Source organism: Hirundo rustica, chromosome 6 (genome assembly GCF_015227805.2).
Source record: "Hirundo rustica isolate bHirRus1 chromosome 6, bHirRus1.pri.v3, whole genome shotgun sequence".
Classification (NCBI taxonomy): domain Eukaryota; kingdom Metazoa; phylum Chordata; class Aves; order Passeriformes; family Hirundinidae; genus Hirundo; species Hirundo rustica.
Window position 1 is genome coordinate 5,409,121 of NC_053455.1, and position 71,414 is coordinate 5,480,534.

Sequence of the window (71,414 nt, forward strand, 5' to 3'; positions counted from 1 at the left end):
GGGGCGGAGGGTGATGTAATACCCGTAACGGCCCCGCTCCGTGCGACATCCGGGTATCCTGCCGGGGTGCTGCTTTGCTGCTTTTTTTTTTTTTTTTTTTTTTTTTTTTTTTTTTTTTTTTTTTTTTCCCCCGGCCTTTTTTTTTTTTTTTAAAGTATTCCTTTTTTTTTTTTTTTTTTCTTTTCCCCTCTGACGAGCTCAGTTTGTCGCGCTTTTTTGGGTGTTTTAATTATGCGATTTATTAAAAAAAAAAACAAAAAACGGGGGAGGGAGACGGCGAGGAGGGAAAGGGCGCGGGGGCGCGCGCGCGCGCTCCCGCCTCCCCTCCCCTGCGGCGTGCGCGCCTGCGCAGAGGGGCGGCGGCGGCAGCGCAGTGCGAGCGTGTCCGTGTGTCCGTCCGTCCGTCCGTCCGTCCGTCCGCGGCCGGCGCTCCGCGCGGCGCTGCGCGGGTGGGCGCGGAGCAGCTCGGGCGGGGGACGGGGACGGGGGGGGCGCCGGCGGTGGCGGCGGCGGCGGCGGGGGCGAGATGAGCGCTGGGCTCCCCCTGGGCACAGAGCCGCCCTGTGAATGAGCTGAGGCGAGGCCGCCAGCCGGGTGCCCCCCTCCTTCTCCTCCTCCTCGTCCCCCCCTCCTTCCCCTTCTCCCCCGCGCACCGCCGGGAGCGCGGCCCTGCCCGCACAGCCGGCGCCGACGCCGCGGCCGGGGGGGTAAGTGGCGCTGCGCAGTGCGGGGCCGGGGCGGGGTGAGGGGGCGGCGGGGCCGGGGCGCTGCGGGGCCCCGGGGCCTGTAAACAACCGGGGGCGGCGGAGCGCGGAGAGCGCGGGAGCTCGGCGCCATCCCCGGCGGCGCAGCTGGGAGCGGGTCGGGCGGCCCGAGGGAGGGAGATGGATGGGGAAGGGGAAGGGGGGAGCGATCCTGCTGGGATGCGGCTGCCGGGAGCCCCCTGCGCAGCCCCTGCATTGCAGGCGCCTGCCGAGGGTGGGGGTGTCCCCGCAGCCCCCCGGGCACGGCGGGAGGAGGGTGAGCGGCGGGGTCTGGGCCTGGCTCAGGTAGGAGTAGCAGCTTTCCCTTTCTCCCTGCCCCCTCCTTTCCTCGCCCGGAGTTCATTTAATAAAGGCTATAAACAGCCTCCTCTCCCATCGCCACCCGAACGCTCGGGGCACGGCACCGGACTGGGGAAAAGAAAAAAAATAAAAACAAAAAACAACACGCATCTATTTATAAAGCACCCCACCCTGGCGAGGGTCGGAGCATCAAGCGCTCCCCAAATAGTGACATGGTGATGCAGCGGGCGGCTTTCCCTCGCCAACGCCTTTCGGGCGTTTAAAGTTTGTGAGAGATTTCGGTGCCTTTGAAAGCGATGTCTCGAGCAAAGGTTGCGCTGACGATCTGTGATCTGTCACGGCGTGCTTGGTAAAAGTCCGTGGAAGAAAATGCTGTCCTCGGTGAGAAAGTTGTGCGGTGATATGTTGGATAATTGGGAAATGCCAGAGGTTCTGAGCGTGTGTCTGACCTTTTTGTTAGGTTAGATTGTATTCGAGTAGCTGTGATACAAGCTTAAGACAGGCTGGAGGTTAATAGTTTCAGGAGAATTGATTTTGCAGACATCTGTTTGATATGTATTTGTATTTATTTGGTGCGATTAAAATATTTCTTAGTGCTGCCATGTGGATGGCAAAATTTTGTGGTTACAGAACTGATGTTAAAGTTTACAGTAGCACTTGGGAAGAACTAGATTTTTTTGAGCTGTACCTTCTGTCAAATGGGAAAGTGCTGTGCATTGGGCTGGTCTCTGTGGTAACCTTAAGGTTTGAGGTCCTTAAGGTATTTCATCCGAAGGAGATTTTAATTTTTTTTAAAGCAGAAAAGACAATTTTAGATCACGAGAGCAGTAGCTGGAAATATCACATTTTAGATTGTGATATTTAGCATCAGAGTGAGCAGAATCAATTTATAAAGTAGAACTTCTAACTCTTGTGATTCTAAGAAATGAATTTCCAAACATGAGTCCTTGTGGCACTCTCCTGAGCTGTTTCAGTAATTAGGTGGCTGAAGCAGATTTTGTGAAGTACTGGTGCAGTTAAGGCTGGATGACTACTGTTACTCAGGTCCCTGAGTGAGTTGCCAAATGGCCAAGAATTGTGCAATTTCTAGCCACATTTCTTCTCTGATAACTTCCCATCTGTTGCTATTCATAGTTTCTTCTATGAATTACATCAGAGAGAACGTGGGCCAGGGAAGTTTCTCACTCTACCTATCCATTCCCAGTAGTGTTCATAGGGAAGGTGTTAAAGGACAGCAGTCTGGACTGGTGCACCAGCATTGGCTGCTCCTAAAGTTTTCACTCCCAGTGCTTTCTGGGTCTCGCTTTTGTACATGAGACTGGGCTAAAAGACATGCTGATGTATCATGCCAGTTTTCCTCCCAGAGATCTCTGGTAAAATCCTCGGATAAACATGGAGAGAGTTTGTCTGTCCTCACACTCTCCTGGCACAGCCATGTTTTTCCCATAGTCAGGGCCTAGCTCTGGTTTACAGGTTTAGTCCTCTGCTTGGTGGTTGTAAGGTAAATCTCTCCCCTGGAGGTACAGTAGAAAACTATTCCTGTTTTCCAAGTATTTCCCTAACTGTCTGTAAGTATGCTCGGGATATTTTTGTTGAAAGCGAGGAGAGATGGAAATGCCAAATGACTGGCGAAGCTTGCAGGTCCAAACAAGCAGAACTCACTCGGAGCAGTTTGAATTAAAGCAGAATACTAAAAAGTTGTTTTGTTGGGGTTTTTTTTTCTATAAAATCGAGCTGGTTGCTTCTTATCTGGAGTGCAGCTTATACAGTGGAGTTGAGTCATTCTTGCTGAGATAGCATTTTGAGAACTGTTGTTAAAATGCTTAGATATTTAACTCTGGCACAGTATAATTTGCAAACTTATGTAACTGGTATGTTTTTGAATGCAGCTGTCAATAAGAGACCTTATTGCACTTTTCATTTTTAGTGACTAGGGAATGTAAAGCAGCTGCTTTTACAAGATGACCTAAATATAAATAATTTAAGAATAGCTTATTTCTTACTAAAATGTTGGCATTGCTATTGGCTCAATTTTCACGTGTTCGGGTCTATTCTGATGTACAAAACACTTACGTAATTGGCCAAGCAGAACGGCATTGCAATTAAGTGATGGAATGATGCAGGTTGTGCTAATAAATAAACAAATAAGTTTTAGAATGGGAAGTTCTGTAAAAGATCTGTTTTCATTTTGCCTCTGCAAACCAGAGACATTTTAAAGACTTGAATAATAGTAATGTTTGAAGTCAAGACAATAATGGTTTATCATTGTTAAGCCTGAGACAAACTGCATTTATTCTTACTATAGCATGTGGACCTTCGTAATTTTTGCTCCTCTTTTCTCATAAATCATACTTGACTTTTAGTTTTTTATTTTAAAAAAATGATGTATCATCCGTTTCTTTCTAAATGATGCAACTTGTCTCAATTGTTCTTCTGGAAATAAATCTCTTTTTGGATAATACTTGGTTGCTGAACTCTTACTGATCCTCTCTAGTTTTAATCACATGATCCAAATTTCAGTTTAGAATACTAGGATAAGAAATAAACTTCTATAACATTTACACATGCTTAACTACAATCCTCTTCATTGAATGAATGGCAAATGCAAAGTATCAAGCCTGTGTATACAGTATGTAATCCCTGAAAAAATGACAGTGTTCTTAGCATATTTAGAAGATCCTGGGTATGTGCATAAATGTACAAAATGTACAGCATAAATGTTTTTGGCATTTTATGTACATTCATTCATCAAAGCTAAAAGATATTTTTAAAGGAGGATTCATATATTTGAGCCATGATGTGGTGCAGATCACAGTGGAGAAAACATTTTCTACTTGTAGCTTCTTTATGTTGCTCTCTGTCTGTGAAGGAACAATTTAGCATTTATTAAGATTTAATATCTCTAGAGTAAATCACTTGCCTCTTAAGACTGGGAAGAATGTTTAGACCAAGGGAATTGTAATCAGGGCAGGAGGAGAAGGCAAGTGCAATACCATGGGAGTGGGCTGATTTTTGTTCCGGGGTAGAGGCAGAAACCACTGGGTATTTCTGGTGTTAAACCACTGCTGCAAGGTCTGCTTTTCTGTATTTGTCTGCTAAACTCCGCTCCCTGTTAAACCACATACTGAGTTACAGATTTGTCAGGTTGCTATCTTTTTTTATTATTATTTATTTTGTTTGTGTTTAAACACAAATACCAGTACAATTCACTAATGGATATTTCAGCTGCCTGTTGGAGTCTACAGAACAGAGTGTGTTTATAAATACATGAAACAGTTGCTCAGATTTTTTTTAACAGCTCTTCTCAAAAGGTGTTTATATCTGACTAAAACAACAGGATAAAAACTTCTTTCACTGACAGTTCCAATGAAGTACACTTCTACTGTTAAACATGTAGCCTTCATAGCAGAATATATCTATACATATCAAAAGAGTGTCTAAGAGTGCTACAAAGAAGAAAGCAAAACTGGCTAACCATGTTTCAATATTGAAATGTAGAGAAATGCAGTTTACAAAGAGGAAAAATACATTTGCCTCTTAATTGCTAACAGATTAATTCTCAAAAGTAAGACTACTGTAGTAGATAAAAAAACCCTCTTAAGTCTTCTAAGATAACAATTTACAAACCCAACAAACTCAAGTGTAACATGACTTGTATTTTGATAGCTGCAGTTTAAATAAAGCAAAGCACTTCAGTGTGCTTATGGTGATACACCACGTGCAGCTGAATTATGTGGGACTACTCACATTTGTGATGTTGCTCTCATCTTAAATGCCTTGCTGGATTGTGACCTAGAGAATGAAATGTGCTCTCATGTTTGGGCCTCAGCTGTAACTTGAAGGATTTTCTATATCCGTTTGCAATTCATTTTTACTGCCAACTGTCCTTGTCATCTGAAATTGGAATGGTAGCCTGTATTATTCTTGACCATATATCATAGCTATTTGTCCATTAGGTTCTGTGGTATTTTTTCCTTAGAAATGCCCTAAAATGCAGTAGCCAGGAGAACTGTGTAAACCGTGCCTGAGCTCTTTGTGTTTAGAGATGAGTTTAAGGAATTCTCCAGCTGTTCAGTGAAACCCAGTCTTTGGAAAGGAGTGCAGAATGTGGAAAAATGTGGGCGGTTAAGCAGCTAGCATTAAATTGTAGGAAAATTTAATGAAGAAAGACTCAGTTGCTGTCAGTAAATAATTTTCTAGTTCCCTCAGTCAATTACAGCAAGTATTTGGACAGACTCTTGTTAAAAATCAACTGCTGCTGCTCCCTGTAAAAAACCATTCTGAGGCTGCAGAGCAAGGCCTGTAAGCTTAGGAAATGCTTGCATTAGCACTGCTGTGATTTTTGAAGACAATGTCCTCATTAAATGACCAGCATGTTTAGAGCTGTCGTGAACTCTGGTTTGGAGTGAGAGGATCACCTTTACTGCCTTGTTTATCGTGTAAAAATCACCTCTTTGCTGGTAGTGATAGAAGTGAACTTGGCAATCGGTGTGCCCCTCAGAGGAAAGCTTTCTGTCCTGAAAGCTTCTGTCTGCGTAAAAGGCTAAGAACAATAGGGTTGTTTTCCTCATTGGTTTCTTTTTTATATTTTTATGTAGTCTTGGGTGAAAAATCTATTTTATTGCAGCAGTCATCCTCTGTCCTTGTTCTTTTAATGAGATAGGAATGCTGGGGACATGAAGGCAAAATAGCTTTGTAAATGAAAGCTCTGTGTGTGTACAAATGAGCAAACTCCAGCTTTTCCTAAGCTTTGAGGATTTGACTTCCAGGTCTTAATGTGCTTCTGGCATAGTTTTGATGTCATTTCCTTGCAAGCAAAGCCAGGTTACAGCTGTAACTTCAGAACATTTCCTATTTTATGGCCATTTTATTCCCGTGTGTAGTCATCAGGTTTCAAGTCTCTCCTGTGTGCTGCTTTTCCTATATTTCCACCAGAATACTGTTAACATTGCTGAGATTAGAACCCCACAAATGTTTTCATGTAAAGTGAAAGTCTGGGAAATTGCTTGTGTGTTATTTCATAATATTGAGCGATTGACTAAACAGGAAGTTTTGAGGCCTTCGTGCAAACATCATCTTCTAATTATTGGACACACGCATACTGGTTGTGTTTTCTCAAAATAGTTTATTTTTATTTTACTCCCAGGCTCTATCTGTATAAACTTTATTTTCACTTGGGTTTTCATTCTGCCATATTGTTAAAATAAATTTCTCAGAAGACAAACCATAAACAGTTGGCCAGTGTTTCTTGTTGAAGTTAGGAATATCTGAAGTTGGAAAGCTTTAAATAATTTGTTTTTAGAAGGAGGAGTGACATTGGTGAGCAGCTAAAAACATAGAAGAAATTAAAGAGCAGATAGAGGGATGATTCTGTGTGTTCAGTTTTATTGAAATATATAGGAATGTATTACCTGAATTTTTAAGATGTTTATGGTGAGGTTGTCAGTGAAACAATACAACAGAGGGATGGTGGGGTTCTGTAAGGATTTGTACACATTACCACAGGCAACAAACAATACCAACTGTAAAAAAAATGGCAGTTTCCTGAATTGAATGACTGTGTGAATGTAAATTTTCCCCCATATTTCAGGAATAGCTCAGTTAATACAGTTACTGTTTTATTGATTTTTAAATTATTGTTATTTGAGCCTCCCTTTGTTTTTGGAGTTTCAGCGAATAATCCCATCGGGACCTTTTTCCACGGAGCATCTTTTTCCTGGTTTATTTTAACACTTAGCTAAAACACTGACAAGGACAAACTGGCAGTAGCTGGATTTCACTCCAATTGCATTTGAACAACCAGAACAGTCGTGGACAAAAGTAATTCTGGTCTGGGACTCTTTACCCAATATCTTCACTCTTTTGGCTAAGGGCAGCAGCATGGCCTTGGAATCCCCAGTTATCTTGATTTTTCTGAATAGGTTTAGCTGAACTTGATAAAAAAAGTAAATGCTTTTTGTTTGGTTAGGTTTGTTTTTTTTCCTTTGACACCAAAATGGCAGTGGAATTATGTGAGCCTTCCTCTAAAGAGAACATTCCTCTGTGAATCTTTAACTTTTTTTTTTTTTTTTTTTTTTTTTTTAACTTCAAGCTGTAAATAGGACATTAAAAGAAAAAAAGAAATTTAGAGAAAAAGGGGGTTTAAGCTGTTATTTGAATTATTTGATATGTTCAGATTTGTTAAATTCTTGCACTCTTAATTCCTACTCAAGTAGGTGTTTTCAGTTAGGCCCACAATGTTTAGGAGTGGGGAAATGATCTGCTATGATGAGAAATGACAGTGGCAGAACACCCATGGTATTACAAATACTGGAAAAATTGTAATTCAACTTTTATGACTTACTATAGCCCCATTCTTCTGGGTTGTCTCTTTCTGTTTCCTTTTCACCCATGTTTTCTTTGTGGTGAAACTATTGCTGTGTGGAGGTTCTGTTGGAATGTCTGTGTAGCACTCTGTACTCCTTCTGTCATGAGCAGCTTGGTTGGAATCCTTAAATTCACGTGTTTGCCTTGCTCTTTCAAAAAATTTGAATCTCATTGCATCTCATTGATATATAAACTGAAGCAAGGCCTTTCTTTCTCCCAAATTCTGTCTACACAGACAGCAGCTTCCTTGGATCTTCCAGTTCTTTTTTTCTGTTGCTTCAGTGGGGCTCTGAATTTTGGCTGGAGCCTGCAGGAATTTCTGCACTGTTAACAAAGCAGTTGTCTAAGCTTTTTGTCTAAAATGGATGTCTCTTGTTTATCTACCAACACTTCTAAGTAAGAAATCTTTGAAAAAGAGGTATAACCAGAAAGGTGCTGAACTCAGCACCAGCATGGGCATGTTTTCTGCTTATTAATGCTTTCAAGCAAGGACCTTGGCGTTTTCATTCTCATGCTGTTCAGAGAGCAGCACGTGATTTTATGCAGAGCTACCTCATTGATTTTCATCGTTCCTGTTAGTGCCATTTTGGTTGTCTACGTAGTTTTTCATCGTGATTGGGTTGCTCATAGTTGGATGCTGCTGTGTTTTCTTCTCTCGTGCCTTCCCACTTCTAATTTGTAGTACAGATATTTAGAAAGAAGCAAGAATTCTGTCTGGGCCAAGAAATACTCATTTAATCGTGTTCTGAAGGTGCCAGTCATGTTAGGATCCTGGTGAGTGACTGGCACTCAGGGATGCAAGTTGTATTTCCTCTCAGAATCAATGTGGTGATTTTTCATTCCCAGCAGGGGTCTTGGTAATTCTGGAAAGAACTTAGTTTATTCCACAACCGACCAAATTGCAAAATTAACTCCATAAAGAATTCTTGAAACTACATCACCATCTTTGAAACTTCCGAAGGAACAATTTGTTTGAGGTGAATTATCTACTTCACTGTCCAGGGCTTCCTTTTGCAAAAACCAGATTACACATGCCTCTGCTGGAGAGAGTTTGAACCTCAGCCAACATACACTCATATTGAGAACCTTCTCATTTAACCTTGGAACAGGTTTAGTTGTCTGCAGGAAGGGTAGGTAGGAGCAGAAAATAACGTTTTAAGAAGAAGCTGAAACATGTTGTTGGAGGGAGGGTGTTAACTTAGAAATGGTTACCTTCTGTGTTCCAGAAGGGTTTAATAATCCTCTCCTAAATCCTACCTGCCCTGCCATACACACCACGTGGGATAAAATATTTTGCTGCTTAGTACAGGGAGGAATTTGGAAAGGCTGTCAGCTCCTAGCAAGGAGAAGGGATTTTATGCAGAAGTTATGCTTAAAAAAAAACAACTCTCTGAACAACTTAGCTCAGTGAAATGGTAGTGCCTGTGGACTAGCTATTAAGAGGTCAGAACTCATAGGTGTTTGTATCAGAGGTGCGGTTATTTAGTATTTTCTGCTGTGCTGTGAAGTTGTAATAGCCATCATTGTTGCATATTAATTACTGGGAGACAGGGAGGGTGAGTTGGGGAAGTTTGGAACAGTTCATACTTTCCTTCATGCACACAGAGTTATTAACTTGCTTCTTCTGGTTTTTTGGAGTTGTTTTTGTTGGTATTGGTTTTTGGGGTTTTTTTTGTCTGCCACAAGCCATACCGCCTACATCTGTCCTAAACTAAAAGTTCTTAACGTTATTAGAAATTTTCTTACCCATATGGGTTGTTTATGTTCTTCCTTTTGCAGTTGTCTTGCTGAAATATAACACAGACTACAGCTGCATCCCCAAGAAACAAATGTTCTGGTGGGGAAATGGTGGGTTAGTCCGTGTTTGTTGAAAGATCCCCACTTCTGTATTTTATTTCTTTTACTTATTTTTCATAAGCAGTTCACGTTTCGTAGCTGGCCATGTATTCATGTGTCTGCAAGTACACATTCGGAAACATCAACTGTAATTTTTTTGGTGTTTTATTGATGTTTCGAACCGTGAGCGCCAGAACTCAGTCATATAGCCTCCAATAGTTTTTAAATAGTTTCATTGGCAAGAAGCTTTTTCATGACTTCATTCAGCCCATGACTGTGGTGTAATTATGTCTCCTCATCTGCGTGTTCTGTTTTATTTTAGTCATTCTTCCGATCCCCGGGATGTTCTCTGACATGTTGTTTGTTAAAATTAATTGATTTGGGGCATCCAGTATGTGCTGTCAGTTTTTCATTCAAGAGGCTGTAACTTCTGAAAATGTTTCCACGTTTGCACAATTACATGCTGTCTGCTACTGCATCCAGCCTGCTTAAGGCAGAGGGAAAAGTACTGCGGATCAGGCTGGAGTTGAAGTGAACAAATGCCCTTTTTCTAGTCAGTAGCAGTCTGTATAATTTGATGACTTGCTCTGTGTCCTGTAGTTCAAGTAAAGGTTGTAATCTTTCTCTCTGGTCCCCATTACAACACATGGGGTGTAATGTCACTGAGTGAATTGTTCCAGGAAATTGGAGTGTGGGGTATTTCTCAGCTTAGTTAGAACAAGTGCCTGTGACTTCAGTGTGGTTCATGTAAGCAGCTTATCCTAGTGGAATGAATACAAGTTGAGCATTGTTTAAAAAGGATTATTAATTTACATATTGTTCAAGTGAAAGTTTCAGATGGGGGTGGTTAGTTTTCTTGGACAAAACGATCAAATCTTTGTCCAAAATCCTTGGAAAAATAAATTTGTATTTCTGTAGGGGTATGTGGAGTTGCATTAACTGTCCTTTGTGAACAATTTAGGGCTTATCTTCATTTGAACCTTCAGGCAAATGAACAAGCAAATAGCAAAACAGTAAAATTTATTTTCCTGTGTAGCAGAAAGCATTACAGTTGTGCTGCCTGGATAGCACAATTTGAAGAACAAATGAAGGGGCAAAGAGATTTCATGCATTCCAGTGATGTATCTGTGGTTGTCCAGGGTTGTCCATGGCCTGGTATACTAATTACCCTCTTTTTTCTTTGCCACTCTGTTCTCCAGTTGCATCTACTTTCAAGGACTTTAGCTACTGACTCTTTGGCATGCTCCATTCATTATTTCAGTTTTGTTTCTAATGCTGCAGTCCTTTGAATTTTGGCACTCTTGTGTTTTATCCAAGATCTTATTATTTGTGTTGATCTTTCTAGGCCGTGTACAGTATTCTTACTTTTCTGTCTGCAAACTGCAACTTAAGTTTTCTGTGCACTTGCTGGAGAGGCTGTCCTTCAGTTTGACCTCCACAAAATCAGTGCTTCAGAAATCGTGCTTAAAATGCACTTGTAGATGCAGAGATGCACCCCTGCACATTCATTTCTGCTCACAGGGGTCCATTTTCACATCTAGTTTTGTTCAGATGCCTCTCTGTTCTTCAGAGCCAAAATCCAGAAACTTTGACTGCTCTTCTCTTTTAGGACCTAAAACTAGTGGAAGTCACTGGTATGGAAATGGTGATCCAGGAAACATCTTAGATTAAAATTGAAGCTTGCTTGCCTGATGGCTGTGCAGTTGTAGCACCAGATGATGTGTGAGACTCACAATTATGAAGAAAATGTTGCACCTCTGACCTTTTTACGAGGCACCACCCTTATAGTACTGTTCAGAATGGTCCTTTTTTAAGGAAAAAAAGGTGGTGTACGTTTTCCACTAAACTTTGTGATTAAAGTGCCTTTTCTCTTACTTTGCCTTTAATGAGAAGAGGAAGAACGTCTGTCCCATTCAGTACATAAGTGCATCATTCAAGCACCCCGAAAGCTGAGGATTCCAGAGTAAAGGACTGGTTCTGTCTCCTGCCGTGAGACTGCAGTTTTCTGACATGATTATGTAGAAATGTGTGACTGGATTAAGATAGTAAAATTATATGGAGAATAAAGATCATAAAATGAGGGCTCCTCTTAAAAAAGATGACTAAAGACATAAAGAGAAGCCGAGTTAAGCCATGTTCAGGATCTGGTTTATGTATTGCACGCATTGCATGCAGTCTGTTCTGGGTCTGTTTTTTACATAACAAAGTCATGCTGTAACTTGGGCACTTGCACTGCTATAGGTTAATCAGATTTGCATACAGAGTTATGAGCTTAACCAAAGGTGTCATTCCAACTCAGTCACTGTAGTGCACAAAGCACCTCATCAAAGAATGACAAATGTGCTCATAATTTAGGTAGACACCGGTGTTTGAAAGATGTTTCCATAGATATGGACTCAAAAACAAGTCTAAAAGGTATTTTTAGTAGGAGGGAGGCATGGTTTTCTTATGTCAGCATTTCTCTGTGTGGGTCCATCCCTTCCTGTAGAACTAAGATTCTTTTTGTTCACAGCTGAGACTCTTGAAATTCTTCAAGTAGGTTTTAACTACCCATTAAGAGTATGAGGGGAGAAGTAGCAGGTAGTCTCCAATTCATTAGAATTCACAGATTGGTCAATTTTAGCTGCAATTTTTCTCAATGAGAATTGAAATTTTGGGAAAAAACTGAAGGTCTGGCACGTTCATCCTATCCACAAGTAAACAACGCTTATTCTGCAGATATAGTGTGAGGATTTTGAAAACCTGGCCTATCCTTCTGCAGGTTTAGACTGCTGTTCTGGTGAAAGTCTGGTTAGCTGGAGTGTAGCAGGGAAGGCAACTGCAGTCTGTTATTGCAGTTTTCGGAAGGGGATCACTTCATCTTGTGGGCTGTGGGCAATTTCTGAACTAGTTGTTCCATGGCCACATTGTGGTTTTCCTTTTGCCTGGCTGTATTCTCACCCGTGGTGGGCAACTCTCACCCTTGAAGAATCCTGGATCAACATCTCACTACAAAGCTTAGCCTGAAAGACCACCAGCTTTCAGGTTGCCTTCTGGGAAGGGATAAGGCAATTTGGTATTTAAATGGAGAGTGATTTGTTAACTTAGAAGGTGTGCTAGCAGTTCTGTAGTTGCTACAACTTCACACAGGCTGCCTGTACACATTTCTAATTTACATGATAAACTACTGAGCAGGACAGTTTACAAAGCACAGCTCTGAATGTTGCGTGTATACTAAGGTGAGAGATGAGAAGAAAAATGACCCTTATTAGTCCAGATTTCAACAGTGTTTGAGGTCAGTGTAACTGTACCCCGTTCTTAATGTTTTTCTGTTTTATTTTAAATACAGCAGTAATGTCAAATACCTCACAAAAGTATATTTGCCAGGGCAGTTTCTGCTTTTTGAGCTCTAAATTAAGGTGAAAAAGTTGAATATCTGCATTCTATTTAATGATCTCCCCAACAAAGAGAACATTCAGTGTTACTCTGTTCCTATGATAGAATAAATAAAAAGTTTTATTCAGCAAAATAATTTCCCATGTGATTTACAACAGCATTCTGTAATTATTTTGATCACTCTGACTTCACTAGAGTTGCATGTGAAGATAAAAAAGTCTTAAGTCATATTTTTTTCCTAGCAACTGCAGTAATGTGAACCTCCTGCATGTGCTTGGGACACAAGACACACAGCATGCACGCTCTGTTTTGTTGGTTAGTTACAGCTTGCTTGGGCATCAATATTTTGTGTTCACTTGAGAAGAGACAGAGCTCCCGAGCAAGGTTTGGGGTGAGGGGAAGCAGAGGTGAATCGCTGCTGCCATCCCCATACAGCTGAAGTATGTGTTTTGTTTTTATTAACAAAGCATGTGAGCCAAAGAGCGCATAACCAGTCCCCATGCCTCGCATTTGAATCACTGTTGTGGTGAGAGCAAATATAAACATTTCTTGACTGTTTATTCTAACACAGATGTTTCAGAAAGGTTGACGGTGTCTGGAAGAGACAGTGTGAAGAGCTTTGTTGGATATATGGTGTCACTAATAGCTGGTGCTGTATTGTGATAAAAGCATGTTATAAAAACGTGATGTTGTCACTTAGAAAACAGGTCAAATGTATTCCATGGTCAAGTTAAACATTTCTAAAACCCCTGTTGTACTGATTTTTCTGAGTGCAGCGCAGCTGTTAGTTAGGGGCCTCAGGTAAAATCTGTTTCTGAGGTTCTTTTCACAGCTAATTTTTTGTCCACAGTCTTCAAATAGAAAAGCTCATAGTTTTGTTCCCTTACTTTGTATTCTATAACAGTGATTTGCAATCTCTTTGATGCTTCCCTAGGCATAATTTGCAAGTATGTAAAATGTGTGACCTATTTTGTATGATTTTTTAATAATGAATGCACAAATAAAGCAATGTGGATTAGAAGGGTGGGTTGGATGGTTAGGGTGTGAAAACCATGAAGATAAACCAGTCAGTTTACACTGCCTGCAAATACAACTCTTATTCTCTTAAGCATGAATATTTGCTGCATCACATCCCAAGGGGGAGGTGAGGGAGGAGAGGGTGTGCAGTGTATGGGTCTAGCTTGAATCTTGATTCACACAAGAATATACAATACGTGTGATTTTATTTCCAGAGGGATTTCCTCAGACTTGTCAGGGGCAGTTGTCTTTCAGTGAAGCATGAATACTTGAGGGTTTTAAGTAAATCTGCAGCACAGACATCTGAGAAGCTGCTGCGTAATTTAACCAAAAATCTAAGGATGAGCTTTCACAAGATGGCTGAGCCAAACTAATGGCTTGCTGCTGCCTAAAGGGACGGCTGCTCTGTTCCTTCCCAGTCCTGCTCCTGGTTTATCCAGTGTTGCTTTTTCCTTTATGCAGGCTCTGGCATCCCCTTGGTCATTCTTATAATTTCTCTTAAAAAAAAAAGACAAGTAACAACCAAAGCCATAAAACCCTGAAACCCCCTTCTGGGAAAAAAAAAAAAAAACCCTTATCAATTTGCTTTCATTTTCCCATCACTACCAGAAAAGCAGTGTTAGCAGGAATTTGTGGCCAGCAGGTAGGGATCTAGGGAATGCCAGTGTCCTGGAAACATTGAACTCTTTCATGGCTCAGTAGTTGCAGAGAACAGCCATTCAGATGTGTGCCAGTTAACAAGTCCTCTTTGAAACTCATTTCATACGTAGTTCTATTAGAGGCTTTTGTCAGAACCATGAATGACAGTGAATATAAATTTTTCAAGCAAAACAGCTGAAAATACAAAAATATGAAAAGTGCAGTTCAGCTCATAGTAGTGTCCTTGTTTAAATCAGATGAAAGCAACGCAAATTTGACTGGAGACACAGAAAAATCAGCTTTATAGCTGTGTATTTTGGTCATCTTAACATTACGTGTACCATTATGTAATATCTTCCAACGGGATTTTTAAACGAGGCGTTTAAGAAATATCTTAATAATCCTTCTTTGTTTGTTTGTTTGTTTGTAGAACTGAAGGAAGGTCACCATGGGAGCATTTTTAGACAAGCCAAAGATGGAGAAGCATAATGCCCAGGGGCAGGGGAACGGGCTGCGTTACGGTCTGAGCAGCATGCAAGGCTGGCGCGTGGAAATGGAGGATGCGCACACGGCTGTGATTGGTTTGCCAAATGGACTGGACGGATGGTCCTTCTTTGCTGTCTATGATGGGCACGCTGGATCACAGGTTGCCAAGTACTGCTGTGAGCATTTATTAGATCACATCACGAGCAACCAGGATTTTAAAGGGCCAGATGGGCCACCATCTGTGGAAAGTGTAAAGAACGGCATCAGAACAGGTTTTCTGCAAATTGATGAACACATGAGAGTCATCTCTGAGAAGAAGCATGGCGCAGACAGAAGTGGGTCAACAGCTGTGGGTGTCATGATTTCTCCCCAACACACGTACTTCATCAACTGTGGAGACTCGAGAGGTTTGCTCTGTCGAAACAGGAAGGTTCATTTCTTCACGCAGGATCACAAACCAAGCAACCCGCTGGAGAAGGAGCGTATACAGAATGCAGGTGGCTCCGTAATGATTCAGCGTGTGAACGGCTCCCTTGCTGTTTCAAGGGCACTTGGGGACTTCGATTACAAATGTGTCCATGGGAAAGGTCCTACAGAACAGCTGGTCTCACCAGAGCCTGAAGTTTATGAAATTGAGAGATCAGAAGAAGATGATCAGTTCATCATCCTGGCTTGCGATGGTATCTGGGATGTTATGGGAAATGAAGAGCTGTGTGACTTTGTAAGATCCAGACTTGAAGTCACTGATGACCTTGAGAAAGTTTGCAATGAGATAGTTGACACCTGCTTGTACAAGGTAGCCAGACTTGAGAGAAGGAGTTTACTGTGTTTTCACTGTTAGAAGTTTATGAGCAAGTTATTAATAACTTCGCTTCCAGTCTATAAATATTCAATGATTTATGGTAACATGACTTTCACAGTGATGACCATGTTTCCTACAAAAATGGTGATAGAGGGGGAAGGAACACACAACAGAAACAATGTTTTTCTGGGTGGTTTTGGTTAATTAAGAGGTTATAATCATGTACAGATACACTGTGATCAGTGAAAAATTAGAAGCTGATGGGAATTTATGGGCAAGCCAAAGACAGTATCTGCCCTTTTCCATTTCGTAACGTACTTTACAAAACGTTTAACTCTTAAGACTTAATCAGGCTGGAGAGTATTTTTCCCCTTCCTCTTCTTCTCCTGCTTTCTTGGGCACATAGTGGTAATATTACTTTCATAATTACATCAAGATAAATGCAGAATCAATGAACCTTGACTTCATATTTTGAAAACCTAACTTCCTAAGTTAATTTTTATTTTGGTTTAATTACTGTATTTCTTACTCACTGTTGTGTGATACAGCTCTGAAACCAGCTCAAGTAGAAGATAAGACTATTTTGTTTAACAAAACTATGTAACTTTGTCTGCATTAACTTCTACTTTGTATTAATAAGTTGCAGTGGGATGCAGTTACTGCGTTTCATAGCTTGATACTTATTTTGCAATGGCAAGCTGGAAGTCATGGAGTAAAAAATCCTGCTTTTTTCTAAAGAAACAAGACAGCATCCCTGCTCTTCCCACATGGCTAACAGGAACATTGTTTCCCATCTGGAAAATTGTAATTGCTTTCCAACACTTTGGCAGATTGATAATGGTTATATTTTTGTTTGATAATGTTAAAAACAAATAACAAGAAAGGAACAGTGGCTTGTGGGTGCTGTAAGCTTTGCAGGAGCCAGCTGTCAGCACCTCCCCATACCCATATACCATTGTTCTGCACACTCGCTTGTTCTTGATCTTGCTGACATCAGTGGAGTTAATTAATGTTAAAAGTTAAGCCTATGGATGCATGTTTGCGGGCCAAAGCACAGGGGTATTGAAAGTAAACCAAACAGTTACTTTGCATAAGCAGAATGTGTTTGTTTTTTTAAATATACAAATATTGGGGTTCCTTTATTTGGAGTTTTAAATGTAAACACTTTTTGCAAAGACCTGGGTACCCTGCAGCTTGTTTTCTAACAAATTCTCTCACTTGCAACTTTTCTTGCTTTAAATGAAAAGGAAAAGAAAAAACCTAATAGCTGTGATTTTTGGTGGAAGCACTGTCTGAATTCAGCACCTTCCTGGTTAGTGCTTTTTGAGCAATAATGGTTTTGTTCACCCATTAAGCTGTTTTCACAAAATGATTGGATGGTACTTAAAACAAGATAGAACACGACTTTGTAATTATACATCACTTATTACTAATGTCAGTTTTTAGACGACAATGGGGTATCTGTAACTGGCTCCATGTAGTCTTCAGACCATAAAAGAGGAAAAAACAATGACATAAGTGTTGTACCAGATGAATGGGCCTGGAACTCTGTAAGGGATACAGGGAGATGAATGATAATATTAATCCATAATAGTGAAAGTTGGATTCTGATACCGTATGATTTGTGAATTTCTGTGTTTAAAATGCTTTGATATGTGTTTAGCCTGGTGTGTATACATTTCTCAAATCATTTTTTCTTTTCCACCAGGGAAGTCGAGACAACATGAGTGTGATATTGATCTGTTTTCCGAATGCACCAAAGGTATCACCAGAGGCGGTGAAAAGAGAGGCAGAGTTGGACAAGTTCCTGGAAAGCAGAGTAGAAGGTGGATCATTTAAAAAAAAATAAGTAACTTTGTTTCTAAACAGACCCCTGGCCCCCTTACCCTTCCAACAACTAAAACCTTAACACATTCAGGCTTTTTAATAGACCTTCAAGTGCCATTGGCCATCCTGTGTACCTCTGAAAAAGGCACTCATATATGTCTTGAAAAAGTTGTGCTAACAAAGTGCAGCAGCCTGTAGCCCTGAAAATTACTCAGGATGGCAGAGAATTCATTCATGCTCAGTGTTCTTCCTGAGTGTGCTGACAGCACTAACTTCAGACCAGTGACTTCTGGTTCCTGTTACATGGAGTTAAATGAAATAATCAGAATATCTTACAAAGTGTCTGCGGAGATGGTAATTTGAGTGCCATTTTTCCATATAGTTAAGTATGAATCAATTAGCTGTAATATTTTATTATCCAGTAATATTAGGGTTACAACTTGATTACTGTAATCTTTAATACCTGCTTACATATTTACTTATTTGAAAGTATGTCAGAAATTTGTCAAAGCTAAACTTTAAGCATTCATGACAAAATCTGGGAGCACATCTTATTCTGATAGTAAACTTAAAGTTTTTTCTTTAAATTTATATTTCAGAAGTTCTTAAACTTTAAACAGATATTATAAGTCTGGGGCTTTTTGGATCACATAAAAATATTTGAAATCAATTTGATTCAAATAATTTCTGATTAAGACTGCATTTATAGTGCCTTTTGATATTTAAAACCAACTACAGCCTGGAGTTTGTTTCTGAAACCTAAGACATGCTGTATGCATTATTTGCATAGGTTAAGTCTATTTTTGAAGTGGACTCCTCTATATGTTACAGGTTTAGTTATGTGTGTGTATACTCCCAAGAATCCTTAATAGCACACAGGGCACGATAGGCAGAGCTCTCCACAGCTATGGTAGCAGTCATTAGTAAGTTAGAGGAGTACATGATGCACTTTTTTGCTCCTTAACTTGCGTGAAGGTAACACAGTGCAGCTCCAGAAATTTCACAGGGAACTTGCCTGCGTGGGATTTGTGGGCTCAGACAAATCCATGTGCAATTTTTAAAGCGCTTACAACCTGTGTAGGTGCTCCTGCAGAAAGTGCTACGTTTCTCAAAGGCCTCGCTCGCCAGGTCTCAGCAAACTGCATCTGTTCTGCGCCTGAACAAATGGCCAGGCAGACATTTCCGTGTTTTAATCTCCATACTTGCCTGAGAGGAGAGGTTGGTGCACAGTCGGTGCCGGTGTGAATCTCCCTGACAGCATGGCAGGAATATCCCAGTGCAGTCACACTGTGGGAGGGAAGTGTCAGATGGCTCCCCCTGTGCAGGGCAGGGAGCGGCTTTGCACCAGCGTGAGGAGCTCGCTGTGTGTGTCCACCCACGGACTGGGTGAGGAACAAGTGTGCTGTACGTTCACACATTGATTCACAGTGTGGTAACTCTCCTTATCTGCGCAAGTACTGCCTCCTTATCTTAGATATCGTGTGAGTTCAGCCAAACCCGTGACCTAGAGTACGAAAATACGATGAAGCCGAGGCTGCATCTTCAGCTGGCCTCATCGTACCCCAGGAATGTTATGGTGAGGAAAGCTGGCATTTTTGTACAGCTGCTTCATTTTAGAAAGGAAGAGCCTAAACACTGACCTGCATGTGATTATGGTACATACGAGGAATTTGGCTGCTGGTACTTTGCATTTATACATATAGGAAATTTGCAGGAATGAGCAAAGCGTGATAATTGCATAGAGGCAGAAGGATTCTGTATGTAGTTACAAAGCACTTTAATATTAATTTAATGGGACGATGTCTGAACAACTTGAGGAAATATATTGTACTTCTCCTCAAGGGTCTTTGCTTAATTTTTAGAGTTATCCTTAATCTTTTGTCAATTGTTGCACAAAAATATTATTTAAATTAATGAATAGTTAGTCAACACTACTCAACCCAGCAGTGATTTGTAATCAGCTGTTTGCAGAATTTGGCCTTTTAGGACTTATGCATGAGGAAAGATGAAAGGCCTGAACTAAAGCAGAATTTCAAGAACAGGAATTGGTAACTTTGTTATATTTAACTTAATTCCTGTGCCATTGCATTGTTTCTGAAGTAAATGGATAATGCCTTATTGACTGGTAAGGTAGGACTGCTGCAGCATCTGAAATGTTACACACTACAGTGAATAATCTTGCTCTTATCTTAGGATGCTGTAAGAGTGGCAGTGCTTAACTTTAAAAGTCTGATTTTTGGTTGAAGGAACTAAAAATATAAAGCATACTTTTAGAATGATCTTACTAATCTGTAATATCAATTTAAATTTAAAATTCATTAAAATGGAAACTTGGTCAAAATGCATATTCTGTATTTTTATGCACTTCAGTACTCAGTGAAGTCCAACAAGTAATGAGAGTCAGTCTTTTCTAATGTGCATTTTTTTTCCCAGTTGTATTTTTATCCCCTCGGCCCAGAATATACCTTTATATATGCTAAAAATTAGTGCAAATTTTAAGACTGAATAGGATTTAATAATGATGGTCACCTTGAATAAGGAGAGATGATTCAGATTTTTAAAAATGTAGAAACTTTTCTACTTACCATGTCACTAAAGACTCTCCTGATGTTTGTGGTCCAGATTTGTAGCTGCAACAAATAATGGAAGAAGCAGCAAGTGTGGAGAAGCATCCTTGTGCCATTACTTGCAATAAATCAATGTTACTCCTAAAGTATCATGTGAACTTCATGGTAGAAGTAATCAGTCATTCCAAAATGTGTTGCTATGATTTGCACTAATATATGTTATTGATGTGTTGACTCTACGAAGAAACTTGTCTAAGCTTTTTCTTTTTCTGTTCTCATTTTTTTTACATAAAACCATTCCGTAATGGATAATCCCTGCAATAGTTATACCTAAGTAGAGATAAATCATTTTAAGTTAGCTGTTACATGTTCCTTCCCTAATTTTCACATAAACAAAGTCCTGACTTTTTCTTAAACTTTGTATGGAATTCCCATTTTTGAATCCTTTCTTTTAGGGTTGTAAGTACTTTCTTCCAGTACTTGATGCCATGAAAATGTGTAGAAGGTTTAAAAGCAAATTAAAGACTGGGGGGAGGGTTGAAAGTGTATTGAAACAAGAGAATTCCAATAAATTAAACACAGCTAGCAGACCGACTCCATTTGTTGTGTCTTCAGTGTTCATTCAGTCTGTATCTACAGTTTTATTAAAATATAAATGTATTCATTTAGTGGAGACTGTATGTTAAATGTACTGCAGTTACACGTTGTGAAACTGTGTAGTATAGGTCAACTATAAATTCCTTATTTTTGTACAGCAGAACTTTAGCACTAGCACAATGTAGCATATTCTAGATGTTCAAAATTGCACAATAAAGGAACTTGGCAAACCAAATCTGAGATCTTGGCTTCTTATTCAGATTTAAGATTCATAGATTATTTCTTTGCTAAATGTTAGATGGTAAAATGAACTTTGGCTGTAGGTTTTGAGGAAGTGGCAAGTTCTTGAGGTGTCTCTGGTGTGCAGTGTCATTTATTTAAAATTTAGCTTTTGAAGTAAACAGCTTAAAGCTTTGTGCTGCAGAGTTTGATGCTGGTTGAGGGCTAGGCAGTGTTTCCACTATGCCTTGCAAATAATTTACACAGCCTGACTGCAAAACAGAGCTGATAGTTTTTGTAAACACACACAGCCCTGAAAACCATTACATATACAAAAAGTAATTCACAATTGTTGTTTTTTAGGTTTTGTTTTAACTTGAAAGTACTGCATACATATTGGTTTTAAAAGCTTTCCATGTGCCTTATCTCACAAATTATAAACTGGAAACTTGGTATGTTCTTCTGGAAAATTAGGGCAAAATCTGAATGCTTGAGTATTTTTCAAAAGTGATCCTGATGAATTCCAACTACTTTCAAACTGTGTAAATGCTTTGTTACATGAGGAGTAGTGTGCATGTATATACATGCATGTCTAGATGTGCACATATGTACACATTATTATATGCATGTTACAGTATTCACTTGAATATGAACAGCACCAGGTCTTAATAATTCATGTCTTGTGCAATTTCTGAGAGCTCATGTTTACATAGAGATGAATGAGATGCATTCTTAAAAATGTTCTTGTTCTTTAAACATCATAAAATCACTGTCTTAAGAGTGACTCTTCACGGGTGGTATGGTCTGAAATGTCTTGAATTCAAATAAAATTGTGTTCTTTTGACTTGAGGAGAAGAGTGAAAAAAGCAAACACAAAAAAACCCCACCCCCAAAAAGAAACAAAAACAACAACAACAACAAAAAACACCTCAAAAAACCCCCCAAACCATTCTGGCCTAAGAATAAAGAATGAATGTCTTGACAAACGTGGCTGTGGCTACAATACAGATTCTCTTCACCCAGAAGCTGGAGTGGATCAGCTTTAAGTTCCTGCCCTGTATTTAAATATCTCCTGAGTTGAGGATGAAACTGTCAGTTAGATGTGATGTCCCTGGCTTTTAATTTATGTGTAATAGTTAAAATTTGCATGTTGCTGTAGTGCAACAAGGTGCAAGTATTGGTTAATACACATACAGCCATGGGAGTTACTTCTGACATATCTAACTTTTTATTTCTTGAAAGTATTATGTTTTCTGTGATGGCAGTAATATTTTATGTTGTGTTGCAGCGATAAAGCTGATGTTAATATCTGCCCCATGCCTTGGGCGTATTGTGGGAAGATATTACATCTTCTATCTAATGTATAGCAGGAAAACCATTAAAGATTTTTTTCCCCCACTGTTACTAGGTAGCTGTGTATTTCTGAAACCAAGTCAGCATGTTAACAGCAGTAAATCTGTGTCAAATCTGTTACAGGTTTTTCCTTATGGAACCAAAGTTAACAATTACCATGTTGAGTACGGTCTGTCACTTTAATTTTATTTTATTTTTTTTTTAATGTTAAGCTGCCTTTTTATAAAACTGAGTGTTTCAATCTTTTTAAGTTAAATTTGGACTGCACTTACAAAAAAAGTACTTCTGATTCCCAGAGATCATAAAGAAGCAGGGTGAAGGAGTGCCAGACTTAGTCCACGTGATGCGTACGTTAGCAACTGAGAGCATCCCAAACCTCCCGCCGGGGGGGGAGTTGGCAAGCAAGTGAGTTCACATCAGTGTACATGTGGGGTTTGATTTAAATCACATTTGAACTGCAAGGCCACTCTTAAAAGTTGGGGAGGGGCAGGGAGGGAGGAAGGGCACAGGACAAAAGGTGATGATCTATTCTCCAGTTTTTATTACTCAGTTGTTCTGGACGAAAAGGACAAGCTTAAGAATGGAATTGACTGTGAATCATTGCAAAAATTAAATGTCAAACCATAGTTTTGGGAAGGAATGAAGGGGTTTTAAGGGTGGCCTGAGTGTCTGTTTTTTGTAATTAACTGGGGTTTCTGGGGGGGGATGTTACCTTTGAACATGTGAAAATAATGACTTTGATTACTTGAAGCGTCATACACTTCAGCAAGAAGTGATATGCATAAAATGTTTTGCTTGGCAGCTTTCTTTTCTTGTCTGTAGCCATGTTGTAATTGTTTAAAAATTTGCTTTTGTTCCTCTCTGCTTGTGACAAATCTAAAAGCGGGATAGAAGTCTATCAAAAAAGAAAAGTAGGAAGTTAAATTTGTATAGCTTTATATAGCTGACTTTGTCCTTGAAGGGTTCAGTGGTGATGCTCTGTCGTTTCTCAATTATTCAGTTTTTAAGGAAGCAATGTGCTCAGCTTGGTTGCACCCCAAACCAAGTGCTTTTTGATTCAAAAGATTCTTCATGAGCCTGTGCTGTGTTAGAATGGATTGGGCACATAAGATACAGAGTATTTTTGACCTTTCAGAGTATGTTTTTGTTACACCATAACATCAGGACTTCAGGCACACAATTGAATAAATTATAAATTAATAAATTGAATAAGTTATAAAGTGATAATTGTCAAAATGGCTTCTAGAAAAGAATATTGTTCCTATAGGAGCTGTTTGACTAGAAGAAGATATGGCAATTTAAAATATAATAGCATCTATGTAGGATTTGCTGCTGTAGTTGAAGTATGAGCCAGTTACTCATGAAATGCAGTATACAAATTGATTTTACTTAATCTCCTTTGGCTAGAAGTAGCGTCATGGTTGTAAAGAAATACTGAAGTGATGTGACTTCAGTGGGATTTTGTGTCTCAGTGTTGTTAGTTTGACTAGGGACTTAGAGAAATATTGATTTAATTGGGAATTGGTGTAACTTAAAGCACTATTGCCAATGTGGAAAGAAAATAATGCTTTCCAAGAAACCTGCCTGTATTTGGACTCAAAGATACCTATTTCTTGAAAGATATGGGAAGCTTTCCAGTCCATATATGCAATGTATTTTGTGTGTAATTGCTTGATTTTATTGCTTTAAATCCAGCCTCTTCTTTCATGCCCTCTAATCATTCACTGTGATGTTTATACGTGGTAGTTCCTGACTCTTCAGTGTTGCAGGATGATTACAAAGCTTGTCATCTGCTTTTTTTCTTCTCTTGCGCTCCATTGTGATTGCTCTGCATGCATTCATCATTTAAAGATTTTTCTTTGAAGTTTGTTTTATATCACAGTCTGCTACTTCATCCTACTTGGTTCTGCAGAAGGGGATCCAAAAGAAAGTTGCATTTAAAGTTCAATTTGTAATTTCTGGTTTTTTTCTCCCCTCTTTTCCTCCTGTTCTCCTTCCAAAGTTTTTTCCTTTTATATTGGGAAAGGCAAAAGCAGCTTCTTTCAGCCTCACATTAGGTTGTGTTTGGGTTTTTTTATTTTTATTACCAGTTTTCAAGGGGTTTTTTGACTCTCAGTTTTTCACCCTGAGTTAAAAGAAATAAATAAAAATCATGTTGCTCATTTGCATGTTGATTGCAAATGTCGTATTCATGGTTTATCAATCTATTTCTTACCAATTTTCTATCAGTATCAGAAAAGTCAAGAATCCCAGAGATTAAGGTTAATTTCAAGTTATGTTAAATATGCTAAGCATGGACCTTTTTAAATGGAAGTAACTGTCAAAATGCTTGAATTAATTTTTTGATACTTTTTTACCAGACAAAATTTATCTCAGTCTGAAGATACAATACACTAAACTGCAATTTGCTTCTTTTTTTCTTCTTCATTTTTTAAGAAAAAATTGCAGGAGAGTATTGGACACGTCATTGTAGAAGAGAACTATTCTAGAACTATTTTTCCCATGTTTGCACGTGGATAGTACATTTTAAGATGTAACACAAACAAAAATGTACTTCAGAATGTAATTTTTGTGTGTCCAGAAAATAACACAACACTGTTCCCCTATGGAAGTAATACATAATACATGCCATAATACATGAGGCACTACTGCGGTGGTTTTTGGGGCACACAAATGACCAGGACATTCAATGTCCACTGGAGTTTCTGCTGTCCTTTTTTAAAGTGAAGACCTGGTTGTCAGGACTGTCAGGTTGTGCCCTTTTCCTGCTGGACTCTGAGGGATATTCAGCCTTGTTTGTCTTGAGCCTAAAGGTTTTAAAGGATGTGGAATGTTTAAGGACACTTAGTGCTAACTTGCAGTAAACACGTGAATTTGGAATCTTCTAAAGTTTGCATTTAAATTAAAATTGGGAATTTGACTTGGGAAAAAAAAATAAATAACACAGCCTTAAAATCTTGTGGAATTTTTTTTTTGTTTGTTTTTTTGCTCTAGACGGAGTGTGATTGAAGCTGTGTATAACAGACTGAACCCCTACAGGAACGATGATGCTGTAAGTATCTTTTCTCTTACATTCTCCATTCCCCCATCCCAATTATTTTAGCTGTTTTGTAAAGAAAGATACTGTGAATTCCTGTTAAAGACTCCTTCCCCCAAGAAAGGAGTAACACTGTTGTGCTCTTTGGACTGTGTTTTGTAATTGTTTTCTGCTGCCTACTGCTGATCATCATCTCAAAACTCCAGTAGGGTTGATTAATCTGTCCTGTGGAATTTCACTATTTCAGTCCTGCTTGGGTTTCCAGGTGCTGCCCAATGGTGAAAAGGGTCATGGGGGGCTTTTTTTCCCCTTCTTTATAGGAGTCAATTTCTCCCTAAATATCAAGAAGAAAAATGCTATGTGTAAAGGTTAAACTATATGCTATATGTAAAGGTGTTAAGAATATATTAGTTTACCAAGTGGACTGTGTAAACACTTTTATTCTTAAGCACAGAGCATCTTACAGCAAGAAAACACTTTGGGTTCTTATGTGTCAGTGCTGAGAGAGACATAAATCCACTGTGAGGGTGGGGGGAAGATAAACCAAACAGTGAACGTGAGCATGAATCCAGTGGCAGTTTGATCACCAGCAACAACATTCTGTCACTGAAAGTGCAGTATCTCTTAGAGCAGTTAAACTGATCCTTTAACTATCAGCAGAAATTACTTACATGCTTGGATGTGACATAAGTGAAATGCAGCCAGACATAAAGATTGTGCGTTGGCTTTACAACTATGCACTAGTTTTACTTGGCAGCCCTCATCCTATTTTTAGCATAAAAATTCCTAAGTAGGGGCTGAAAGAGGATGCTTTACCTTCAAATTACATTCTGTAGTGTGTTGCTGTTCTACAAATGTACAGTACACAAACTTTGTGATCATGTTGGCAACTGGGATACAGAAATTTGCATACGGAACAGTTGGCAAGCAGCTCCTGCATTTTTACTCATGCTGCTTTTATTCTTCATTCTTGAACCAACCATTTTGCTCTTTCATATAATTGCTCTCCTTTGCTTCTTCTGGTCTTGAAGGAAAAGCTGGAGGTGGTACTTTTGCAAAGGGCAATTTCAGTTTGTGTTTTTTTAACTACACCTCCGTGCCAACTGTTCCTCTCTGGTTTGTAATGGGTGCTGTGTGCAAGTTTGAATGAAGGATGCAGAACTTCAGAGCTAAGAAATTATCATGTGTGGCATTGCTAGAGACTTAATTAGCCTCTTTCCTCTCCAAGGAATCACTAAGGCAGTGCTTTTGAAGAGGAGTAATATTTCTACCTCCTGCAGCCTCGGTAATGATGGGAGGTGTAGCTGTGGAAGCACGGGGATGTGCTGTTGTAAAAGCCCATCCTGCCCCTTAATTTACTTAGGGAAAAGGAGCAGGTGATGCTGAAACCACCAAAGGTGGTGCACAGGAGCAGTTTGCTCTGATTCCTGTGCTGCTGTTTCAGCTCCTTCAGCTGCAGATCTGAGGCCCCACTTGCTCGTGGTTAACCTGTGAGCCCACCTGATGAGGCTAGCAGAGAAAGCTGAATATAGAGCAGTCCAAGCAGGGGAAAAGGAGACAGGCCTGACAAAAAGGCAAATGGATTAGAGAAACACTTCATAAAATTAAACACTGGTTAAACCAGGAATTGGTTAAACATCTGTCAGGCTTGTGGCAGTTATACAAAATCTGCTGTTGGCTGTGGGCCTAAATGGAAAGAATTTTTGGGACACTCAGGTATTGGATAGGTTGAAATATCAAGTAGTGTGGCCATACAATTATGATTTGGAGCATAGCATGAATCTACTTTCAGGTTGTTTTGTTGTTGTTGTTGTTATATACATTTATTTTCTTCCCTTTGTGGTTTTATTACCATCCAAAATTACGATTTCCTTCAGTTGCCTAAACTACACTTCTGCAGCCTTAAATTAAAAGTGTTAAAATAGCTCTGAGTTATAACAGGGTGTCAGTTGATGTCTGTATCTTCCCATGCAGCGAGGGAGGGCTGAGAACACAAAAGATGATAATGGTGATACCACATGGCATGAGCACATCCTGCTCTTTTCTTGCACCTGTGAGCTGAGTGTATCCATTTTATGTTACTTTTAACTGCTCAGGAAATAGCTAGAAAGGCTCTGGAAATGCTTTTGAGTAACATTCCGAGGATCTTATTTTCAGGATTGATGAAACACTTGGTCATATTTTTTGAAATTTCTTGGTTCTGATGTTTTGTTAATTAAGAATATGTGGGGTTTAGATACTTTTAAAAAGCTGTTTCTGAAAGGGGAGAGAAAACAGACTCCTGAAATGATTTAAGTCTTTACCCTTTTCAGTCTGGATTATCCAGAAACTGCCGCAAGGATGGGCACTCCAGACTTTAAAGGGTTCCTTCTTTTTTCTTTAAGGATTCTGCCTCAACTGATGATATGTGGTAAAACTGCTCATCTAGCTGTGGAGTTCACGTTTCATCCTGCAAATGAAAGTGCAGCCCAACCTCAGTGACCCTTCTTAACATCCATCCTCAACCTTAATTAAAGAAGGGAAAATGATGTGTTGGTGAGAGTGACTACAGCAGTACGACATCTAGCCCAGGAACTGATCTTTTTTGTAAAACAGACTTCTGTAAACGTGATTTCAAACCATAAATTCATGTTGTAAATCAGACTCCAGCAATTTATGTTGTATGATTTTGTTTTTGTAAAGTGCAATTGTCTTTGTACAAAATGCTCATATTTAATTATGAACCGCTTTAAATCACTATAAAGGTTAGAAGAAATGTTTTGGCTTGTGTGATGCAACAATATATATCCCTTTTAAAAATCATGTTGTGGTTTTGGATTGCAAGGAGCAGCAGCCTAGCCAGCTAGGTGCTCAAGAGGTGCACAAAACTGTTAAAGATAACTTTTTGGTTGAAATGAAAGCTGAACTCAAGGGCAGCCTACCAGAAATTACAGTGTGTGAATCTCGCTTGGCAATGGAAAAATAACTTAGGGTAGTGCACATTCTTCAACAAGTGTATATCATTTTCTTGGATGCACTCCTGCTCTCACGTTGAGTCGAAGGGATTTGTGATTTTGAGTTCAGTGGGAGTTAAATCATGCCGTGTTAACAGTATCCTGTCCATACACGTACCAATCTTGGGATTAGAACGCCTTGGTTCTTTGCACCTCTTTTTTCATTAACCCTTACCTGAAACTACTAATCACTGAGCACGAAGACAACTTTCTACATAAAGTAGGAGTCTGCAGCATTTTTACAATCCTGATTGGCTGGGTCTGCTGCTGTTCCAAGTAAAATACTCTGAATTCCATTTTATCAATAAAGCTTGATTTAACAAACAAGACATTTACCCATAAATGTGTAATTCCTTCTTTTCCTGCCTTTTAAAATGTCAGTGCCATTGTAAATTATATTTTACTTGTGGAAGAATATTTTTCTTAATTGGTAGCCCATTTTTAAAATGGGAAGGATTTTGATTATTGCCCAAGACATAGCCATATGCTAGAGGATGCTGTGGGATTAATCCGTTACCCTATTTTTTACAAATGTGGGGTTTTTTCCAGGCTTTTTGGTGTTGCTTTCCCCCCCCACCTCCCTACTGAAGATGTGCATTGGTTTGAATTTGCCTACTGTTCGATAAAAATACATTTGTCAAAGCCTGACAATCTTTAACATTTTATGGTGTGTGTTTTTAATTGACCCACTTACTTAGAATGAGAGACTAGTGGTTAAACAGTACTTGTGATTTGAGGTATAGCATGTTGACGATATTTAACTGTTTGTTGTTTAAAATTCTAATTTAAAATTTTATAAGATAATAAACTCATTTGATTTAAGCTTAGCTTTCTCCCATTGAGCATACGAAAATTAAGTTTTCAAGTCAGTCGTGTTTGCAAAACTGCTGTTTTGTGCACCTTGTATTGTCTTTTTGGTTGAGAATATTGTATTTAATATGTAGTTTACTCATTTAGTAGGCAGATTCCTCAAAAGGAAAATCAGTAAAACAAGTAGATTGTAACATTTACTGCAGTTAAACAGAATCAGAACTTGGTGTATAATTACTTTTTGATAGGAAAATGTAGTACAATGCATTTTGCTCTATTTGTCTTTCCCTAACTTTGACATATACATATTTGTATATATAGCCTTAAAACTAATGCAGAGTTAGGGAACACTGAACAGTGAAAAAGTAACTTATAGTGTCTTGGAACTAAGTATAGTATATACCAGCAAACTTTTCTTTTATCCCTCTTGTCTATGTGGGGTGCTTAAACGTAACTTCATTGTATTCAGTTTGTAATCTGTTCAAGCATGAATGAAGAAAACATAAGCACTATTTGTATTTATAAATTTATAGCAATTTTTGCTTAAACAACCAGTTCCTTACCTACCTATGAATAAATGCTTAAAATGTCTAATTTTGTTGTAGAGTGCAAAACTATAATGATGTTAAGTTATAGCTTCACAGGCACCTAATTAATGAGCATATTTAATAATACATGGCGTATTAGTGCGAAAAGCTAAACTTAATTTAGGACTAGGCAGATAAAGTTCTGTCCTTTTTTTTTTTTTTCATAGAGACTGAAGTTTAGTTTTGGAAACTGCAAAACCTTGAACTGGACTGTGGAACCTTTGAGTTTTAAACTTTAGAAATCGGAAGCAAAACTGTGGTGTGAAAAGCCATACTTCAAACCATAATCACTTAAACTGTCTCAGTGACAAAGGAGATTTTTTGAAGCCTCTTCTGATAAGGTCTCCTGAAGGTTAAAAAGAAAATAATTCTGCTGTTGCTACAGGCAATGTGAGTAGGTTTGAGGGCAGTGACAGAAAGTCCGTTTCAGGCCTTTCTCTCTCCCGCCTACGTTCAGCGTTTTGATGAGCTCAGAGCACTGAATTATGATGTATGCATAAACACTGCCATTTTAGATACAGACTTTGATTACAGAATAAACGAGTTAAGTATATAAAGCATCCTAGAAAAGAGGCAAGCTGTACTTTTTTCACTGCTCTGAAAAGAAAAAGGCACTTTTGCACCTTTGTGCATCTCCTTCTTGCACCAGAAACCTATATATATTTTTTTTTTAATGCTAAAAACATTAGCACCTCAGGGGCAAGGCAGCAATTTTTGTTTTGAAATAATTGTGTGCTATTTATTTCCCTCTTGGAAAAAAGATTCCTGTGTGACAAAAATGAAAATTGTGTGATGTTAACAGATGTATTTTTAAATACATGTTCAAATAGGATGGTCCCGATTTGCTTGTTTTTAAAAGGAAATGACATTTGTAAAGCTACTTCGCTTCATATGCCATGCAAGTTTGTTTTCCTTCTACATTTGACAGCTTCACTGGCTACAGTTTCTGTGAGTTTTGTTATAGTCAGATTAAATGTTTCGCTGATCGTTCTGGGAGAATACCTGTAACTGCTTTATAGACAACTGTTCCAAATAATTCTCGCTAATTCAGCATTGAAAATATGTTCAAGACAGAGGCTTCTAAAATGTGCTTTAAACCAATGTTGGATGAACTAAATGCAGAGGCACTGAGTAGAATCCTAGGTTTGCAAGGCACTGTAAATCCTTTGTATCCATAGAGTCCCCGGTACTCACGCTGGGGCAGAAACGGAGCCTGAGCCTTTCAGCCGAGTTTGCTGTCAGCTGGCCCAGGAACAGCCCCACCACGACCTTGAGGCACAGCCATCATTCAGTTCAACTTCGAGCTCGAGTCAGAATTGGAGAGAGGAGTTTCATCAGCTTGTCATTAAACTGCTCTGAACCGCGGCAGGCGTAGGTTGTGTCAGCGAGGTGCCTGGTGAATTCTGAGCAGCAGATGAGTCATGGTAGCGCTTACCTTGAGAATTCCTGCAGGTGCCAAAGCTGATCTTCTCAACATTTATTTGTAGCAAATTGACTTTGTTGTCCATTACATTATCTATTGAAAAGCTGGTGCTGTCACTGTATAGGTTCACGTCTGAGCCATTTTGCTCAGTTCGAGAGTTGGAAGCTTAAGATGTTTTTTCAAAATTAGGGATCAGTTTTCACTTCAGTTGATTCCCTGATAAGAATCCTGCCTTAATTTTATACACTGGGATAGGAGACACTTCCTATTGCATTCCATTTGTAGTAGTTTATGGTCTAAGGATGTGGTTTCATGATCTTACCCCAAGACTAAACTGTTGCTCCTAGTTTGCCCCTACTGCCTTTTTTTGTGCCAGTGCTTGTCCTTTTGTGGGTATGCAGCTAGGAGAAAGAGCAAAACTGTCCTCTTGAGCTGGGTCAATTTGTAATCCAGCTGTGGGGTGCTGGTGCTAGGGAAAAATGGAGAGTGAGGAGATAGGACTGAGAGCAAAGGACTGGTTTCCCCACCCCTCCTGCCACTGTTTGGGAAACCACACCCAGATAAATGATGGCCTGTGTAGGGAGCATCGAAGCCTCTGCAGATCTTTCCCCACTTATGACAAACATTTTCCTTTGATAAACATTTCTTTTCTTTAAACTGGAATCATCAGACTTTGGTCTCGGTGTCTTGTGTGGGAGTTCTGTGCTGACAGCCTTGCTCTGTGGTCGCATTCTCTAGAGGTTTGGAGCTCTGTCCTGTGGGAGAGACGGCGCGGCTGCCACAATTAGGTTAATGATATGGTTGTTACAGTTTACCTTTGTTCAGTGAACATCAGGATTTCATCATGCCAGGATGTTCACCTCCATCTCTACCTGCCCCTTCTTGAACTGCTTTTGTGCACAAATGACTCGGTGTATTTCAATTCCTTGGTATTTAAACTTGGCCATGTCTGAAAGGGGCTAACCTTTAGGAAAGCGGTGCCCTTTTCCTCATCCTTTGGAAAATACAGTATTGGATACAAACCTGATGTACCTTGGATAGGTTCACAAACAGCAAAACTGTAGAGCTACAAGGCTGTACTTGACATTCTTGTGTAGAAAATGAATTGTTACTTGGTGCCAAACTTCACCAGATAGGAAAATAACGTCTCTTAGATAAATGTGTGGCTCCTTGTTACTACACCTACCTGTGTCTGAGGTGATCATACCTGAGCCTTTATAGACCAGTTCAGGGTGTAAACTCTCCACCTGGCTGGAGAGGCTTTTTGGCTCTTTAAGTGGTGAAAAGAGGCTCCAGACGTGAATTTCCAGGATGCTGTAGCACAAAAAAATGAATGTGATTCCTGCTATAAGCTGTAAAAAAGGAGCAGAATTTAAGTGACACTCTGTGGCTAAATAATTTTGTCTAAAATACTGATCAGAGAATCCAATATTTTGTGAGCTTTTCCTGTGGAGTGCTTGCACCTTCTGCAACTTTCTGCAGACCCTGGTGTGTGCATCTGAAGCACTCTGTGGCCTTATTTTGCCTAATAACGTTGCTTTGTAAATGAGGTAGCAGCCACCTGGGCTTGGCACATGTTCACAGGAGGGCAGGAAGCTATAGGAAAACTTGAAGCTTCTCTTTAGTATCATGGACCACTAAATACATTCAATTAGAAAAAAAAAAAAAAAAAGATATGTTAAAAGTTGAGTTTACATTGTCTCCCATTGACAATTTGTTTCTAGAAAAATGACAAATATTTCTACCATTTATTTAATACATGAAAAAAATGTCTGGAGCTTTAATCTCCTGGTTGTGTCAGAGTTGTTGACCTGTAGTTACTTAGGCTTTGTGCATATTCCTCATTTTCTTTGTGTTTTTGTTTGATGTTCCTTTTGAGTAGCAGTAAAACAGATCTTTCTTTCCCCCATCTCTTGTGCACATTCTTGTAAAGTCTTTGCTTCCAGGCTAAGGGATCTGGAGTGATAATGATGTCTTAGGAAAGTGTTTTGGGAGAGGCTTGCTATAAATGCAATGACAACAAAACCCCCAAACTTTTGCACCACAAAAGTTGGGACAGCGGGCTTAACTTCAAAAATATCTTTTATAGAACCAAGAAAACCTGAAAGTGTCAAAACTTGGGTAGAAGTGGGATGACAGGTCAGATTTCTAGAGTGGTTTATGCATAGTCAGATTTTTACACATGAACTGATTCCAGTCCAAATGCGTTTTAAAGTATCACTAGCCACCTGCTTTCTACTTTTTTTCTCTTTTTTCTTTTTTTTCCTAAAATGGAAAGAATAAAACCAATGGTCCTTACTACTGTGTAACCAGCCATTTATCTGAAGGGTGGGTGCTGTATCAGGCAATACCATTTTCCTTTAGGAGCACGACATCTTCACTTCTCAGCTTGCTCAGTAACGTTGAGGCAAAGCTGAAATTCCATTTTGCTTCCTTGAAGTGTTGGCTCTCTGAAGAGCTTGGTGGGAGTGTGAGGTTTTTGCACATGGACAGGACTCCCCACATGTGTTGTGAGAAGGCCTCTGGAGCTGCCGTTGTTATTTATTTTGAGAAATACCTTCAAGAAAAATGAGAAAACAAACTGGCAGGTCCTAAAACATTCAATACTTTTATTCTATCAATGCCTGTAGACTAAGGTCCAGAGTTTCATTTCAGCTGGTACTGAATTCCAGCCAGTCTGAGCAGTGCAAATACTGGGTAGCCAATCTCGGTTTCACTGTTGGGATTTCAGGCTGGATCACAGTATTTTTGTTCACACTAGAGGGGAAAATTAGAGTCAGGCTTGGGAAAATCAGGCACAAACTTAGCTTTACATCCCGCTGACGTTGGTGGAGCTTTTGCTTGCAACATACAAATTTTGCACATGTTTTTGGAGCCTTAACTGTCCCACTTCTCTTGAAATGAAAAACAACTGATCTTTATTCAGTTTAGGTTTTGAAAAAGCTTTTCAAAGCCAAAGGGAAGACTGGTAATGTTAAAGCAAAATGTTTTGATTAATTTGAGATAATTTCTTAGTTCTTTAAACATCTAAGAATTACTTTGCTTTTAAAACCTCAGAAGAGCACAGTTTAAGAGATTTGATCTTTGATGCAATGCTTTTAGCTGCAAATAAATGAAATCTGAAATGACATATCCAGGATGGAAAGACAATGAGACCCTGAAAATATAGGAATAAATGTCCTAAATTTGCTTAGAATTATATCCATGTCCAGTGATGGACTTCTGAAACTAGATGATCTTTAAGGCTCTTCCAACCCCTTCTCTGAAAAGATCTTTGAGAGCATTTATAGAGGAACTTCTTATTCTTGCTGAGTGATGCCAGACTGAGAAGTCTGCTGCAATTTAGAATTTCCAACCTCTTGAACTGGAAACTGGGCACTGCACACCAGAGTCCCCAGCGTTGGGATGCAGTTAGCCCGCGTTCCGCGGGTTAACGCCCTGCAGCCCGTGGGAATTGGGGTTTCCCAGCCTGTTCTTGCTGATCACCTTGGGCACCAAGAGTTAAATTGTGTTTATTAACCTGATCTAACTCTTTTGGTGCCAGGAATCCACTTTTTGGAGTGAGTGCTGAATTATGCAAATATTCTTGGCGAATGGCGCCAGGTATTTCACCGCTCAGAAAACTCAATTATTCGTGACTAAGTGTTGATAGGAGACAAAAGCTGAGGTTCTCCCAGCCGGGGAGTGTTGGATATCTGAAAATGTGAGCTTTGACTTCCAGGACTGGCTGTTTTATAAATCTTTCTGAGCAGAGATTTTGGGTTCTAGCGTCTGTCTTGTTCCTAAGACCATGTACAAACATGCTGAATTAGAGAGTTTTCACCTGTCTTCTCACAGAATTGACTCCACACCGTACCATAAGAGTCTCATTTGTAGTGACATGCTGTGCCTGTCTTTTTAGAAAATTCATGACCTCTTTATATCTATTTTGTGGAAAGTGTAACTTTTTTCATTGATGACCTGTATAAATGTGTGTTACGAATGGAGAGATTTAAGCTTGAAAAGCATGTTTGCAGATTACACGGCTTCATTATGGAATTTATAAATTTAACAGAGTAATATACAAGAGCATAACTATTTTCCTTAAGTAGAATGTATAACAATATATAATAAATTATTCTCCACGTAGTTCACCCACTATTTACAGTTTTACACAATTCAAACTGTGTGTTTACAGAAAGTTCAATAAATGTATATTTTGTACTATGTACAGATTCCTGGTCCCAAAGAAAATGTGTGAACTTAGTTTCTAACTTAACATTTGAGATTGTACTTTCTTTCCTATTTTTTCCTTTTTTTTTTTTTTTTTTTCTTTGTTTTGGTTTTGGTTTTGTGTTTTTTGGGGTTTTGTTTGTTTGTTTGTTTATTTGTTTGTTTTTGGTTTGTTGTGTTTGGTTTTTTGGGTTTTTTTTGTTTGGAATCAGTTGAACAAACTGCGTTATGCCTGTCGATGGTGGAGGCTTGCATTGGAGTAAACGGGAATTGGAAATATTTCTAATCGACAAAAATGATTCCACTAAATAAAACAGGCAATTACATCATGTGTGTGTATTTGAGTGCGATGCTACACCAACCGTCCTCACATCTCTTTTATTGTCCCTGATTTACAAACTTTCCAGGCCTCCTTCAGTTCTCTGGCTCAAGGGAGTTAGATTAAAATGAAATACTGAGGGCTTATCGTGATCGTTTTTAGTTACAATTATAAAACTCCCTCCTTTTTGCTGTTTTTTTCCCTTTCATGTTGACATTCCAAGATAAAGCTGCATGTGCTTGGCTCCAGCCCCAGCATTCCCCAGAGGCTGCCTGGTCTGGGACTTTCAAGAGAACTAGGGATGGATTAGGATGCCCAGCTTCTGGAATACTACATCACACAGAAGCAAAATACATTTTGTACCTTTGGCCCTGATTCGGATTCAGTACTGTAAAATAAAAGCTAGACCTTTGTAATATAATTTCTAAGAATTTAAGGATGCTAAAGGCTAAAATAAATAGGGTTTTAGCCTTTATGATTTGAAGCAAAAATGAGCCTTGTATGTAACCAGCTCACATTTGTCATCTGTGGAAATCTTTATAGACAGAGCTGGAAGGATTCTGACATGGACTAAATAAATTAAACCTGGGATGGGGGCAGGAGGGGATTCTGCTGTCACCTGAGACCTGGAGCAAGCTTCTGTATTAAAAGAACTCAATGATTTCAGCCCCATGCCTTTAAGGATTAAAACTCAGAACCACTGAATTGTCTAGCAAAATAACAGAATATTTTCTGTGGATTAAAAAAATGGAATTGCTATGATAAGATTGACTATTAGCCTTGGTTCACATTAGTGGAGCAGACATGGGAGACAAAATATATCTCTTTGTTTTCCAGCTCAGAATGTATAAAAAGACTTTTATCCTATCTTAACTGCAAAATATGCATTTTAATGTCTTTTTCCTCAAAGCCAAAGAGTAATATACCTCTGAATAGCATTGTTGGCTTGTTTAAGTGTTTTGGGTTTTTTTTTTTCAATCCTGACATGTAATAATAAATTTGAATGCCATCCAAGCCGTTTAGATAGAAATATTAAGCCAACTGCAGATGTTCATCGTGCCTGAATTTCATGAGGTTGTGTTTACATGAGCTGATTTAAAAGAGGCAGAACCCTGAAGCCTGGTTAAGTCATTTAACTCATTTCAGTTTTAGTTTTCAGCAATTTTTTAAGAATATAGGAGATTTTTCTAACAAGTATTGAAGGAACAGAGGCAAATTTGGCAAAAAATAGAAAGAAGATCTTATGTTTACTGAAGATTTACTCCATCTCAGAGGTCTTTTCCAACCTTCATGATTCTGTGACAGAAATAACTGAGAATTATCCCTGCAAATGCACATACACAGGAGAGGCTCTGGGACTTGGGTGAATGTGGTGCTTGGCTCTCATTTGTGAGCTTGCAGGGCTGAAAGTTCACCCGTATAATGAGAATTCCTATATTGATGAAGTTAATGTGTGTGTACCAATTTTAGTGCAAGCTTTCCAGTGTTTTTACTGGAAGTGGGAGAGCTTAAAATTATCTGTGGCCTTTCAAAGGTCCTACTTAGCCACAGCTGTGGGAGAGATTTATTTTCTTCTCCCAGTTAGCAGGTTTTTCTGGGGTTCATGCTTTACTTGAAGAAAATGCTTGCTACAGGTTTTTAACCCTATTAAACAGGACTGAAAAGTTTGTGACCTGCAACTTAGACTTGTCTTAATCTAAGGTTTGCTGAACAGACATTTGAAACAGGGAGTTTGTTTTTACAGTAGAGCAAATACGAAGAAAATACAATTAGCTCTGCGTTTTCTTGTCTTTACCTCTGCTCCTTAGAAACACAAGTGTTTGTGACGCTGCCCAGTGTCCTGCTGATTCTCTTTAGTAGGAATCATCTTGCTGAAGCTGCATCGTGGCTCTTCCCTCTTACTCTGAACAGAACATCAGAGTTTCTTCTGGCTCATGAACACCAAGTGGAGCTCAGTGAGAACACTCACCTTCCTCTGAAATTTGAGTGCTGTCCCATCCTATAAGAAGGTAACAATACAATTCAGGATACATTACAAGTGTGCAATAAAACATTTTTTCAAAAGGCTTTTAAGGAAACAAAGCATTTTCTGGTCTGTTTTTAAAACAACCTGGGAGTCTCTGGGCCAAGAGGAATACGATTATTTGGACAAGCCTGTCCTCCAAGTCTTTTGAGCTGTGGTTTTGTTGTTTTTTGTTGGTTTTTTTCCTGCATTTCTTGCTTATCCAACTTACCTTTTCCAAAATGCCAGAAGCCTTTTGAAGTATTCTTTTAGAAGAGTAGTTTATTCTTCTGGTGATCCTCCCTGTCAGGGGTACAGTAGGAGTCTGTTACCTGAAAAATATGAAGTAACACCGTCAACTTAAATCAGTCTTAATCCTGAGAGTGTTTAACTTCATGTTGTAAGTGCCTGGAAGTGTGCACTTCAGAGTGGGTTTTGGATCCTTGTATTTGCAGTTGTTACAAAGTGGGTTTTTTTATTTGGGGGATTTTAATGGTCACCTACAGCTGTCTTAGCAGACTACAAAGGACTGGAATAGGAAAGCAAGTGAAGTCACCCCCCAGCTGGTTGTTGTTAACACCCAGTAAAGAACTAGAGACTGGTCAGATGTCAAGAATCAGGGAGAAAAAAAAAAACAAAAAAAAAAAAAAAAAAAAAAACCAAAACCAGAAGGCTGATTTAGAAGGCTTTTAGTGATAGTAGTATCAATTTAATGTGCAGCATGAATTAAAATAATGTAAATATTTAATTGCAGAAAGATATTAACTTAATGTTTCTACACTCTTAAAGCTCATGGGGATTTCAGTATGAAAACTTTATTGTTCTCTAAGGAAATATTGATAGGTACCAGCCTGAAGGGCTGAAGCTTGGCCTGTTTCAGATATTAGGCAAAGGCAAAAGCAGCTTGCCTGCTCCCAAAAATCTCAGCATGGGCATGAGCTCAGTGCCAGAATAAACCTGCCCCAGGCCACAGCCCAGCTTTTATTGCCTAATAGCCAATACAGAGCTTTCCTATTAGCATTTGATAAGGGGCTGTACTCACCTTATCACCTGGTTTCTAGATAGACTGTAGCCTTTAGCCTGATTTTTATATTCCCTTTACCCAGGGATCAGCTGGGTCTTGTCCTGTGGCTGCCTCTCACTCTGCGTGCAGTGAAGCACATTCCTTCTGCCACCTCTCCCGTGCACCTGATCCCTTTGCTTCTTCTCCCTTGTCCATCTCTTTTTGGCCTGAAGCTGCCAGACTGTTCTGTAAAAGCCTGAAAATCCCCTCAATGCTGGGAACTGTGTTCCTTCTTGCATCTTCTCTGCATTTTCGAGGGTTTTTCTCACCCTAGCAATAGTATCATTCTACATGGCCCCACTGGCTGCGCCCTCCCTCAGGTGACTGTGGGGAGTGATAAGGTTCTCCCCTACTTTCCTGCAGGCTGGACCTTCTTCACAGGGTTTGAGGCACTGCTAAAGAGCCAGACTCTTCCTGCAGACAGATAACTCGAGCCATGGTGTGAGCACCTCGTCTCCTGTGTGCATTCCCCCGGGTGGATCCCGTGCTGGCAGAGCAGCATGTGCTGAACATCCATTCCCAGCTGAGGCCAGGCAGCTCCTTGCGTGCTCAGGAGTAAGCTCCTTCAGATGTTTGTGTGGCACAGAACTCACAATTCATTTCCTCTGCTGCTTCTGCTGCTGTAGGGGATTTTCTGAGAGAAGACGCAGTTGCACAGTCTGTGTTAGCTGACGCAAGGAAAAAAAAAAAAAAAAATTAATGGAGCTACTTCTGAACCTTTTTCTTTTTTTTTTTTTTTTTTAATTTCAGTACTGCTTGGCTTCAAAAGCTTTTTGCACCATTTCCTGGAAAATGTGCTTAGTCTGGTGAACTGGTGCTGCTATATCATGTTCTCAGTGTTTGGAGGGTGTGTGTTTTTAAGTGATGTAATCCCTGTGCTCCAGTTTACGAGTTCTGTGGAAGTAATGCTTCCTGATTCCCAGTTCTTTGGATCATAGAATTGTTTACATTGGAAAAGATCTCTAAGGTCATCAAGTCCAGCTGTTAACCCAGCACTGCCAAGGCCACCACTAACCCATGTCCCCAAGTGCCACATTCACACATCTTTTAAACACCGCTTCCCTGGGCAGCCTGTTCCAGTGCTTGACAACCCTTCCAATGAAATCTTTCCCTAAAACCCAGTCTAAATCTCTCCTGGAGCAGCTTGAGGCCATTTCCTCTTGTCCTGTCCGTGGTTCCCTGGGAGCAGTGCCTGACCCCCATCTGGCTGCCCCCTCCTGTCAGGGAGTTGTGGAGAGTGAGAAGGTTCCCCCTGAGCCTCCTCTTCTCCAGGCTGAGCCCCTTTTCCAGTTCTCTCAGCTGCTCCTCATCAGACTTGTTCTCCAGACCCTTTCCCAGCTCTGTTGCTCTTCCCTGGACAAACTCCAGCTCCTCAATGTCCTTCTTGTCCTGAGGGGCCCAAAACTGACCCCCAGGATTTGAGGTGCAGCACTGATGGAGAGAGCAGCCTCAGTGCAAGTCACTGAACCAAAAGCTTCACCAGTTCTACTCTAATGAAGATGATGGAAACAATTATCAGAAGCACAACCAAATTCATTTTTCTATATCTGTTGGGAGCACTAAGAGTCCAAGAGTTGCCACTTCTTTGCTACCCAAATCACCATTCTATTCTCCCCAGAGAATGACTCAGTGGTTCTCTCCTGTGGCTAGTTCTGTTCTGCTCCCTGGCACCAAACCTCATCACTCTGTGTGTTGGTCACAGCTTTCACTGTCTGAGCAGAGCAGCTGCAACCGAGCAGGAGTTAACAAATCCTGCAAGTGCAAAAAAGGAGACTGGCAATTGGACACACCAGCTAAAACTCACCCCATTTCACCAGCCCCAGTTCTCCTGTACTTGTAGCCAGAGAAAACCTTAAGACAAAGGCACAGGGCAGCCCAAGCCCTCAGGCCAGCTGTCTCTTTTGACATATATTTCACTAGGCAGTTGTAGTTCCTGAATTACACACGTTCTTTGTCTATTACATCCTGACCCCCCAGCACAGCTGGTGATGTTTTTCCGAAGGGGAAGAGGAAAACTGGGGCTCGTCTATTTTGATGCCATGGAAATCAAATCTTTTGGAAAAAAAAAGCCCACGTTTTCATCTCCTGGTCTGAGGAAGAATAGCTGGGAGGGGCTGTTCCCATCCTTGTCCTTGCCACCACGAGGATCTTGGGCTGGGACCCCTCGTCTGTATGAGCGCAGAGAAGACGTGGCTGTTTTCTGTTGCCGTGCAGGGAGAGGGTCATTGACTCCATTCAGCTGAAGGCCTTCTGTAATCGATTTTCAAAACAGTCTGAGGTCGTTGCATGCTGTGCCCTACGGCATCGCAAGGATTTGTATATTGTGTGCTCTGACCTGATTCTTTTTCCCCTCTCTCCCAGCATCCTGAGGTAGATCTGCCATGCTTTGTTGTCCCTAGCACGCGTCTGGAGGGGGTGGGGTGGCAGTGATTTGATTTGATTTTTTAATTAATGCCTAGAAATGTACATGCAGCATCAGCTTTTTGACTTTCCGCCGCCCAAGCTTTGGCGCCTTTGCCCTGAAGTGCAGCCCTGGTGGGGCCTTTTGCTCGATGTTTGGACCTGTTCTGGAGCACAGGGCACAAAAAATATTTATGAAGCCACAAGCCATGGGTTTCTAAGATGTAAAAAAATATAAATTTTGAGTCATGCTCCTAGTTCATTGCAAGACCCAGAGATACGGCCTTGCTTAGTGTAGATCCTTGGGCTCAGCCAATTAACTGAGCCTCCAGGAGAGCTTTCTTCATCGCTGCAGTCAGCTCAGAATATTTTAATTTGATACCTGGAGGAGTTAAAATGTTTCTGTGGATCTGCCCATACATGTGGCTGGTGCTGTACAGTCAGACATAAACAGGAGATACCAACCCAGTACTTCTCACAGCAGAAATTTAGAAACAAAAGAACCTCGCTAAATGTTAAGTGCAGGGAAAAAATTGCAGTGAAAAGAACCTTAGAACAGCAAAAGATGATGTTATTTCTCTAGCTTAAATGTTAATTAGTTAGATTAATATTTGCACATATTGCATACTTCTGGCTAATATTTGATTAAAGTATGAAAGTAGGATAAATACTTCTTTTAATAAAGTTTGGCAAACAAGCTCAGCTCTGTACAAATGTCAAATACAGTCTGTGTTTAAATGAAGTCACTGCTGTCAAAAACAGACATAAAAAGTCTCAAGACATTACCCAAGCAAATCCATGCCTACATTCCAGTCTCCTTTAGGAGCACAATCTCTAATTGCAAAAGTGCTTTTGAAAACTGTATTAGGAATTTTCTCCACTGGCAAATCAGCGATTTTCTTTGCAGAAGCGAACAATGGAGAAGTGACCTAAATACACACAATTATGCAGGAGATTTTGCTTTGGGGCACAAAATGGAATTGTAGGCCGGGTATGAAAGTTAATTTGAATTTCAGACTGAGTCCCAACTGTTGCAGAAGGGAGAGTAAAAGGAAACTACATTGGAGGGGTTTTTCCAGCCTGCTGTGAACGCTGAACTTTCCTGCAGTAATCTCCTGTTTATAAACGCTTGTGGAGCAGCCTCTCTCTCACTACTGAAGTTTTCTCACCCCTTTCCCTCCTGTGTTTCAAACAATTGTCTGGGTGTTCTCAGGGAGATGTCCTGGAATAGGATGGCCTTGTTCTCCTGGTTAGTGGGGAATGCTGGATCTGGGATGTTGCCACAAAGTCTGGTAGAGCTGAGCAGTAGAAAAAGCAGCCGATGTGACGACGAGGTCCAGGCATCTCAGCAGTAGAAAACTGGAGAGAAATAGGAGGGTCAAAATGCTGCACTTGCCTTCTCTTTCTCTTTGCAGACAGGGTGTGATTTCTAGAACAAAAAGAGAGAAAAGAAGTAATGAAAACCAGAATGGCCCTGTGTAATCAATGGGAAGAGGCCAGAACTGTCTGTTCATCTCAGCTGATTGTAAGTGGAATGATGAAAAAGTAGCAGAGGAAATGAAACAGAAAATAAAAATAGGAAAACTAATAGAAATATTATAGGCAAACAAATAGAACTAATGAAATGTCAATAGAAAAACAAAAGTGATAAATAGAAAATTAATAGACAATCCAAAGCTGGTGGTCTCCTGTTTTTATACAGGTGAAACCTGTAGTCTCTGATAAAAATACCCTTGCATTTTCATTATGCTCCAAAAATCAGGGTGTTGCAATCTAGTAAACCCACACCTCTGGTCTGCAATGCTTCTTACTGAGCAAATTCCTTCACGTAGAGATGTCAAAGCCTTTCCATGGGTACGATGTCTCCAATTCTGCTCCTGGACTGAAAAAAATCCTCTTCTGGGAGAGCCAGGCAGAGTGAGGCAGTGGGGTGGGACAAGCAGACAGGCTGTTGTCATGTCTGGGATCCAGGTGAACCTGAAAACTCCGAGAATGCTGCAGTGCAGCCTCTCACCCATTTCTGTACTCCTCTTTTCAGCAGCTGAGGGAAACCTCTAAGGGTAATTGTGGGCTGACCTGGGCAAACCATGGAGAAACGGGGAAAAACCTGGTGAGGGCTTCATATGGAATAGGATCCTCATCCCACTGGTGAGCCCATTTCCTGCAGTGCTTGGGATCAAGTCCAGTTTGGAGACAGGCAGGTTTTATTGCCTTTTTTTTTTTTTTAATATGCTCTTCCTTTCCAGTTTAGAATAACTTGTCCGTGGGAGAAATATTTACTGCGTCAAATGGCAAGGCTGAGACTGCTGTCTCAAATACCCAAGAAAAGAAATGTCCCTCAAGAGATTTATTTCCCAGTGCTCCTGGTTTTAAGTCACACCATTCTCAGGGAATGTAGAAATTGTCCTGGGCACGGCCAGGTGTTCTGGGAGCTTTACAGGTAGCTGCAGGTTTATAGGGAAGAGGTGGAGGTGGTAGGAAGGAGGGACATATCTTCATTTGGCCCAGAGAGAAACCAAATTGGGAAGATTTCCATATTGGGATCTCCACCTTGATGCTGTGCATGTGCTCATGCCTTAATTTCTTTAGGAATAATTACCCTTGGCTCTACTTTGTCTTCCAGTTCATACAGATGGAGAATATAAAGCAATGGTGACATAATGTCTCCGTTAAAAATATCTGCCCACTTCCTCCTCCAGCCCATGGGTCAGAGGGAGCCATGGAAAAAAGGACATTCCTCCTGCCTCTGTCTGATTTCAGCCTTGATAGGGCTCAGACCAATGTTGCTTCAATTAATTTATTTTCTTTTATAACACATGTTTCAGAGCACTTCAAAAGCTGGATTCCCTAATCTTTGGGAGATCAGCATGAGTCAGAAGCATCTGCAGGAAGAGCAGGAAGGTGCCTGAGCTGAGTTTTCCAGAGCCAGCAGCGGGCACGCTCCTGTCTGGGGGAGCAGAGCTCTGGCAGGGGAAACTCAGGCAGCAGCAGGGGCTTTGGGAGGAGGCTGAGCTGAGCTCAGCAGAGCTGCTGCCCTGCTGCTCTCCTCATCTGCTGTGAGCTGCTGCCTTTGGGATGTTCAGAGAAAGCAGCTTCAGTGCTGCTGCCCTCCCCTGGATCACAGAGCCATGGAATTATCGAATGGTTTGGCTTGGAAGGGACCTTAAAGATCACCTCGTTTTTACCCTCTTGCCACGGGCAGGGACACCTTCCATTATCCCAGGTTGTTCCAAGCCCTGTCCAACCTGCCACAGCTTCTCTGGGCAACCTGTGCCAGGGCCTCAGCACCCTCAAAGGGAAGAATTTCTTCCTAATATCTCATCTAAACCCACTCTCCTTCAGCTTAAGGGCATTGATGGTTTTGTTGGGATTTTTCTAAGAGGGAAAGACAGGATTTTGGTTTTTACCTTTGATTCAGGTGGGTGCAAGGAGATTGTAAGAGTCTTGCAAGAAATCTCACCTGCAGTGGAATAGCCAGGCTGGATGGGGCCTTGGGCAATCTGGTCTAGTGGAAGACGTCCCTGCCCATGGCAGGGGGTTGGAGATGATCTTTAAGGTCCATTCCAACATAAACCACTTATGATTCTATGTGTGCCACAAAGCCAGGGCTAAGAGGGGAGCACTCCATCCCTTCATCCCTGCTTCATCCATGCCTGAACGTGCTGCACCAAACCAAACCAAAGGACAGAGCTGCAAGCCTAAATCATCTCACTTCTCACTTTCCTGGGATAATCAGTGTCACTGATAATTTGTTTTAGAGCAGGGCACAGGGGCACCAGTGATGGATCAGCCCTGGCTGAGGGAGCTCCTGCCACAGACAAAGGGATGGCTCCTGCCACAGTGTGGGTGCAACAGGCAAATTCCGGGAGCTTCGGTGAAACAAAGGGGCAGCATCAGCATCACGGGTGCCACCAGCCCTGTGTTTTCACAGCGTTTCTGTTCCTGCACCTGATCCCAAATGCAGCCATCAGCAGAGCCTGGGGCCCCTCCGTGCCCAAAGGGCCGCGCCACACACGCTGTGAGACATCCAGAGATGGGAAACCCTGCTGTCAGGGGCTGGGGAGGGAGGGGCTGAGCGCTGCCTGGGCTGAACGCCCTCCATCAGCACCGAGTATCCCACCAGCTGAAATACTTCAGCAATTAAAACCTGAAACAGGACTGGTGGTGTTTGCCCACAGCAATGGCACGAAGGGCTGTGGTTGGTGTGGCTGCTGCAGGTGTGGCTGCCTGCCAGCCCTGCTGCCATGCTCGGGGCTTTACATGGCCCAAACGGTGCCTTACTGTCCCTTTGTGCTCACCAGAAACTGATGCCTTGGGAAGGCTGACCTGGAACAGAGACTGGACAGAGCTGGAGAATAAAGCAGATATTTATTGAAAGGTATTTAGGATCCACCTTGGGCAGGACAAGAGCTTGACCAGGGCTACACCCAAGGTGGACACAAAATGGACACAAAATGGACAAAGAGTCACGAGGTCTCACACTTTGATAAGTTTTGGTCCCTTTGCATATTGGGGTTTAATTGTCCAATTACAGCTCCAGGTTGTGAGGTCCCATCCTTCTTGTTTTCCCTCTTCAATCCACCGTTGTTTGTGCTTTTGGACCTGAAAGTTGTCCTTGGTCTCCAGCAGGAAAAGGATTTGTTTTGTGTCCCTGCTCTGTGCAGAGAGCTGACTGACACTGAATGTGGGGCTCAGAACTGCACCCCCGGGCAGCACAGAACATGAAATACATGAACGCCAAGGCTGAAGGCACCACGATCCTGCTGTCGCTCACCGGAGAGCCTGAGGCAGCTCTGCAGGTCACCCGGGGCAGAGGCGGGCAGCGCTAATGCCCTTTGTTCCTCCGGTAAATTCCATCTCCCTCCCCTTTGTGCCCTGCCCCTGGTCAATGCAGCGCTACCCCGGGGCCTGCCCTTCAAAAGCACTTCAGGGGAGGCTGGCAAATTGCAATCCTTCAGTGGAGAATGGGAACGGCACCGGGGATGGGCTGGAGAGACGCACCTGGTGTCAGTAATTACGGGCTTGGAATGGGGGGAAAGGGCTGAAGGCGAGCAGGAGGCCAGGTGGTTGTTGTGGATGCCAAAGGAAGGACTTTTCCTGCGGGAAGAACAAATGGACCACTCAGGAGTCTGCCGGTGATGGAATGATTAATCTTTCCTCTTTTCCTCCTCCTTCCTCCCTTGACTTTCGGGGGGTTTTGTTCATCCTTTGCTGCCTCGCCCTTTTGTTTGCATTCCCAGGGCAACAGCTGGAGGTAGGGAACCCCGCTGTGGCTTATTCCAATCAAGATTGTGTTTCAAGTAACCTGTGCCTCGGTTTTCACCAAGACCCCTTTGATCTGCGAACGGACGGAATGACTGAAGCAGGAATTTGCTTTACCAGCCACCCAAGCTGGATTTCTTGGACCTGCAGCAGCACTAAATGAATGCTGTAAGTGCTGGCGGTGATTCTCTGCCTACCAGAGATGTGCAATGCTGCTGAGCTGACCACGGTCAAAGCTCTCCTTTGGCAATTCTTTGTACTTTCTGCCACTGCAGGAATCACACGAGCTCATGTGGGTGAAATATGGAATGGAGAAACGTCTTTAACTGGGAGAGGAACACAGTGCTCTTCCTTTTGAGGAGGAAAGGAGGGTGGGATTTATAGGGGTCTCTGCATGAACACCAGGGCTTGGATTATGTGTGCAGACAGATGTTCATCCAAGTTTAGTCTCTCATCCCCACACAGGTGGGAAGAATCACGGAATCAGGGAATGGTTTGGGTTGGAAGGAACCTTAAAGATGCACTGGCACAGGGTGCCAGGGAAGCTGCGGCTGCCCCATCCCTGGGAGTGTTCCAGGCCAGGTTAGGAGGGGCCTGGTCTAGTGGAAGGTGTCCCTGTCCATGGCAGGGGAGTTGGAACAAGATAATGGAATCGTCCACCACCCTCACAGGGAAAAGTTTCCTCCTAGCATCCCATCTAACCCTATCCTCTGTCAGTTTGAAGCCTTGTCCTATCCCTCCATGCCTTTGTAAACAGCCTCTCCTGGAGCCTGTCTAGGCACTGGAAGGGGCTTTAAGGTCTCCCTGGAAACTTTGCTTGTCCAGGCTGAACAGCCCCAGCTCTCTCAGCCTGTCTCCTTAGCAGAGGGGCTCCAGCCCTTGGATCACCTTTGCGGCCTCCCCTGACAATTATGTCCCTGTACTCATCGTTCTGCAGTCCTGGGACTTGTGCTGCAGTGAGTGGCCCCTCTTCTTCCCAAATGTTGTTTTTCAATCATACCAATTCAATAAAGATGTACTGAAACACAAACTGTGGATCCTCCAGAAGAGACCATGAGGAGCTGTTAGTTCACTTCCATGCTACTTCCAGACACAGTGATCCAGGGAAAGACACCCTGGGGCCAAACACACAAAGCCTGGGTTGGTTTCCCAGTGCTGGCATAGTGTAAGGGCTGGTAAACAAGTCTCAGGGAAATCTGCTGTGTGCTGCTGGCTTTTCAAGGTGAATTTTTTGACCCTGAAATGAGCATGATAGAAAAAGCATTGTGGAGATAAGACTAATGACGGGAGGTAACTCAGCCCTTTAGGAGGGATTATTTATAACTCCTTAAACCAGGGAAAGGTAAACTCTGAAACAAACCCCTTAATTTTTATCTTGGCTTCTTTTCTTCATGTGCCTCGTTTTCCAAATTTTATTACAAACCACCCGAATAACAATAGTCAGGGTACATTTTACCACTGTCTGTGATTTTTTTTTTTTTTTAATCCACCTCTTTATCTACTATAGTTCTTCCCTCTCCCTTCCCCCTTTCCCTCTCCCCCAGTAATCACCATAACTCGAGGGGAAAGAGTCAGGATTCTGGCAAAACCTGTTTCTGACTGAACAAGTGAAATCCTGCCCCCACTGACACCACGGGCACATTCGATTTGCCCTTGCTGGGGCCAGAGTTTCAACTCTTATTTTTGCTGATCATTTTGCAGAGGGCATCAGGGAAGAAAAGAGGAAAAGAAGAATTCAATTAACAGGGACCTCCTGCCCCAGAGCAGGTGTAAGAGCACACACAGGCTGAGGTCTGGCGTTAAACGTGGGAGAGCAGCTAAACGTGAACCACCCGCGACGCTTTTTTTCATGGCGACACATCCACCACTAAAAAAAAAATGCTTATTTCAAAAAAAATGGCTGTTTCAAAGGCAAAACAAGCCCCCTTTAAAAGCATTTCGTCCCTTTCCACGTGTTAAAAAGCCTGGGAGAGCAGAGGGGCTGGGGGAAACCTGGCCATTTCCCCGCTCTGATGTTATTTAGCTCTTGTCATGCTCTGTTTCTTCTCGTGGCCATTACGAGGCGACTAATGCGGCACCACAGCGCCGGGCAGGGCTCTCCCTGGGGCTGGGGATCTCATGTCAGGAGGGTACGATCCAATTCACATTCAGATGGGTACATTAAATCTTTCTACTCCGTGCCTTGTCAGGAGAAGCCGATCTCTCTCTGCGCGGAGAACGCCCCAGCCCATGAGCGGCAGTTTGATGTGCTCGCTGATACAGAAAGGGTTGTCACTAAACCTTTCAGGCGTTGTTGTCAAGGTCAATAACACTGATCTATTTTAGCACAACAGGGGGGGTAAGGAGGGGAGTTTCTGTCAAGATATGACCTTTAAAAGACCTCGTCTTCGGAGAGTCAAAATTTGAAAAAAAAAAAAATATTTATATATATATATGTGGGAAGGATGTTATTTTGGTACATCTGGGCTTATCTGAGCTGGGAGTAATTATCCATTTTAGCAAGAGAACAGCTTGAGAAATTGCATGATCCATCCAATGAGGCAACCAGGGCACTAAGTTGGTGAGTTCACCTAAGGGTGTTTAAACTTCATTTTTCCAGTGGTAATTTTTAGAGTCATGGAGTAATTAAGGTTGGAAAAGACCTCTAAAATTATTGAGTCCAACCATTAACACAGCACCACCACGTTCACCACAAAACCATGTCTCCAAGTGCCACATCCACACATTTTCTGAGCCCTTCCAGGGATGGTGATTCTACCACTGTCCAAGAAGCCTGTTCCAATGCCCAACTTCCTTTTCAGTCATGAATTTTTTCCTAAAATGTATTTCAAACCTCTCCTGGTGCAAGTTGAGGCCTCTTCCTTTCCTCCTGCCCCTGGTTACCTTAGTAGGACACAGAGGTGGCACATCCAGCTGCCCTCACCCTTCCCTCCTGCCCCAGGTTACCCTACAGCAGTTCTGCAGGTTTTAAACCAGCCAGGTGGTCTTCACAAGGGTTGTGCCTTGGGGTCTCAAGTGGTGACATGAAGCATTTCTTGGGGTCACACATGTCTGCAAGTCCAAGTCTTGAGCCACGGAGGAGGAAGAGCGGAGGCAAGCCCAGGAGCTGGACTCTGATGATCCTTGTGGGTCCCCTCCAGCTCAGGATACTCTGATTCTGTGACTCTATGGAATATGGATCAGAACATGACTTCACAGCCTTTCTTTAGGCACACACTTTCATTACTGCCTCTCCTCCCTTTATCAGAACGATAATTGGGGATGGGTTACGTGTCTTAAATCACTTGGCATGGAATCATTGGTTAACTCACACATCCAGCACCAACAAACATTACCAGCAAAAGGGACTGATATGCAAAATTACCAGGCTGCTTACCCTTACGTGGGGAGAGCTGTAGGTAAGAGGAAGACAAGTGTGTAGAACAAGCAGTTTTTCCAGCCAGCATAAATAAGTCGTTGCCTATGTTGCTCCAGGGAGTTAATTTTTCATGTGCCACCAACACTGGCTTTTTCGCTTGACTTAGTCGGTATTGTGGCATATGCAGCAAGCCCTTCTCCCTTCCTCTGTGTTACATTTATTTTAGGCCAGAATAATACACCTCTGGAAATCTGGAGAGAGTCTAAAGGTGCTTTGTGCATCATCTGAAAAAGCTGGGTTTGTGTAGTGTCCTCAGAGCTGCCATCCTGCAGCCTGCAAGCAGAAATCCCACCTGATCTGGGATTTAGTGTTTACTTCAACAGCAGCCCACCCCATTTGCCTTGGCTGCTCTCTTCCAGTCTCATCCTCAGCAGCAGCAAACACAGGTCTCATGTCCCTAGGGACCAGAGAGAGCATTAAAATCACTGTTCCCAGAAGTTAATTTTTAAGTTTCCCATAGAGGCAGCACACGACACTTCCAACTGACTTCAAATGTGAGCAGTGCTGAGGCTTCAGAGGTGCTGGCAGAATCCAGTCTAACAGGTGATGGAAATTCCTTTCACCTGCACACAAACTGAGAGAGATTTTTTACAACAGCTCCCCTCATTCTGGCTGTGCCAAGGCCTCCATCAAATGCCAGATGGGGGATGACTGAGCATGGAACTCCCTCAGTGTGAAAGTTTAACTGTGCAAAAAGGGAGTTTTAGCCATTATTTTATCTGGAAGTTATCTGTTTCCTGCCAGCTGTAGCAGACATCAGCAATTTGATTCCGGCTCATGATGACAGGACCTTTGGGAGACTAAAGCCTGTTGAATGAGGAGCAAAGTCCTACTTTTGACAGAGTTCTCTGGAGTGGAGAGTTCCTTCCCACTTCCCCATCTCGTGGTATAACTGGGAGATACTGAGTATGAAGGGCTCTGTCTGTTGAGAAATTTGTCTCCTTGCACAGTTAGCCAGTACTGAATGTTTCCAGTGAGAAATGGGCTTGGAAATCCCTGTGCCACTCCTGAATCTGAGGCTGAAATGAGTTTCCATCTCAAGTCCTTTGCTCTTGGTCACTTAAACATCCCCTGGAAAAGCTGGACTCAGACTCATTGCTACTGATGCTTTACAGCTCTTCACCTTGGCCTTATCCCAGCAACAAAATCCCCAGCCCAGGATTGTCCCAGGCAAGGCTCAGTTCTGGGCTGTCCTGTGAAATTCCTCTGTCTTACCTTTTGGAGCAGGGCAATGACAGAATTCAATTGGAAAGTATTCCTTTGGTCACTGAGCTAAACTTTCCACCATGGGGACCCGAGTCCTGTAATCCCTTTGAGGGGCAGAGGCACACACAAGGAGTGCAATGGCTTTTAGTCTCGTTGGATTATCTCCTGGAGTATAAATGCACAGACATACAAATGGATTACTCAGTCAGAGCAGTGAGTAAGCACAAGATAGCAACATTTCCATTGCTTGGGGAAGTCTAGACTGTGTGCGCTGTTTGGTGTCAGCTGAGATGAAAAATGGTGGGTTTAGCTAAAATATACATCTGCACAGGAACGTGGCTTTCCATAAAGCAGGGAAGCACACGCAGTGCTGCCTAAGAGAAATATTCCATCAGCCCCGTGCATTATACTTTCAAAAGAGGGACCTTATGTACAATTATATGATAAAGTTTAACAGAATCTCTGAGCTCTGCCAGTGTCCTGAACCATGAAAGCTGCAGATATTTATAAATGTCAGCGAGATCTCCAGCGAAACCGTCACATTGGTATTTACTGCAGGACTTCATTACTATTTATTAATGTATAAGATCATAGATTTGAAAGTATAAATAGATGGAAGGATTTTCTGTGGACAGCAAAAGCATGATTTGGAATATATGCGTCTGGGAGGCAAGTGGAATATCTGATGCATAGGAAACATTAAACAAAGGCTTTTTCTTGGAAATCTTTTTATACGCTCTAGTTCAGTTTATATTTCCACCATCACAAGCAAGGCCCAAGCACAGGCAAGGAGGAATTACATAACTTCTGTTTATATTTCTGTTATTTTAGTTGATGCATTTAGAACAGCTTGATAAATTAATCATGACTCATGGTCCAATTCACAAAAGTTTGTCGGCCAGTTTGTATTCCTGTGTTTACAGAGCCTGAGACATGATGCACTTAAACTTGGGACACTCAGCAAGTCCCCTCTGCGCTGAACTAACCTGTGCCCTAAAACACCTTCTCACAGAGGGCTATGAACCAGGAATTCAGTGGCAAGAAAGGAATTACCTTAGGTTAATGCAAAATGAAAGACTTGCCTTTTCAGGGAAGCTGCTTCCTGACTGCTGTCTCCTTCCTGCCCCACATATGCTAAAAAATCCCAGGGTGACAGTCATGTCACTGAGAGAATTACACTTCAGATCTAGTCATGCCTGAATGCATCTGTGTGCTTTGTTGGGGTTTTTGAACAATTTTTTTTTAACAAATCTTCTGCAAATTTTCTTAAATCAAAAGAAAAATTCCAGTAGCATTGATCTCAGATCCAAAATTATCCTTGCCTCTTTTTTCTCTGCTACTCGTTACCCACATCTTTAAAGGGACACTCTCTTGCTCTCCTGGGAATTTCTACCTTAGCCACGGGTGTGTATCAGCCCTCCTGATGACCTGTCCCCAGAAGTAAATAAGGTTCAGCTTCAAAAATTGCAAAAGAACTTGTCATTTTTCTCTCCAGGTCTCCAGCTGCTTTAGCTCCTTCAGATTATCTCCCTGACCTCACTGTCAATTCTCATGAATTCTCCAGGGCCCCACGAGCAGCAGCAGCAGCCTGTGACATTGCAGCTGGGTGTCACAGCTGCCCTTGCCCCCACGCCAGCCCCTGCCTGCCTTCCCCATTGCAGAGGGCTCCTGGAGCAGCAGAAGCCTGGGAGAAGCTGGGCACTGCCCCACCATGGGCTCTGGGGGTGGTTGTCCTTTTCAGCTCCACATCCCGTGGCATGGCATCCTGTGATGGATGGTGTCGGCTCAAAACCATCTGCAGCCCTCAAAAGGGGCAGAAAACCTGCACACAGAGCTCCTCTTAGTTTGCCACGGTCTGCAGGGTTCAGCAACCTGTTCATCAACACCAATCTTCTCAAGACAAGAGTTGCCCATTTGCAGCCACCAGAGACAACCCTCAGCCATTAAATTAGAATCACAGGCTCAAAGGGTTTGGGTCGGAAAAGACTTTGAAGAGCATCCATGGGCAGGTCTTGGTTTCTCTTCTGAGATTCAGATAGTTTTAGGGTCTTTTTGCCTTCTGCAAAGCCCTGAGCCAGATGCCAGAAAGAGACAGAGTCTTCACGTTCTGATTTTTCAAGGTTGCATGCTTTGTTTATTGTTTCTTATCTTACAAATTTCTCAGTGCCCAACAAAGGTCTGTGCAGCTGCCTGGACATCTGACGACTCCTCTTACACTGGGCTGTCACTATATTTTATACTAATTGCTACGTGTTCTTTATTTATCATTATTTGCCAATACCTATCACTTATACTAAACAGGTCATCCCTACTTTGATCCAATCTCCTTAAACTACTTTGTGCCACCGTCACTGCTGAAAATGGAGTGAGGGAAGAAGAAAGAAGAAGCAGGAGACAATGCCCCAAATCCTCCATCTTGTTCCCATCCACTTCCATACTAAAAACCCAAAGCTACTGTTTTCTCACCCTGTGATAAGCTAAACTACTCTCTTTCACACTCTTGTGGCTTGCAATCCTTCCCGCAGTGCAGGAAGCATTTCCCATGGACTGGGATCAAAGCCAGTGTCTCTCTGAGCTCTGGGCCAGGGTCCCAGACCCCCCTGTCCAGGTCTCTGACCCTCCAGGGCAGCCAAAGGAATGCCCTGGACTCCAACAGGCAGGGACACCTTCCACTGTCCCGGGATGCTCCAAGTCCCATCCAACCTGGACTTGAGCACTCCCAGGAATGGAGCAGCCACAACTTCTGTGGACAGCCTGGTGGAAGGTGTCCCTGCCCTTGACAGGTGTTGGAATGAGATGATCTTTAAGGTTCCCTCCAACCCAAACCATTCCATCACTGTGTCACACACAGCTCTGAGCACGAGAGCTCAGCAGCATCAGGCAAAAGAGGGAAAAATACTTAGCTTCAAAATGTCTTGGCCAAGATGAATGTCTAATGAGTAAACAAATAATCACTGGTTCAAATGTTTCAGAAAGTTGTGAATCATATTGATGCAATTAAGTTGTTCACAAAAGCCATTTTGCCATAAGTAATACTGAACATTTTGATTTCTATGAGAATTTTTTTCATTTTAAGATTCCTTAATTTTAAGGAAAATTGCATCAAGGAACTTTGAAGAAAAAAAAGGCTTCCCATTCCAAGTTAAATACAAGATTAAATTAAAACTACAAATGACATTTGCAGCTTAAAGAAACCCTGACTTTTTATAAATGCTGGCTGCAATCTGAGCGGATGGAAGGGGTGGGAAGAGGATCAGGCCCTAATTCTCCTCTGGTCCAAGAGCAGCAGTGCGGGGGCTGAGCGGGAGTAGCTCCATCAGCTTCTCACCTAGAGACTCCTACAGCCCCTGGCCCATTGGTGATGGAGTCAACCACGATTTCAGAAAGTGAAGGTGGTGGAGGGAGGTGTTTGGGACAGGGGATGTGCAGCAGCAGGAGGAGGAATGGATGCTCTCATCTGGATGTGAAAGGAGAGGCTGAATTGCAAAGGGCATTTGAAGAACGAAGTGCTTGCTGCAGAGGTCAGGGGAGCAGCAGGGTGTGTACATTGAATGTGTATGTTTAATGTGTACATTTAATGTGTACATTATCACCACATCCATCCCAGGCTGCAGTTCTGACTCAGCTGTGCTCTCCAGGGCCTGTGTGTAACACAGGTTACAGTGCTCTGCAGCCATTAGCAAGCACAGGCATTAATATTAGCTCTTTTTTTTCCCATTATGAATGGGTAATAAAGCACGTTTATTGCTCTAACAGCTACCAACCCAAGTGTTAGCTCTTCCCTGAGATCAGTAGTGCTGCCTACAAGTGACAGGTGACTTTGTGCTGACCTTGGGCTTGGGACAAGCATTTCACTGCAAAAGAAGCATCCAGGAGGTAAAAGATGGGCACACTACTGCAAAGCTTGTTCTCAGCTGCCAGGTTGCCACCAAGGGACAAAGCTTCTGTGCACCTTTTTTAAATTTTCAGGAATAAAATAAATGGAAAAATACTGTAACGTGGGCGTGTTGGCTTGTCTCAGATTGTATTGAGCGCAAATATCTTAAACACAGAGTTGTAAATAGGGTCATGGCACACAGCAAGGAGGCTGTGGAGTGTTTAACACGCTACTTCATTCAAATCAGCAAGTCCCACTAGAGTACATTACCATAATGTCTTCTGTCAGAGCCTTCCCTCCTTGCCTTGGCTCAGACACTCAGCTGCTGGTGGCAGGAGGTATTAAGGGCTCTCTCTCAGTTAAAGGTACCATCAGCATCAATTATTTCCATTTCAGCTGTGCTGGGGTGGGACTCAGCCACTGCTCACTGCAGTTCAGGCCCTGATGACTCTGAAACCCAGAGCAGAAAAGCTGAAACACCCACCAGTCACCTCGTCCAGCTGTTGCCACAGCAGTCCTGAACTGTAAAAGATCATTTTGCCTGTAGGTGTTGTGTTTAACCACAAGCAGAGGAAATGCATCACCTGCCAAAGACGATTTTGTGGCAGATTATAATCAAGGGCTTTGACATGGGGTGAGAAACAGGAGGCAAAATGGAAAAAGATCAAATATGACCTTCACCTGTACTGAATTTATCTATGTTTCCAACCAAATGCAGACAGGTTTTGTTTTAGTGATTAATGTTTGGGGACACTTATATATATATATATATATTTGTTGTTGTTGTTGTTGTTGTTGTTCCAAATAAACAACTGGAAGCATTTTAAAGTGCCTGAATTTTGGGAGGGGTCACCATGTTGTCCTATCAGCTCAGAAAGCTCCAACTGCTGCAGAGAGTCTCTTATCAGAAGGGTATTAAAACAAATATAAGTATCTCCAAACATGCAAACCTAAAGCAGAAGTCATCTTGGGTTTTCCCCGGCTTTGAACAGATGACATGATTGTGGTTGCTTAAGTAATAGCTTCTCAAAATAAAATCCTGATGCTTCTATTTGAAGTGGTTTCAGTCTCAGCTTTCACTATCAAGCTGATACTACCAAATGAGGCAGAAAAACACTATTTATGCATAAATAAAGAATGAAAAGTAGCACCAAATTTGCATCAGTTTCCAATAGTCTCAGAAATTTTCAGCCATCAAGGTGCTGCCCCTTCCCAAGTGTGTGTGCTGTTCTACCGTAGCCACAAACTGGAAGAGCAGGTTTAGACAAACTGAGTGGAAATTAGTGGAAACCGGGGGAAATCAGTGGAAATCAGTGGAAATCAGTGGAAATCAGTGGAAATCAGTCATATTGCACAGCTCTGTGGCAAGCGTGAGCAGATTGATTTATCCCACGCACCTCTGAAATCCGAGTGAAATTGCAAATCCTGCAGTCATCTTTCTACCTTATGCTCCCTTGCCTGTTTGGTACATACTGTATCCTGGTAAATGAACAGCAGGGATTAAAAAGTGCACCTGTTGGAGCAAATCCACAGAAGGCCACGAACATGCACAGAGGGCTGGAGCTCTTCTGCTCTGCAGGCAGGCTGAGAGAGCTGGGGATGCTCAACCTGGGGAAGAGAAGGCTCTGGGGAGACCTTAAAGACCCTTCCAGTGCCTAAAGGGGCTCCAGGAGAGCTGGAGGGACTTTGGACAAGGGCATGGAGCAGGAGGACAAGGGGGAATGGCTTCAAGCTGATTGAGGGCAGAGTTAGATTAGGTTTTAGGAAGAAATGCTTCTCTCTCAGGGTGGTGAGGCCCTGGCACAGGTTGTCCAGAGAAGCTGTGGCTGCCCCATCCCTGGTAGTGTTCAGTCTCTCATTGGATGAGACCTGGAGCAACCTGAGAGAGTGGAAGGTGTCCCTGCCATGGCAGGGGGTGGAACTGGATGATGTTTATTGTTTCTTCCAGCCCAAACCATTCTGTGATTCTCTGAGTCTATGAAAAAAAACCCACGTTTTTCGGAAACCGAGATGAGAGTAGGAGGGCTTTAAATCCTAAGATTTTTATTTATCATTTTGTAACTAAACACGTGGCTTTCAGAGCTGAAATCCATTTCCTGCCATTATTACGTGCAATGTTGCTACAGAAGCAAAGACAGGCCGTGCAGATGGGTCCCTATTAATAGCAGCTCGCCTGCAGCATCCCGGTGAAGCTGGGCTGGCTCCGTCCGCAGGGATTTCCCAAGGGATCGTTGCATGATGCAGAATCCAACACAAGAGGGCTCCAGCTCCTTTTGTCAGGGATTTAAAAAAAAAAAAAAAAAAAAAAAAAATCGACCCTAGCTGGTGAAAAGAGCACAGCGAGGCTGAGAGGAGCAGTGCCCGCCGGGCAGTGCTGGAGCGCGGTGACGGGGAGCTGCCGGGGCCGGGCCTGGCTCCCCAGGGGATGGCAGCAGGAACACCTGGAACGAGCGCAGCGTGAAAGCATCCGGGAGCGGAACGAAAGCCGACGAGAGCCTCAGGGTTTGTGCTCCAGCACCGCAGAGGCCGAGGGAAGTTCGCCCCGGCTGCTCCAGCCTGCCCCGGCTCCGTGTCCTCCCCTCACGCCGGCCCCAGCCATGGCTGTGCTGTCCCAAAACAGGGCGGCTTTGGGGCTCTCTGCCACCAGGCCCCAGCTCAGGAAGACACGGAACCCCTCTGTCAAACCGGGGTGCTGGTCAGCTGTGGCTGAAGGGGAGCCCAGGTGTGCCCAGGTGTGCCCAGGTGTGCCCAGGTGTGCCCAGGTGGCCACTGGCACCTGGCCTGGGTCAGCAGTGGTGTGGCAGCAGGAGCAGGGCTTGTCCCCCTGTGCTGGCCACTGCTGAGGCTGCACCTCAAATCCTGGGGTCAGTTCTGAGCCCCTCGCTGCAAGAAGGACATTGAGGGGCTGGAGCGTGTCCAGAGAAGGGAACGGAGCTGGGGAAGGGTCTGGAGCACCGGGAGGGATGAGGGATGTGGGGGAGCTCAGGGGGAACCTCCTCACCCTCCACAGCTCCCTGACAGGAGGGTGCAGCCAGGTGGGGGTTGGACTCTGCTCCCAGGGAACAAACAGGACAAAACAGCCTCAAGTTGTGCCAGGATAGTTTTACTTTGGATTTTAGGAGTAATTTTTGCACTGAAGGGTTTGTCAAGCACCGGCACAGGCTGCCCCGCGGCAGTGGTGGAGTCACCATCCCTGGAGGGGTTTAAAACTTGTGTGGGTGCGGCACCTGGGGACGTGGGTGAGTGGTGGCCTTGGCCATGCCAGGTGAATGGCTGGGCTCGATGGTCTTAGAGGTCTTTATCAACCAAAACAACTCTGCAGTTCTGTGATTCTGAATTTACTGGAGTGGACTTCAGAGGAAGAAAGGGAAGGCATTGTCATCCATGTCTGAAAATAGCCCACAACAGATGGAAGGAAACGGATGTCAGTCATTTCTGCTGCTCATCTCTCGTTTCCCCTTGGAAAAATTTTATTCCACATTCACTTTAAGGTAAATCTGCTTTCTGGAGGAGATATTTAGAGCCTTCCACAGCTTTTTTTTTTTTTTTTTTTTTTGTGCTCCAAGGCATTAGAACTAAATTATTTTGATTGATACCAGCATTTAAACTATTTCCCTTGTGGTGTGTTTCTAGCCTGTGTGTCCAGGACAACAAATATCCCATGGAAGTGCCACGTTCCAGCCAGGAAACTCAGTGCATCCAGTGGCGGGGAAAAAAAAGCAGCATTTCCCTCTGTGTTTGCTGGCAACAAACAGTTACCTGCAAAAGGTTTGATTGGGCTAAAAACTGTAGTGAGTTGGAATTAAATCATATAGCATTTTGTTTACAGGTCATGAGAGTATGATAAGGCTGGATCTGATTAGGGTTAATAATAATTCATAATAATAATAATAATAGAAGTAGTAGTAGTAATATACCTAATAGAATTAGGCATTAATTATTAATTTGAAGCACTGCATGAAACATGGCCATGGTACTTAGGAGGACACAGAGCTGGACTTCCGCTCACTGTTGCATTTGAGGCAACACAGATTTTAAATACTTTCTGAATATTCTCAACCATGAGGAGAGCCCCAGTTCCACTTGTATTTGAATGAGCTCTCTAAGTTGTTTTAATTAGCACTCAGCTTTGTTCAGTGGTCTGCCTCTTTATGTTCTGTATGCTGCACACCCTCAGCACCAGAACTTGTCCCTGGAAGGCGAAAGCTCTGCCACTTCCTGCTGCCCCCACTGCAGGAATCATCTTCCTGCCCTTAACAGAGCTTCCCAAACCCTTTCCTGTGGCTCTGACCCTTTAGTGCACAGAAAAACCCAGAGAAGTTGTGGGGGGAGGGCTGAGGGAAGGGCCTCTCACCCCAGATGCATCCCCCTGCCATGATTCAATGTACAGACGAGCGCTGGCACAAGGCAGTGGCTATTCTCGGGATTTTAACATGCTCTTTACAAGGAGGCAAGCCCCGTGTCCCTGGTGGGAGGGATGATGTGCACTTAGCAGGTTGCTGCTGTTCTGACATGGACATGGACACATGGAGCTTGCGTGGCTGAGCGTGTTATGTCACAGGCCATCTCCTCAGCTGTGTGAGCAACTGCAGAGCCACTTCAGCGTCAGACCCATTAGCATTTCATTCCTTAAGAGCTTAATCTTGCAATCCTTCCTACTGCTAGTAGCCCTTACTCATGTGAGTAAGCAGATCTTCCACTTCAGCCCTTGTAGCCTGTAAGCTGCTCCTAGAAAATCCTCGGTGCCAGGAGGCTTTCCAGCCGTGGTGTTGTTGCTGCCATGTTCTTTACAACTATCATATTTATTCCCTAAAAGCTGCTCCATCCCATCCGCTCTGGGCTGGCTCCTCAAAGGAGATGGTGGCACGGAGCCTGCAGGCTTCAGTCCCGTGGGCTCAGGGGTTTTGTGTAAGGAGCTGCATCCTGTGAAGTGCTGAACATCTTTGTCAGGGGCTAAAGCATGGGCCAAAATGGGAATCACACACAGGGACTCCAGTGCCACTCCCTGCAAATCACACCCACGATGAATTCCTGCAGACAGCTCGGCGTTGTCCAGGCTTAGCTCTGGTCATCAATAATTTGCAGGATTTCATAGCACAAGCTATGGACCTTCCCAATTTAGTTGTTCAGTGCAGTCCCAAGTGCCTTAAACATCACCTCTGTATAAACCATGTGCTCCAACCCTCTGAAAATTCACATTCTTAGGGAAATCCAGCTTTAGAAAATGCAGGTGTTACAACACCTGTTTTTACTCAGGGAACAGATTAATGCAATTTACTTCCCAAAGCCTTACTGTATAGGGAGGAGTGTGCATGGGAGCTGTGAGCAACAAGTACCTCTTTTTCTTCTGGTGTCAGAATTAGGGGACAAAAAAGTTCCATGGGTGGTCCACAGGGAAGGGAGGAATCTTTTCCTTTCTTTTTCTTTTCTCTCCTCCACAAACAAGCAGTAAAGAATACACTGCCTTCAGCAGGCAGAATGTCCCTATTTGCTTTTAATTGCACCTTTCAGCGAATTTACCAACTGCTCCTTTGCCATTTATTTGGCAGGGGCTGGGGTGTGAAAGGTGGTTATCCAAAGTGAGCTCTGGGAGGGTGGTGCTATCCAACCCTGGGGTTTATTTGATTACATCCATACTCTAAGAGGGGTGTTTTAGCCCTGGAAAGAAAATAAAGCCAGGAAGCCATATGAGGTTTTGTTTTCTCGGTTCTTAGAGAAAGCAGCTGCCCACATTTGGTTGGGTTTGAAGAGAATTGAGTGTTTTGTCCTTGCAGTAAAGGTCACAGGTTCGCAGACCTTTATGTTTAATTGATGCCTTCCCATCCACAGGCCGTATCTCCAGGCAGGTATCAGAGATCACACCGGTGTTATTCCCAGTGCCAGTCCCTTTAGCTGGCCCCTGGAGCTGGATCCCCACTGGAACATGCTGCTGGATGACCTGGGGACCGTGGGAAAAGTTTTCTCTGCGCTCTGATGTTTCAGAGTGCTCCCGTGAACAGTGGATGTCTGTGCCCAAGCCCAGGCGGATTTTCGCTCTACGTGAGGAGAGGAGCAGCTGGCCCAGGGGCCAACCAGCCACGCTCTGTGGTGGGCACAGATGGGGATTGTGAACAGAGATGGAGTTTCAGGAAGCTGGCTCATCCTTGGCCTCGCTGCAGGCTCCCTTTGGGGTCCTGCCCGTGGCACAGAGGTACCTCTGCTGTGTCTGAGCGTCAGCTGCTCCGTCCTTCTCTGACATTTTGTGTAATCGCTTCCTTAGAGTAAGATGTGGGCAGGTGGGAGAGGTTCCTGCTTCCCCTTCATGACCTCCTCTGATGTTCATCCCATCACAGACACCAGAGGGGGGTGAGCTCCATCTCCCAGTTCTGTAGCAGAAGCAGATCCAGAGCCCCACGGCTTGTCCTGGCTTGGGGACAGTGTGACACCCTGGAGGTCCACTCTGCTTGCCTTGCCCACAGCCTTCAGAGGAAGGAACCTCTGCCCTCTTCAGACATAACACTGAACTCTGTAAACCACAGCTGAGGATGGGGATTGGACCTTAAAAAGTCCCTTCCAACACAAACCATTCAAGGATTTTGTGAAACCCAACCTGTTGGGAGTGGAACCTGTTCAGAGGGGGAGCTCAGGTCTGAAGTCTTCCTACACATGAAGAAATTGCCATTAACTTTGACACCATTTTGAAAAAGAATTTATTGTTTGCTGCAGCGTTGGATTAGCAACACCCTCAGGATTTGTAATCCCAGCCTGAGTATGACTTGGACCACACCTAAAAAAGTTATTTAAGTAGAAAAAGGCTGACAGGTTAAACTTATTTTATTTTTTTACCATCAGATCAGCTGGATATTAGTGTTAAAAATGTTTTCAGGTGTGTATTTATTCCTGGGAAAGTTAAGCAGGTACAGGTGTGACTTTAGCATTGCTGGTCAGAGATCCAAGATAGGTTCAGTGCCAAAAAAAAGGTTTCAAGCACAGCCCCTGCCAGTGCCTTCACCAGGACTGAGAGTGCATCTCTGAGTGAGCATCTCCAATAGAGCTCAAAGTCCAGGGCTGCCCTGGAAATCTGCCATCCTTCTGGAGCCTCATTTCTACCCTTACCTGAGAGACAGCTGCTTAAAACCCTTCCCTGCCTTCTTTTCATATTCCTCCAATGCTACAGAATACAGCATCCCCGGCCAAATTTTTATAGATGCTGCAATTCCATGTAAAAAATGGTAAATATAAAATACTTACAAGTACAGGCTTATATTTTACACATAGCTACTTTTTAGTAGAGTTGTGTTTTCAATATATATATATATTTAATTTCTTTTTTTTTCCCTCCTGCCCTGGATGCGTGTTCAAATGTGTCATTTCCTCCCGAGGATTGTAAATTTTGCACGGTGGGCAAAGAAGCCTCAAAAGAATGAGGTTTTTCCGGCAAAATATCCAGGGGACAATATCTGCTTTCATAAAGCTCTGAGCATGCTGTTTGCCATCTTCTAATCTTATTTCTGGCTTTTGGGGTTTGTGGTGGTTTTTTTGTTTTTTTTTTTTGTTTTTTTAATTAATGCTGCTGGAGACTAACTTCTGGTGGCAAAGTCCTTGTACAGAAAAAAGTGACTATTTTAACCAATAGCCTGAAATCACACATTCTTTCATTGAAAACAGTTAATTAGGAATTGAGCTCCGAAGTTAATTTCACCAAGGTCATTCCCTGTTCTATTGGGTCCAGTGACCCTGTCTTAAGTAATCACGGCATTAACATACAAGGTTATAGCTCTCTTTTCAGTTGATGACATAATCTCTTTAATTGGTGTCAGGAGGCCTGCTTATGAAAGAACCGTGGAAAACACCTATAGACTAATAATTTTACTTTCCCCATTCACGGAGCAAATGAAACAAGCCTTAAGAATGTACTAGAGGCTCATTACATCTCCCAGCCTGTCAACACAAAGCCCCTCCGTTCCAGCCAAGGCATTAGGAATGATCAATTCTGTTTACCCCTAACTCCAGCCCGTGAACTATTAACCTTTTCAGCAAAACTGGTGAATAGTAAATGTCAGATAATCCTCTCTGAGAAAGTTAAGAGGGTAGATAATGCATTTTAATTGATTAAAACTCGCATGAACAAAAGTTTAAAATATCAACAGGAGAATCCCTCGCGATTCTTATTTTTGGTAGGACGTGATCCAACTATTCCGGGTTGACCTTGGTGTCCACTTTAATTTTAGATTTTCTGAGAGAAAACCTCTCTAAAAAGTATACCTGAAAATTCATATCCTGCTTAGTAGAAATTCTGCTTTCAGGAGACAAGATCCCCTTTGCAGCCTGTGTGCTCGGGCTACCCAGGGCTGAACCAGGGCAAGATTTATATTGGTTGTTCTTTGAAGTAGATTTCAACAAATATCACTGCAGGGAATATTTTAAAAGCCCCAGACACTGAATGGAAATACTTTTTTGTGTGTGTTCTTTTAATTATTTATTGCTAGGAATTACTGCTCAGTTTTGGGGGGTTTGTCTTTTTTTTTTTTTTTTTCGGTAGTTTGGACTCTTGCATATTCTATGATTGATCCAGCTCCCTCACAGGGAATTTTCTTTGTCGTGTCCATGAAATCTGTCTGAAGCACTCTCTGAGTGACGAAGAGTCTTAAATTCTATAATAACTAACATTATATTGTTTATGGAGAAAACAAGATGTATTTCCCCTGCATCACAATTATTTACATTTCCCCCCCTACTGCATTCCTCTATACCTTCTACTATTTCAGGTTTTTATTTTTAGCATCTCTTGAGGGGGTTCCCAAAACCTCTTTTCCTACTGCTGCACATTACCTTCCAAACATTTTGCAGCTCCTGAAGTTCATATTTAACCCTCCTTTAGTTCATATTTATCAGTTGAAATCCATTCTTGTAAAATTTATATTTTCTGATTGAATATAAGTTTTTGTTTTGTTTAATAAGGAGAGGAAAAAATTGTAAACAATTCGATTGTTTCCAAAGGAACAAAACCTTTTAAGAGAGAGAACTTTAAAAATAAAAGTCTATTTTTTTTCTTGGTTGTGGCTGAATAACACATTCATGTCAGCCCTTCCCAATCCTTTAGCTTTGTTATATCCTGTGTTATATCTGGGGGGTTGTAGGTGCGAGTGGGGAATGTGTTTTACCACCCCTGGAAATACACGCTGGGTAAATGATTGGCTTTGCCCTTCGTCCCTTCCCTTTCTAGGAGAGCTGAGTGTGGAAACTGCTGGGCTTGAGCAAAATCCAGGTGGGTTTGTTTTCCTGGGATGAAGTTTTTCACCCACCAGCCTTACCCTGACCTGCTACAATCTCCAGGTGATGCTGTTCTGTGAGCTTCATGCCATAAATCATACAATCACCTTTCCATTTTCTCTCAGTTGGGGCATGAAGGTGGGTTTTTTCCATCTTTTGTGCAGCTTTTTGGAGGAGAAATTGCTCTGTTGCACTTCCTGGTGCACAGCCCCCTCTCTTTTTGTTGATACTGTGAACCACAGGATGGGGACAAAACTATAAGTGGTGATGGTTCTAAACTAAAAGAGGGTCAAGTGAGTTTGAATATAAGGAAGAAGTTTTTGCAATGAGGATGGTAAAACACTGGCACAGGCTCCTCAGAGAAGCTATGGATGCCCCATCCCTGGAAGTGTCCAAAGCCAGGTTGGATGTGGCTCAGAGCAACCTGCTCTGGTGGAAGAGCTCCAGATGATTTTGGGCATTACCACTGGTTCATCTGGAGTTGCACAGTTGCAGACTCAGCTGGTTGATGGCAGCAGAAAAGCTTGACAGGAGTTATTACCATTTTCTGCACTTGTGGAGCTGTCAGGATGATGATCCTTGGCTGTGTGAGCAAACTGCACTCACCTCCACCCCCAAGAGCTGGGTGTACCAATGGGACTCAGACCCCTCTTCAGGGGCTTGTTTTCCTCTGCTGAGTTTGCTGTGGGCTTCTGTGTGAGCTGCATGGAGCTTTGGTTTCCCTGCCATTACTTTCTCCCATTCTGCTTCCTTCTGGACTCCAGATGAGATCTAACAATTAGTCTTGGAAGGCATTGCTGCTCCCTCAGCTCTCCTGCTGGAGCAGCCACTCTGTGAGGAGCGCTCACCCAAACCTCTGCCGTGGGCCACTGTAGAGTTCATTGTGTCAAAATTCAGGTCTTTTAAACTCAGTCCCTTTTTTATTCTTCGTATTTAGATAATTAATGTCTCAGAGCACGGTCCTGACTGGGATGCAGAGGTAGGGATGTGTGTGTCTGGGAATGCATTCGGGGAGCCAGAGTAGGTTTAGCTTGGATATGAGGAAGAGATTCTTGCCTGCGATGGTGGTGAGGTGCTGGCAAGGGTTGCTCAGAGAAGTTGTGGCTGCCCCATCCCTGGGATAGATCCAGGCCGACCTGGATGGGGCTTGGAGCAACCTGAACTAGTGGGTGACATCCTTGCCCTTGGCAGGAGGCTTGGAAAGAAACGATCCCTAAGATCCCTTCAAACCCAGGTCGTTCTGTGATTCTGTGATACTTGAGTTTGCTGATAACTTACTGCATGGATTTGGGACTAAAACAACCCATTTTCTCAGGCAGTGCTACTCCTTAGTTAGCCAGAACAATTACAAAATACATTCTGCCCTCCACACCTCAGCTTCCATTCAGAAGTAAGGCAGCTTCCTTTCAACACAGAAACACTCCACGATTTTCTTATTTGTCCCCCTTTTTTTTTTAATTTTATTTTTTTATTTTCCAAACTTGTTTAAGTCTTCAGGAGCCCGTCGTGCCCATTTAGCCACAAAATGCGTGTGCGTGCATGCGTGCGCGTGTGTGCTCCCAGTGAAAAGAAGGGAAAAAACACACAGGTTTGAGTTTGTACAATGTTTGCCCCTTTTCCCAGCAGGGATGGGTTTTGAGAGCCAGGAGACAAAAAGCATGGCCTCAACAAGCTGAATTTAAAAAAGAACATCATTTTCGTTATGTAGTCAATCTCAATTACAAGCAAATGTTTTCTCTGTTGAGACTTTTCTCTTTTCAGAGCATTATGCAAGGCTCTTTTGTGGGTTGAGAGAAAGGATCAGTGGTCAATAGGGAGCAGAGTGTTGTGTACAGTGGATTTTTGTATCCTTTAGTCTGCTACATAATGCGTTTTGTCAGGAGAACAGCCCAACATCCTGAGCAGATTTGCTGAATTAAAGAGCACAGCAGGGATAGGAAACTTGTTGCTAGGTGACTGACAACTGCTGCATGTCACTATCTCTGTGCCGGAGGTTACTCTTCCCTTTTCTTCCACCACTCAGTCTTGCCTTTTAATCTGCATCTATAATTAACTCTCTTAATACCGTGCAGCCATTTCTCTCCCTTTTGCTTTGCGTGGTTTTCTCGACGTTGTTTAATCTCGCATGGGGAGGATGAAAACTATTACATTTTTGTGCTTTGCTTGGCGGGGAGAAGTTGGGCGGTTTGGGAGGCGCAGCGTCTCGTGGCGGGGCTGGGATGAGATGGCTCTTAAAAGGCATTTCAGGAGATGTATGCTCTTTGTTCGTCTTAATGCTCAGTCAAACATTGCTGTGTTTACCGTCCTCTCTAAAGCCTGTTTGTTTCAATTCATCTTAATTGAAACGTGATTGCTTTTAACTGTTTCGGTTTGGTGACCTTCCAAGCTCTTTCACTTGTGTATTTCGCAAAATAGATTTTCTTTATACGAGGTTCTTTCTTCAATGACTGGAAACCCAGGGCTGCATCTGGCCTAGATTTGTAGTGGCAGAAGTCAACGAAACAGCAAGTGGTTACCCTGCTTTTTTATTTTTTTTACTCCAATTTTTGCTCTTATTTTTCACCTGCTGATCGGCCATTAGTTGTATTTGTGAAGGTCTGTGTTGTTCCGAGCATGGATCTGTGTTTGAGAATTACACCCCCAGTTTACACCCATCAGTCACTCTAGAAATACATTTATTTTAATTCTAGTTTTTATTCCAAGAGCTAATTCAAAATGCAGGGTGTTTGATGAATGTTCTGATTGCAGATATGTGATTTGCTTGGGTTTTTTATTTAAAAAAATTACAAGGAAACGTGTTCCACTGCTATTCCTTGCACTCTTTCAAACAGCACTTTTTTTCTTCATTTTCCGTGCATGTGTTTTGGGGAAGCTCAATTCAGAAGTTCCAAGGAATTAAACCAACAAAAGCTCTTTTTTTCTCCACCAGGTTTGTAATAAAGCTGCGATCATGGGAAGTGTGTACCTTAGACACTCTTTATACTGAAAATTAGACAGCAATTTAAGAAGAATGGCCAGGCAGATGGGAGAAGTGCTGCTGGTGAAATTAGGTGGCAGTTGTTGCTTCTGGGGGACTGTCCCCTCTTTGCTCAGTGCGGTGCTCGACTCGAGCAATTTAAAGGAAAAGGAAGGAAAAAAACCCCAAAGGCTGTTAAGTAGCCGCTTCTAAGCAGGAGCTCGTTCCTCACCAGTGCAAAAGGTTTTACTGCCACCAGGAACTGTAAATTACATCAGTCTCTATCAGCTTCTCTGAAGAGGGTCCTCTGAGGGCAGCCTTGGTCACAGGAGCGGGTGGATTAATGAGCACTACCTGATTAATGTCCATGAGGAAGGTGTTTCCACAAGGGCATGGAGAGATAGGACAAGGGAAAATGGCTTTGAGCTGACAGAGAGCAGGGTTAGATTGGGTATTAGGAAGAAATTCTTGACTGTGAGGGTGGGGAGGCCCTGGCACAGGTTGCCCGGAGAAGCTGTGGCTGCCCCATCCCTGGGGGTGTCCAAGGCCAGGTCGGATGAGGCTTGGAGCAGCCTGGGATAGTGCAGAGATCATCTGGCAGGGATCATCTAGATCCAACCATCCACCCAAATGATCCCTCCAGATCATCTATTTCTAACCCTCCTGTTGGAACTGGATGATCTCTCAGGCCCCTTCCAACCAAACCATTCTACAATTCTATGATTCCACGAGCTTGGACTTCAAGTTTGCAGCCTGGGGACGTGAGTGGAGCGACTTTCACCCATAATTGTGGTGGAGTCTGAGCTGAAATATTCACAATCATAGATCAATATTGAAAACCTGGTGATTAAATTACGTTCTGTTACTGACAAGGGTCAACCTCATGGCACCACCCCAGCCTCAGGCTCATGCTCTGAGCACAAAGTTCTTGCCTTTCTCTCCCTGACTCTCAGGGTGATGGACACACAAGTGCTCTGGCAAAGAAGAGGGAAGTTCCTGCTAAGTAACTGAAAGGCTGTAATTTTCCTGAGTGTGAGTTCTAACCCCAGAGAAAGCCACTGCAGCCTCCATGCATGCTTGCCTTCACCAGCTCCTGAAGAAGTTCATCACTGCAGGAAAACAGGCTCTCCAGCAGGACAAGGCACAAGCCACCCCCATTGTCACCTGATGCCTTTCCTCCTCACATCCTCAGCTTCCAGGTCCCTCTCAGCTTTTTCAGTTTTTAATGCAGCCCTGGTTGCAGCTGCAGCTGTTGGCACAGTCTGTCTCTGCAAAGCAGAGCCCTCTCCAGGCACCAATCCCCAGGCCTGAATGGGAGAGGAGTAGGGAAGATGAAAGGAGATGGTGGAAGAGAAAGGTGGCAGAGAGGGGCAGCTCCAAAAGGATGCCCGGTCCCTCTCACAACACTGACCAGTCCCTGGACACAAGGTCTGCCCAAAGATTTTTTCCCAGGTATAACACATAAAACTGATAAAATCTATGAGCCCACTGGCTGAAGCCGTGTTGCCACTGCAGAAGTTCATTGTATGGGCAGGGAGATCGTGAGAGAAATGGGAGATGTCTCTCAAGGCCAGGTCTCGTGTGCAGTGCCTGGAGAAACTTCCAGGCTTCTTCAGGGAGGTTCTTGTCGTGCCTTGCCTGTGAAGTGCAAGGAGATGAAGAAGAGCAGGAGGACAAATTATGGCATTAACTACTCTGAGGTGATGCCTGCTTGTCTGTTCTCCTCCCTGGGAAGATGAGATTCAGTTCCTTTCTCCAGTGAGGCGAGTGGATTCCCCATTCATGTCCCACCTCTTTCTTTTCCCACCTTTGTCACACAATGGGTCTTTAACTGGCTGAACCCTTCTTTGTGCGGCACTGGAGACAGATCACTTGTTCTTGCTGTGGGCTTGTTTTCTAACCTGGAAAAATGTGTGAGAGACATTCATACCATACCTGAGAGAAAAAAAGTTAGGAATTGCGTGAGGAAGGTGACTGAGCATCAGCCACCGCACCTGCTTTGCACAAAAATGCAGGTGTCAGTGTGGGATTCAAAACCCTCCCACAGACTCCTTTGCCAGGGAACACAAAGGAAATACGACTTATAAAAGATAAAATAGAGAGATAAGAACATAGAAATACTACTTATACCCTCTCTCTGCTGGAAAAGGCAGGAATCCTAAGGGTAGAAGGAGAAGTCTGGAGTCACAGGTCTGGAGCAAGCAGCCCCTCAGCAGGGGAAGTTTTTCTTTCTCAGTGAAGTATTTTTTACAGTTAAGAGAATAAATCCAGACTTCAACATGTAAATTGGAGAGCACATTATGTGTTTCATACCCACAACTATCCTTGACCCAGTAAAAGGAGAAGCAGGTCTGCATCTCAGGGATTGTTTCCTGACTCGTCTTGATCCCACTTATTAATAAATTTATGGACTCTGAGATGACTCGGCCAGACTGTATTCTTGTCTAAATTTAGCAGTCAATTTGGTTTCATGCTTCAAGGCTGCATTGAAGAAGAATCAACAAGAAAGCATCCCTTTTTTATCACTGGAGTTAAAAGTGCATTTGTGAGAAAATGGATCCGAGCTCAGAAATAACAGCAATTAATTATTCATTAAGAGCACATTGGGGATGGGCTTTTAAAAGAAAACCCCTCCACATTGCACCTCTTTCCCTCAAGGTCTCTTATTTCCTCTTTGACTGTTTGCTGTCTGCATTTTGCCCTGGGTTTGCCAACACCATTCCCTGGACTCAAAAACTGCCGCTGGAGACTGTGGGGTGGATGGGGATGTCTCTGGGCTGACACAAGGACAAGAGGTGCTCGTGGTGAGGGACTGATGCTGGAGCTTCTTCAGGGCAGGTTCCTGTCATTCCAGGGGCCTAGAAAGCACCCCACATATTTTAATCTGCTCTGCTGAGAAATAAAGTTAAATCCTGCAGTGACATCAATAGGACCAAGTAAAACGTATCTGGAGCCATCTGCTGCCTAGTTAGAGCACAAAGAGAGACAGTTTCCCAAATTACTCTTTCAATGGAAAATGAGCAGCAGGTTTTATAACAGAGTTTCATCTTGTGGGAAACCAATCAGAAATGCTTTTGTATCCAAACTTAGTCACTGGCTGCATCCCTCATAATCTCTCACTGAGGCTCCAGCTCTGGCAACTGTGAAAGAGTCTGCTGTTTTGTTTTGTTGAAGGGAAAAAAACCCAGTGGGAATTAGGTTAAGATCTCCCCTCCCTGCCCCAGTTCTCAGTCATGTGAAGAGCTGTTGGTTCAGTGTCTTATTTTAACTCATTTTCAAGGCTCAAGTCTGTGGGAGTGATGAAAACTCTCACTGTGTCTTCTCTGCAGGCTCTGGTCCCTCTTTTTGAGCAACCAGGTTGCTCAAGGACCCACCCAGATGGGGCTTGAGCACTTCCAGGCATGGGGCAGCCACAATTTCTCTGAGCCACCTGTGCCAGAACCTCACCACCCTACAGGGAGAAAAAAAAATCCTAATATTTAATCTAAACCTGCCATTTGTCAGGTTAAAGCCATTTTCCCTTGGCCCATCACTCCACACCCTTGCTGAGTCCCTCTCCAGCTCTCTTGGAGCCTTTTAAGGTACTGGAAGGAGTTCTAAGGTCTCCTCAGGGCCTGGAATGTTCTGTTGAGCCCAGGTTTTTCTTGTTCTTTATTTCAAAACACTCAAGAATGACAGAAATGCAGAAAATTATCAAAACTGGAATTTCCATTCATTATTTTCCTGATCAAACATGAAATTCTTTAGAAATGTAACCAAACTTGTGTTTGTTTATGGAGTAGGGAGCTCTGCTGCCATTAAATTAGTTGTGACATTTTAATGTAATTAGGCAACATTAGTGTCAGATAAGATTCATTAATGGACCTTGATCTTTGGTGGTTGTTCAAAATTGATTTTTGCAGTGGAAATCTATGTTGGATGGAGGAAAAAAAAAAATCATAAATTCACCTTTCTGCTAAAATGCTCAGCTAATTGACATAAGTACATTAATGAGAGCAACACACTAATAGGATTATATCAATATTCCCCCTGCATCAGTTAGAGACCCAGCAGCAATGGTCATTAATTATTGCTTTACAGTAATCCTTGGCAGCTCTTGTAGGAGGTGGATGGCCCTTCCTTCAGAAGATCTTTCTGCTTTGTTGTTTCCCCCAGATTTGGGGCTTTGCTTTTGTTTCTACCAATGTAATCCCATTGGTCAAAACTTCAAGGCTGGGTGTCTAAAATTAGTCTCCTAAATCTATGCTTTGATAACTCTCCAAAACAGAGTTGTGGTTTCTTTACTCTCAGAACTGAAATTCCAAGACATCAGGTGAAACATTTAAAATACTGATGTTTTTGAAGTCAGAATGTAACTATGTTTGAAAGGGATTTGCAAGACCGGGAAAGATAATGGTTCAATCCTCACTAAAAGTCAGATTTTCTGAAGAAATATATATAAATCTCTTT

At 42.5% G+C, this 71,414-nt stretch overlaps 1 protein-coding gene and 1 long non-coding RNA gene across 3 annotated transcripts; one reads left to right on the forward strand and one right to left on the reverse strand.

Annotated features, from left to right (window-relative positions):
• The first annotated feature begins 501 nt into the window (after positions 1–501).
• PPM1A (protein phosphatase, Mg2+/Mn2+ dependent 1A) lies at positions 502–35,208 on the forward strand. 2 transcript variants are annotated; one of them, XM_040065972.2, is made up of 6 exons: positions 504–707; positions 14,728–15,579; positions 17,294–17,411; positions 22,445–22,553; positions 25,143–25,200; positions 27,570–35,208. In XM_040065972.2, exons 2-6 carry the CDS (start codon positions 14,746–14,748, stop codon positions 27,597–27,599), a joined length of 1,149 nt encoding a protein of 382 aa, XP_039921906.1. In that variant the 5' UTR covers positions 504–707; positions 14,728–14,745; the 3' UTR covers positions 27,600–35,208. The 2 variants fall into 2 exon arrangements, with proteins under 2 accessions (XP_039921905.1, XP_039921906.1); XM_040065971.2 differs by lacking the exon at positions 27,570–35,208 and having other exon boundaries at positions 502–707; positions 25,143–25,251.
• Positions 33,428–38,465, reverse strand: LOC120753613 (uncharacterized). The gene is made up of 4 exons (XR_005701183.1): positions 38,379–38,465; positions 37,764–37,863; positions 37,325–37,528; positions 33,428–33,555 (listed from the first exon to the last, which is right to left on the reverse strand). It is a non-coding gene; the product is annotated as an uncharacterized LOC120753613 (long non-coding RNA).
• Between the last annotated feature and the right edge of the window lie 32,949 nt (positions 38,466–71,414).

Bases quoted from the DNA above. Each gene is read 5' to 3' on its own strand.
- PPM1A (XM_040065971.2), top strand. From the start codon at position 14,746: ATGGGAGCATTTTTAGACAAGCCAAAGATGGAGAAGCATAATGCCCAG. The intron at 17,412-22,444 runs GTGGATCATTTA...TCTGATTCCCAG, and splicing joins CCTGGAAAGCAGAGTAGAAG to AGATCATAAAGAAGCAGGGT. The intron at 22,554-25,142 runs GTGAGTTCACAT...TTTTTGCTCTAG, and splicing joins GGGGGGGAGTTGGCAAGCAA to ACGGAGTGTGATTGAAGCTG.